This window comes from Triturus cristatus, chromosome 2_2 (genome assembly GCF_964204655.1).
Source record: "Triturus cristatus chromosome 2_2, aTriCri1.1, whole genome shotgun sequence".
Taxonomy (NCBI): Eukaryota; Metazoa; Chordata; class Amphibia; order Caudata; family Salamandridae; genus Triturus; species Triturus cristatus.
Genome location: NC_140582.1, coordinates 39,647,157 through 39,719,245, shown reverse-complemented (window position 1 = coordinate 39,719,245; position 72,089 = coordinate 39,647,157).

Sequence of the window (72,089 nt, the reverse complement as noted above, 5' to 3'; positions counted from 1 at the left end):
AACAGACTGAGTAATACCCTGCATTCAAAAGCAAATCGATATCATGCCCAGGGATATTGTGGCCTGATACTCATCATTCTCCTCCTGAAACATGCAGAATATCCAACTCTTCTCTTTGCAATGATCACATACATACATTAAACATTAACTCACCAGCAGAGAGTACCTATGAATAGGCTGGAAGCAGCGTTGACTTTTATGGGGTCTTCGGTAATCATCTTGAATCTCCACTGAAGAACCCCAAGGTGTTTCTAGAAGAAAGACTGACTTAGAGGCTTTAAGAAGCAGAACGTTTTTACATCCAAATGTTAGAAATAGACAAGTGAGGCACCACAGGAAACAAAAACTGGTCAGCTCAGAACAATGCTGAGCCACAATAAAAAGCAACAATGTCGTCGAGGTGTCAATTTCTGTTCTGTCAGCTGTGTGCCTGAGCTGAGAGTATATGCAGTATACTCTAAAAAACAGACGAGCAAGGTTGTCTCCAGATACTGCCCCCACAGGGATATTCACTTTAGAAATAAACAAAAAGAGGCAATCTCGCAATGAGAGCAACTCATGTTAGTCTCTCTTTCGTCTGACACCCTGATCATGCAAGTAACAACTTGCTTTTAATCTGAGTTCCAATCTCATCTGCCATTGATGACTCCACCCTGGCCCTTGCTCTGTACATCGCTCCCTTGCTTCTGACCCGGTTCATACTACATACTTTTTAACACACAATCATGTATATAACTTCTTTACCAGTCTCCTCTTGTGAATCAGCACTTTTTTCTCCTTTAACTTGACTTTTCTTTACCATCTCCTCCAGTGCAGCCCCTCATGCTGCATGCCTTCAATGGGGTAATGCATTCTTGACAAAGCAACCATACAACCTGTCCAGGCATTACAGAGAAATGTTTTACATGTATGTGCATGGCCCGGTACTTTCCCTAGGTTATCGCTGGGATAATATAATATACTCCTTATACTGGTCTACTCCTTCGTGAATCCGTTTACAGTCATGGGGGCATATCAACAACAACCGGCGATAATCATCGCTAAGCGCACTTAGCGCTAGGATAATTATCGCCTGCTAGCGTTGATTTTTATCGCTGAGATAGCGTGCTATTAGCAACGCTTATCTCAATAGCAATAAAAATCCTCACGCTAAGTGGCTAACATGAGATTATCGCTGGAAACCCAGCGATAATCTCACGTTGGCTTGTTGATAGGGACAGACAAACTTAGCCATGATATCCTCCTTCCATATGATATCATGGCTAAGTCAGAAAAATACCAGACATAAAAAAGCAGCGTTAACCGCGGTTTGCGCTGCTTTTTTTGTCTCCAACAGGGTTAGCGATATTCTTGATAATAGGAGAAATGTCGCTTAGCGACATTTCTGCTATTATTTTACTCTGGAAAAAGGGTGCTAACATGCAAATTTGCATGTTAGCACCCTGTTGTTGATAGGGTGCTAGCTTTATCTCTGCTTTTTTGGCTTTTAAAGCCAAAAAAGCAGAGATAAAGCCCTTGTTGATATGCCCCTTTGTATCGTAGTTTCATGGGAGCAAGTTTCATCTTCAAAAAAGGGATTTGCGAATAAGGGATATTGCAGGCTGCCAAACTGTTTTTTTCTCACAAAGGTATATGAATCTAGCAGCTATATGATTCAATCGCCATCATAATTCCCAGGAATATATATCAAGGAAGAGATAACAAAACATTTTGTTAATGTGTATACAAAAAAAACAAGCATTTGCAATGAAATCGGCCTTGCAGTTACCCGAGTTTAAGCTATTGGCATTGTAAATGACAATGCCTTTTATTTATGTTTTTAAAACAAAAACAAAAATAAAAGGCATTGTTATTTGCAATGTCAATAGCTCAAACTCGTGTAAATACGAGACCTATTGCATCGCAAATGTTTGTTTTTATTTTTTTGCAGATTTACATAGCACAAACTCGACCCAAATGTATGGGAGTACTTTACATGAGCATCAGTTATGTTATCACAAGGACACACTCATTTTTCCCAGCTCCAAAGTCAGCAGTCTAGCCGTGAGACCACGTCCTCTCTTGGTGAGGAGGAGGTTGTAGATTTGTGAGCAATGTGCCAGTGGCTGAAGAAGAACTTACATGAAGAGCAGTTTTCACTGGAGCACGATCAGCAGGTACGTCTTAAGGATGTGTGGGCCCTGGGCCAAACGCATTCTGGGGGCCCTATTCAGAACTGCTTTGAATGTATGATCCAGTTTCATCTCTTTAATGCCCTCTTTGGCCCAGTCACTGACTGTGCGGAAGCACACTATTGCAAATTCTAAATGTATTTTTTAGCTATTATTCAGGGATAAATTAAAGAAAAATGCTATTTACAATTTGTTTAAGAATTATTCAAGGTCATCAGGGCAAGACTCTCTCAGGGGGCCCCCTGTAAGGGTGGGGCCCTGGGCCAGAGCCCACTTTGCCCACACCTTAAAACGTCTCTGACGATCAGAGGGTTTAGAGACTGCTGAATGATGTGTGCGCCCCCCTGAAATTCGGCATTCAGCTCACCCATGCACTTGCCCCACCAGTGCTATTCCCTAACTTCCCAGCTTCTAAAGGAGGTATGCCCCATAACTCCATATATGGAGTGGCCTTCTCCAGGATGGTATTTGTCAAACACTCTATTGGGTCTGCAATTACTTCAACAACCAGTACTTAAATTAGAAATTCCAAACGCTGTAAACAGTAGTTGTCTCTGAGACACGCATTTCCCTCGGATGGATGACGGCCTTGCCTGGATTTGAGGTCGGGACTTGGGACCATTAGGTGACTCTAGATTCCGAAAATGTAGGCTTCACTGGCAGAGCCATTGCTTCCATCTCTGACTTGGAGAGCTGCCATATGCTTCTGAAGCTGAGACAGTGCTGAATAAATGTGTGTCTCATTTCAGACATCCGGCTCAAGCCACAGTATCTCCGAGCACCCACAGCCACTCTGCCAGGGCACCGCTGTATGCACGCGCTAGGGTGCCGCATCTCTAGTCAGGTGTTTTGGTTTGAATGTCTCATGCCTCCCGGTCATTGGCCACCCTTGTTGAGCTGATGCACGGGAACCGCTTCTTATTCGGCGGTTGAGGAAGTGCAGTCTGTCTCCGTTGACTCAGGACACCATATGCCTGTCACAGACAGTCAACAAAGAAGGCGGAAGAGGGGGCCGGAGACTGGCTGAGAGAGGAGAGAGAAGGTATGATAAAATAACGGTAGGCTGGGAGGGGTAGACATAATGCAAAACAGAGGGGGGAGAGGGGGGAGAAATATGGGCGGAGGGAGACATAATGGCAGTGGAAGAATAAATGCAGGGGGGTAAAATAGGGGAAGGGGAGGAATAGAAAAGTGCGAAAGAAAGTGTGGGGGATGAAAAAGGGGTGGCACAAATGAGACCTTGCGTGGGAGTGAGGAGATGTATAGCGCTGGCGAAGGGGGCGCTGGAGAGGGGGAGGGCATGGAAATGAAAGGAAGAGAAAAGAACAGAAAGGTACCAAGTCTGAAAGCGAGTGAGCAGAGAAGCGCACTAGAGAAGTGTAAGAGACAATGCGAGGGTCAAAATATATACGAAAGAAAGTGAATGGGGCGCGAGGGTTTGGCGCTAGGACCAGAGCTGCCGACGTTGGAACTGAGAACGGTTCGAGTCTGTGCATCAGCACAACATGCTGCGGTTCTAAGCAAAACTTCCCATGCCTAAAACAAGCATTTGCGATGCAATAGGACTCGCATTTATGCGAGACCTATTGCATTGAAAACGGGAGTGCGGACCGAGGAGTGTGAGCAGGCGCGAGAAGGCACGAGCGCGGGAGGGGGCGGAGGGGTGAGAATGCATGGACTGCGAGAGGGGGGCGGTGGGGGAGAAGGCACGGGAAAAAAATATTCATGGGTGGAGAGTGGGCGGAGCTTCCACAAAGCTTCCACACTATACTGAATACTGCATGCCCCGCAAAGCGAGCAGCGCATGCGCTGCAACGCTAGGCTCAACCTAATTACATCAAAACAATGATGAACTGAAAGTTGAGGAGGTAGCAACAAGATAGCTGTGGCAGCTCCCTACAGGGCTCTCAGAGGACAGGCTGAGAAGCTTGAAGAATCTGTAACATACCGAGTCCTACTAGTTTGATGGCATGAATAGAAAGATCACTCTTTCCGCTCCTTTTGTGTTGTTTTCTTCAAATTGATATCTTCATCTCTAGTATGTTTACCTTCCTTTTTTTCTGAAGGCCAGTTGCTACTACTAAATGTAGGGTCCTTTAACGGATCAGTTTCAGCTGTAAGATTTCTTTAAGGACGATGGCATCAGGCTCCTCTTCTGCATTAGCAGCAGTACACTCAATCTTATTTTTGTAGCCCTGTACTGGATCATGCTGTGTTTATGGTTCCCGGCCGCAGGGAAACCACAGAGGGCCTCTCCCTTAATAGTTTGTGCTGCAAAAATGAGCGTTCTCAATAAAGCTCTATCTTCATGAAAAAGTTTAGTGTAATTTTGTTTGGTAGTTTTTGTTGTAGTACAAGTCAAACATTTATATGGATTTACAATTGTAAATGGAACCCCAAATTATCCATACGTTCCCTCCGTCCTCGTCCCAGTCATTACTTTTGAGGGTAGTCCAAACCCCTCGTAAGAGAAAGAAACAGGATGTAAAATAGGACCCACTCGGAACAACCCACCACAGGGTGTATAAAGCTTACTTACCCTATGTCACTTCATGTTATTTTCTCCTGCCTGATGACTGAGACAGGATGGAGGGACCCCTGTGAGGCTTAGGTTCCTTAAATACATCTCCATGAACTTCCTCTGCTGGGCCTTGGAGGTGGTAAGGTAGCACATCGTTGGAGGTTCATGTTCTTCTGCATGATGAGATTCTCCCAACCTACTGCAACCCTGGAGGGTTGCTGTCAGTGTTCATGGAATCATGGTAAGCAGCATGTTAGCGGGAGAGTTGGACCTCTCTCTACTGCCAGCATTGGGAAAGAGGGGGAGCAGCCCAGGCCACTGACACCAGGTTTGTGTGAAAAAGGCCGCTTTATTTAAACAGGTGCACATCACATACTCAGACTTGGGCCTTTGTCTTACAAAACTACAAATCTCACAATACAAAGTTATTCACGTATGGTAAGTAGCCCTCGACCACAACAACTTAATTCTGAAAATCTCCACTTGCTCTAGTGCTGATCAACTGCAACTGAGACCTTTAAATTCCCCTCCTTCTTTACTGCAACTATTAATCTCTATGAGCCTTTAACTTCTTGGCTTGTCCAGACATGAGCTTGCCTACCCATTCCCTATTAGCCGGGATCGCCGCTGTCAGCAACAATAAACTTCTGTAAACCATGCCAACTTCATAGACAACCGCCACCCAGTATAGGCCCTGCCACAACTTTTTTTGCCCCCCCAGTTGCTGTCTAATGAATGTTTAAGACCTTATCCAACACAAGTCTCTGCATAAGCAAAAACAACTCCATGCCAATGTATGACAAGTGGACCCCGTCTCCATGGAAACCTTGATGTCATCATACTGTAAATCAGAATGTTCAAGTCTTACAATTCCCTACAAAAAGAATGCATTTCCCATTGAGCTTCTTCCTCACCCTGTCTATTAGCTACCGGCCTGAGGGCCCCATGCCAGACCGTCCTGGGAACAAACTCTGTCTATATCACGTGGCATCCTGACTACTATCGCCAAATCTCCTTCCAAACCTCTTTCATGGATTTTATAAAAGTCAAACCCTTCTCTAAAACTAGGTAATTCTCACCTAGATGCAACAACAAAACATCGGGAAAATGTATCCTCACCAACAGCCTGTTCAAACAGGGTAAAAGCTCCCCCCAGCACATGTCCCCCTCACCATGCCAGCACACAGTATACATATTGACATCAAGTACCAGATGTGCACCATAGTTGCTCTGACTCGCCTGTCTTTCTGCCCACTTAATGTAAGAATGCCCCACAATCCAGACTGACAATCCGGCAGCCCCCAGACCAGGAACCAAACCTGAAAAACACAGACAGTTGACAACTAAGAAAGATTCACAATTCCCCTTCCTCCCCTCTAACATAGCTTTGGAAACTGTCCAAAGACCATCTACCCAGGCCCATAATTATTTCCCGACTCCAACCCCACCTACCTGTATCTGTCGCCATATCTATACAGAAGGGATGGGTCCCGAACACTTGTTCATCAAGACCTAGTGGAACCAAAGCGTTGTGTACCACTGCTAGCAGCCGGCACACCAATACTAGCCTGCCATTCCCATGCTGAAAAAAGCTAGCTCCTGCAACCCATTCTGAGACCGAAGTGTCAATACCCAGCGTACGGGGCAAAACTTGTCTGCTAGATAAACCTGGAGCAAGATGATTGTGCCCTGGCCTCTCTGATGTGTCTTTGACCTATGGAGCCAAACTTGGAGACGTGCTGGACACTGGTGAACTTACCCTTAGTGTCCCCTCCCCTCCCCCACTCACTCCCTAGGAGCTTTGCTACCTGAAATGCACCGAAGATCATCCATCTAATCACTGTTGAGAACAAAACAGTTTCATCCTCTCCCCAGCAAAGTCATAAGCCCATCACACAACAAACCCAAAGTCAATCGCCTTCTTTTTGGTCCTACCCTATTTGCCTCCCTGGTCCAACCTTCCAAGATCTGTCTCCCCAGTTCGCTGGATGAAGGTGCATAGCACAACAAAAAGGTCTCCATAAAAACTATACCCGCCAGTTTCTGTGAAATTGTTACCTGCAATTGCCCCTTATCTATTAGTGACAAGATAAACTGGACCACATCTTCCGTCCAAGCCCATTCTTTCTGCCTCCTTTGTGCCCCACCAGCTAAACATTCTGATCAAGCCTGAGCATAAGCTGTTCTTGTAGAAACCACCAATGAATCTACCACCAACTGGAGCATCCTCTGTTGCCTACTGTCCAAAGCTCCTGAGGCATCTGGGTCTACACCAGGCACATGTCTGGCTCTAAAAACAATACCATATTTTAAACACCCCAATACAAAAACCCGCAGCAGTTTCAGCACCTGTGCATCTCTGTCTGACTGCCTGTTTACCAATTGTTTCACTAACATACTGTCGATCCAAAACAAAATTTTTACGTGTGCCAGCTTCTCTCCTCATAATATCAGTGCTATCACCAAGGGAAAAAGTTCCAAAAAGGCAATACTGCGCCTGCCCTGTTTCCACCCCAGTGGCCATTCATCTGTGTACAATTGACCGTGCCAATACAGTTCAAAGCAAATTCCTCCTGCAGCATGTGAAAATATCTGTTCATTCCAGGCCACATCCCTCAATACTACCAAAGGCACTTTGTCAAAGGATTCCAGAAAAAATAGCCATGTCCTCAAGTCTTCCTTGACACCTGCAGATAATCTCATGGGATGGTGTGGCAACAGCAAGCCAGACAGTGAGAATCCCATTCTCCTACAGAATGTCCTCCCAGCTCGCACCACCCTGCATGCAAAATTAAAAATGACCCAGGAGCACCTGAACTTCTTTCACCATGACTTTGGCTTTAGCCAGCTTTGCATCCAATCGCAGCTGCATTGCCCATTTTTTATCTTCTGGCAATCAGGCTTCCGTAGCCCTGAATCAATTTCAGTGCCCAGGAATGACAGTACTGTACTGGGTCTAACTGTCATTTCCGGTGCCAGTCATGCTACAAGTTTCCCCATGAGCTCCTGAAAACACACCAGCAGATGCTCCATAGAAATGGGGTTACCCCCAACAAGAATGAATCCAAATAGTGTGTGATATGCTCATGTCCCGCATTCCAAGAGAACAGCCATTGTAAGAATGTACTAAAACACTCAAAGAGAGCACAAGATATCAAACAGTCATTGAGGAGCGCCTTGTCAACATACTATTTGTTTTCAAACTGTATTCCCAGAAGCTGAAAATCATCAGGTTGTACTGGCAACAGGCGGTAAGGGCATTTAATGTCGCTCTTACCCATGAGTGCCCCCTGTCCCACTCTTTCCACCAAGGATAGAGTCACTTCTACTGATGAATAAGACACACATACTTGCTCCCCCGATATGAAGTCATTAACTGAATGCCCCTCCAGCTACAATAGGTGTTGAATCAACCTCAACCGTACTGCCTCTTTTATGGGAACCACCATGGCAGAGAAGACAAGTTCTCCATAGGCCAATCATCAAAAGGGCCCACCATTCTGACCTCCTGTATCTCCTTTTCCAATTTGTCCCTCCCCACCTGCATGTGTCCAATGACTAATTTCAAATTACTCACCCAGCGACGCAACCTCGAGCCCCCGTACACCAGTCTGAACCCCGATGTGAAACAATAGCCTGCCGTCCTCGATTCAGTCATACAGTGAGAGCCAAAACTCCAGCCTGTCCAATTTAATTGGCATACAAGCCTTTGACCCCAGTTCCTTCTCCGCCCCTTCCTGCTGTGAAATATGTCGTCTGACCCTGTTGCTGTGCCCCTGAAATCCCCTGCAGCTGTCACTGTCCTGCTGAGTGACTTGAGTGACCGCCTGACCCATAGCTGTGGATTAGAGTGTGTCTGCCGGCACATTTTGAGCATTCATCCCAGAATTTGCAATACTATCTGGTGCAGAGACCCTTGTTGACATCCCAGCAAGCTGCTGCTTGACTACTTTGTCCTTTGCTTGATGCCCCCACACTCCCCAGATGGGTAGCCCTTGAAACAGCCGGCAATCCACTGGCTTTAAAATAATTTTGCCAAACATGGCAGAACCCCTAATGTGTTGCCATAAGTCAGTGTCAGTTTCTTCCTATTGCACCTCAGGATCCAGGGTGAGTTTGTTGATACATGACTGTATGGCTGAATGATGTTGCGTTTGTTGGTATATGATGGGTTGTGTAGATGAATGATATTTGTTGTGTTGGCAAATGTTGATGTGTGCGTTGCCATATTCTGTTACCATGGTAGACGTCTGAAGGTGAGTGAGTAGTCACACAATGGTGGGTTTTAGCCTATGATCCTTTCAACTTTATGTCATGTAGGTATGTGATAGTGGATGTGTTGTTGTATCATGTAGATTACGTGGATGTATAATGTTGGTTGGTTTGAAATATGATGATGGGTGCAACTTACTTTGTCTCCCAACAGTGTGTTCCCGAATGACAGCACAGTCCTGGGATGCATATTATCTGTTGTCTCATCTCTATTTGCCAGATGTACTAACTCATTTTGTTATCTCAAAGCCTGCAATATGGTACATTTCAGGGTTAGCGACAAGAAAATATGGTTTCAAAATAAATGTATTTAGCAATTCAGTAACATGTCACCGTATCGCTTAATGGGCTTAGGAAATCATAAGAAAGGCGCGTGTTAAAGGGTGTTCTTTCGAAATAGTGATTCAGTAAAGTATGTATTAGTGTTTTGTGAGAGACCTGTGGTCGTAAACATTAATATTTTACAAACACCTCAAAGAAGGTGGTAACCCATTCGTAAATTGAAATGTGCCCCCACAGGACCCCTTCCCCTTTGTGAATGGTTCAAAAACTATTTGTTGCTACTGCCTACACTTAAAAAACTGTTTTACACACCTTTCTCTTTTTTGTACACATATCCTATTTTCCTTTAAGGAAATTGGGCTGCATTAAAAAAAATGTTTTATTTAAAAGCAATCACTGACATGGTGGCCTGCTGACCCCAGCATGCCACCAACATTGTGATGGTAGTGAATCACAGTGGGTCGCAATTTATGACCTACCTTATTAATATTTAGAAGGTAGGTCGAATTGCGATCCACTGTGTTTTGGTATTTTGTAATTCAACCTATTAGGGTTTGCGAATTGTGCCAATTTTTAGCCAATCCACTGTTCAATTATCTGGCCCTATGGTCCTGAACATGAACACAGTGCTAGTACAGAAGTGCACAGATGAAAACTCCATGCACCTCTCCTCTGCTTCTCTCCACTCTACACCATTCCACTCTATAGCATTCCATGCCATTCCACTCTATGCCACACTACACTAAGCCACTCTACTCTATGAAATTCAACACCACTCCACTTCACTCTACGACATTCTACTCTATGCCATTCCAGTCGACGCTATGCCACTCAACTCTATGCCACTCAACGCTATGCTATTCCACTGTACTCTAGGCCACTCCACTCTATTTTATGCTACTCTACTCTATGCCACTCCACACAATGCCACTCTACAGCAATCTGTGCCACTCCACTCCACACAATACCACTCTGGACCAAATCACTCCACCTTACGCCACTCCACTTCATGCTGGGCAACTCCAAGACACTCTATGCCACTCTATTTTATGACACTGCACTCTACGCCACTCTACTACATGCCACTCCACTCCATGCCACTCCAATCCACTCCCCTCCATGCCACTCCTCTCCACTTGACTCTTCACCATTCTACTCTATGCAATTCCATTCTACTTTACGCCACTCTACTCTATGCAACTCCACTCCATTCTATGGTACTCCACTCTTTTCAGCGCATCACAATGCCTCTGTACAGCACTGTGTGCCACTCCACTCCACACAATACCACTCTGGGCTATGTCACTCTACTCTACCTCACTCCACTCTACTTTAGGTCACTCCACACCACTCCACACCACTCTACACCACTTCTCCTTGTACCACTCCCCTCCACTCTATGCCACTCCACTGTATGCACTCGACTCTACGTCATTCTACTCTATGCCACTCCACGCTATATCACTGCACTCAATGACTCTCTACTTTACGACACTCCACTTTACGCTATGCCACTATACTCCTCACCAATCAAGGCAACTCCGCTCTGCACCACTGTATGCCACTCTATGCAACTCCGCTGCACTCTATGCCACTCTGCACCATTCTCTTTGCACCACTTACCTCTACTCTATGCCACTCAACTCTAGTATACACCACTTTACACAACAGTACACCACTCCACTCTATGCCAGAATATGCCATTCCACTTTGCGCTACTCAATGCCGCTACACTCCACGCCACTCTATGTTAGGAGTGGGCAGAATGTCCACAGAATTTGCAGACTTTTGATCACTCTGTGTTACTCTTTAACGCAGAGTTGCGGCTAACTTATGCCAGTTATTGTGTGGCGGAAATTTTCTCCTGGAGACTCCACAAAATGCAAGCTGTCAAGTGATATTTGAAGTTCCCTAGAATAATTTTCTAACACTTGTAGTCATGGGCAGTCACAGTCATAGGGCTGCCATTCGAGTAGATTCGCTGCAGCTCAAGTAGATTTTTTTACTCAAGCAGCAGCAAAATCAACTTGAAAGACCTTGCGCTCTGTGCAATGCATGGTACCGTTTGCACTGATTTTTCAGTGCTGCTCATGGCATATTTTACGTCCATTGGCAGAACTCTTTGGAATCTTGATGAGTTTTTTGTAGCTCTGCAGAATACCAAACAGTGAAATTCCGCAAGTTCTGCTCACCCTTACTCTACGCCAATCATCAATGCCACTTCACTCAATGCTACTCCACTCTACTCTATTCTACTCTAGTCAATGCAACTCCACACAATGCCATTCTACAGCAATCTGTGCCACTCCACTCCACACAATACCACTCTGCACCAAATCACTCCACCCTACGCCACTCCACTTCATGCTGGGCAACTCCAAGACACTCTATGCCACTCTATTTTATGACACTGCACTCTACGCCACTCTACTACATGCCACTCCACTCCATGCCACTCCAATCCACTCCCCTCCATGCCACTCCTCTCCACTTGACTCTTCACCATTCTACTCTATGCAATTCCATTCTACTTTACGCCACTATACTCTATGCCACTTCACTCTACTCTATGCCACTCCACTCTACTCTATGCAACTCCACTCCATTCTATGGTACTCCACTCTATTCAGCTCATCACAATGCCTCTGTACAGCACTGTGTGCCACTCCACTCCACACAATACCACTCTGGGCTATGCCACTCTACCCTACACCACTCCACTTCATCCTACGCAACTTCACATCACTCTACTCCACTCTGCGTCACTCTACTCTGTGTCACTATACTCTACACCACTTCACTCCACTCTATGCCACTCCACTCTATGCCACTCCACTCTACCTCACTCCACTCTACTTTAGGTCACTCCACACCACTCCACACCACTCTACACCACTTCTCCTTGTACCACTCCCCTCCACTCTAGGCCACTCCACTGTATGCACTCGACTCTACGTCATTCTACTCTATGCCACACCACGCTATATCACTGCACTCAATGACTCTCTACTTTACGACACTCCACTTTACGCTATGCCACTATACTCCTCACCAATCAAGGCAACTCCGCTCTGCACCACTGTATGCCACTCTATGCAACTCCGCTGCACTCTATGCCACTCTGCACCATTCTCTTTACACCACTTACCTCTACTCTATGCCACTCAACTCTAGTATACACCACTTTACACAACAGTACGTCACTCCACTCTATGCCAGAATATGCCATTCCACTTTGCGCTACTCAATGCAGCTACACTCCATGCCACTCTATGTTAGGAGTGGGCAGAATGTCCACAGAATTTGCAGACTTTTGATCACTCTGTGTTACTCTTTAACGCAGAGTTGCGGCTAACTTATGCCAGTTGTTGTGTGGCGGAAATTTTCTCCTGGAGACTCCACAAAATGCAAGCTGTCAAGTGATATTTGAAGTTCCCTAGAATGATTTTCTAACACTTGTAGTCATGGGCAGTCACAGTCATAGGGCTGCCATTCGAGTAGATTCGCTGCAGCTCAAGTAGATTTTTTACTCAAGCAGCAGCAAAATCAACTGGAAAGACCTTGCGCTCTGTGCAATGCATGGTACCTTTTGCACTGATTTTTCAGTGCTGCTCAAGGCATATTTTACGTCCATTGGCAGAACTCTTTGGAATCTTGATGAGTTTTTTGTAGCTCTGCAGAATACCAAACAGTGAAATTCCGCAAGTTCTGCTCACCCTTACTCTACGCCAATCATCAATGCCACTTCACTCAATGCTACTCCACTCTACTCTATGGTACTCTAGTCAATGCAACTCCACTCGATGCCACTCCACTCCAAGCCACTATACTCTACAGCACTGTACTCCACACAATGCCACTCTATTGCATTCTATGTCACTCTACTCCACACAATGTCACTGTACATTACTCTACTCCACAACACTCCACTCCACTGTATGCCACTCCATGTCACTCTATTCCACTCTATGTCATTTCACTCTGTACCACTCTACTCTAAATCACTGCACTCCATGCCACTCAGAGCCAATCAATGCCACTCTTTGCCTCTCCACTCCATACCAAACCACACCACACCACACCATTTCAATCTATGACATGCCTTGCTCTCCACTCTACATACGTTTATCTACTCAATGCCACTCCACTCCATACCACTCCACTATACTCTACGCACTCTGCTCTATGCCATAGCACTCTGTGTCACTACATCATATGCCACCGTAAGGCAATTGACTCCACTGTGCTCCACTCCACCCTATGCCCCTCCATGCCACTCTATGCCACTCTACTCTATGCCATTCCACTCTACTCTGTTCCACTGTACTCTGTTCCACTCTACTTTGTGCCACTCCACTCTACTCTATGTGACTGTACTCTAAGCCACTCTACTCTATGCCACTTAATACCACTCTCGCCACACTACCCTATGCCACTCCATCCACTCAACCCTATGCCATTTCATTCAACTTTATTCCACTGCAGTCTATACAGCTCCACCGTAAGCCATATCACAAAACACCACTCCACACCATGCCATTCCACTCCACTCTACACCATGCCACTCTACACCACTTTAGTTATGTCACTCTATGCCAAAACACTCAACTCTACTCCACTTCATGCTACTTCACTGCACTCTACACCACTCCAATCTATGCCACTCTACTCTATGCCACTCTATTCTACCCCACTCCACTCTGTGCTACCCCACTCCATGCCAAACAACTTTATGGCACTCTGCTCTTCTCTGTGCCACTATCCTCTATGCTATTCTACTCCTCTCCACTCTATATCATTCTACTCTAAGCCACTCCACTCTACGCCACTCTACTCTATGCCACTCCACTCTACACCACTCCCCTCTATGCCCCTCCACTCTATGGCACTTCATTCTACATCACTCTTCTCCATGCATATCTACTTCATACTATGGCACTCCGCTCTATGCCACTCAACTCTATGCCAATGAACTCTGTGCCACTCTATTACATGTCACTTTACTCAACACCACTCTACTCTGGTCAGTGTCACTCCTTCCCCACAACCCACAGAAAAAAAAATTAAAAACACAATTAACACTATAAAATCGCAATTAAATAAATATTAATAAATAAAAAATAATTATTAATTTATTATAAATAAATTACTTCCACAATGCCAAAAAGGTAGGATATTCATTTCACTGCACAACATGGCAGGCACCACACGTAGTGCTGTGAAATGTAGGGGGGTACCATGGGTACCCCCAGTGCACTCACACCTCCCCCAACACAAGGGGGGCCCGCAACGGGCCCCCGTAACAAATCCCCATCAGCCTTTCCATGGCGGTATCACCGCCATGGAAAGGCCGGCTGTAGCCAGCATCCTAATATAGACCGCCACCATTTTAGTCTATCTGGACCGTCCACCAGGCAATCTGCGTCCGCCATGGTCCGAGCGCATTTCCCTCCGCCATTGCCGCCGAAGGACCACCACCGCATGGCTGGTGGTAACGGGCCTTCCGCTATCGCAATCGGCCCCTAAGACTACAAACATTTGGACCTTAAATGAGAATGAGACGAGACAACTCAGACAAGGTCATCTTCAAATCCTCTCTGAGACAATACCCCCAAATGTCTCACTGAGCACTTCAGCAACAACCAAGTCCTCAATCCTATGCAGTCCGGCTAAAAACCCAACCACAGTACAGAAACAGTGCTCATCGCCACCTCAGCAAACATTGGCCTGATCCTGAACAGAGATCACACTGCTACCCTCATCCTCCTAGACTTCTCCGAAGCATTTGACACAGTTTACCATCCTCTACTCGTCAGATGCCTTCAGAAGATCATCATCCAAGGACCTGGTCTCTTCTGGATCTGCTCCTTCTTAATGGATAGGAAACAAGCTGCCAGCCTAGCACCATACACCTTGGAAACCAGCAAACTCATCTGTGGAGTGCTTAAAGGTTTGTCCCTTTGCCTGATCCTCTTCAATGCATATGTGAGTCCTCTAGCCAATGTTATACGCGATCACAGTATCAACATCTTTTCTCATGCCAATGACACACATTTCATATTCTCCTTCTCAGATAAGACATCCAACACTAGGAATAAGTTTACCACCTGCCTGACTTAAGCTACCAACTGGTAGAAGTATTTTGCTCCTGAGGCGGAAGCTGGGAGATAACGCTCGAGAATAATCTTTTAAAAAAACTTGCAAATTGTAATTATAATTGTGTTTTATTCACCCTGCTCTTTTGTATTTGGGCATTTCCCCCCTGAAATCTTCGTGTTAGCTACCCCCGCGCAGCGGATCTTAGCGCTGCTGAGGGATTGAAATCATCTTTCGCCGCCATTCCCCACGAGACTACAGGCCACTCCCACTGCCGGGAGGCCATGCCCCCCTCCCCATAACTATGTGCTTTCCCCGTGCGCGCAGCGGACGAGCGCAGCGGGTGCGCCGCCAGCGTGCCGAAGGCGCGCCAAAGGCAAGCCCGTCCACGACCTGCCGGGACCAGGGGCCACCCTCCCTGCTCCTGCTCTCACTTATACCTCAGCTCAGTTGTTCTCTTTTAATACGATTCAGTCCATCGCCCCCTCCCTGCTTCAGCGCACAATCGCCCTTGGCATCTCTGTTCCTTCGCCCTCCTTGTCTACATCTACGTTGCTCACTCCCCGGTTACACGTTCCTCCCCCTCCTCCCCTCTATCCCCCCACTACGGCCTCTGCTTACCTGCTAAACACCAGATCGGCTGGTAGGCACCAGTTCGAGCTCTTTAATTTACTGGACACCGAGGCCCCTGACTTTCTGTTTCTCACAGAAACTTGGTTCTCGGCTGATTCCCTCCCTGACCTATTGTCCACTCTCCCCGACTCTTACTACGCCCTTCGGGCGGACCGCCCTGCTGGTAAAGCCGGGGTGGCGATGATAACTCGCTCCAAATTTCAGTTCCAGCCTCTTCCCCACCCTCCCATACTTGGTGTTGATTTTTTAGTTGCCCGCTCAGTTATCCTTTTGGCCCCCCTCACAATAGTTCTTATGTACCGTCCCCCACAGAACATGCTTTCTTTTGTCCCTGCTTTACAGGAACTCTTGGCTACGCTTGTGGTCAATAACTCATCTATGCTCCTTTTGGGAGACTTTAACTATTGGCCGGACGACCCCAGGGAAGACTAGTTCTCCAAGGACTTCTCGGCCACTCTTCAGTGCCTGAACCTCCTCCCCCACGTTCACTCCCCTACTCACGTCCATGGTCATATATTGGACCAAATGTGGTCAGCTAGCTGCACTATCCTCTCTCCCACTGTCCTCCCATGCACCTGGTCCGACCACTTTCTGATTTCTTTCTCCATTGAGCTTGAAGCTCCAGAGAAACTCCCCTTGTCCAAGAATATCTCGGCTCGCAATTGGAATCGGGTTGATCTCAACTCTCTCGATGCTTCTCTCGCTTCCTCTCCCCCCGATCTTCTTAACCTTTCCCTCGATCTTCAAGTAGGCGCCGTGAATCATTGGCTGTCCTCTTCTTGTGACCTGGTTGCCCCTCTCAGGAAAGTTAAGGCTTGTCGCCACCATGATGCCCAAAAATGGTTTACGGATGAATTGAAATTTCTTAAACTGGACCTTAAGCGCTCTGAACGCCATTGGAGGCGCAACTACTGTCCTCTCTTGCGAGCTAAATACAAGTCTCTTCTAGCTAACTATAAGAGGGCCATCCTCTCAGCTAAAACTACTTACTCCTCGGAGAAAATCACCTCATCAGCCAATAAACCCAAGGAGATTTTCTCCATAGTTCGCAACTTAGTTGCTTCTGATAGGGCCAACCCTAACCTTATCCCCTCCCAAGCTTTTTGTTTATCCCTGAATGATTTTTTTTTAGAGAAGATTGCGAAGATCAAATCTAACATCCCTTCAGTACCTTCACCACCCCCTTCCCCTGCTCTTCCCCCACCCTCTTCCTCCCTTGACCAGTTCCCCCCCATCTCTCTGGATTCCTTTCTTGAGTTACTCCAGAAAGTGAAGTCAGGCTCCCCGGCTGACTGTGTTCCAGCTCGCATTCTGAGAGAGCTCTTCACTCACTGCCCTGATCCCCCCCCCTTTCCCTTCTTAATGCCTCTATCTCCTCTGGCCTAGATCCGAAATCCTTCAAATCGGCCATAGTCTTCCCCATTTTAAAAAAGCCCGGCTTAGCCCCCTCCCTCCCGTCCAACTTCAGACCCATTTCCCTTCTTCCATACCTTGGGAAGATCTTAGAGAGCTATATTACAACATGTCTCTCCACTTTCATTGAGGACAACCATCTCTTGGCCTCACACCAAGCGGGATTCCGCCTGGCCCACTCTACTGAGTCAGTGGTCCTGTCCGTTCTAGACGAACTAAAGAGCAAGGCTGATTCAAATCTACCCCAAGCCTTGGTGCTCCTTGATTTGTCCGCTGCGTTTGACACGGTCGACCACTCTATCCTTCTCGACCGTGTCTGCGCAGCGGGCGTTCGGGGCACTGCCCTCTCTTGGCTCGCCTCTTTTCTTAAAGAACGGACTCAGGCGGTCCATCTTTCTGGTTTCACTGCCCCCACCCGCTTGGTTCCATGCAGGGTCCCCCAAGGCTCCTCTCTGTCCCCCCTTCTCTTTAATCTCTACATCCACCCCCTTATTCTTTCTCTTCTTGACATGGGGGTCTCCGTGTATAATTATGCGGACGACCTCCAGTTAGTTTTTGATCTTTCCTCTCCTTTTGATTCCCTACCTAAATTCCACTCTGCCCTAGCTTTCATCTCTGAGTGGATGGACTACAACCAACTTAAACTCAATCTGGACAAGACGGAGTTGGTCCTGACTGGCCCTACCACCTCCCCCTGGTCTGCCGCCTTTTGGCCCTCCACCTTTGGCCCCCCGCCCACACCAGCGGCCTCTGCTAAGACCTTGGGCATTAAAGTCAGACGGGACCTCTCCATGCATGCCCAGATTATTTCAGTTGTCTCCTCTTGCTTCCTTTCCCTCCGGATCATTTGGAAAGTGTCCCGTTTCTTTTATTCCGATGCCCTTAAACTTATTATTTTGGCAATGATTCTTTCTCGTCTTGATTACGGGAATAGCCTCTACATGGGCATTCCGGCCTACGAACTACGCCGTCTCCAGGCTATCCAGAATGAGGCCGCCCGTTTTATTCTTCACCTTCCCAAGTCCCTCCACTTCACTCCTGTTTTGAAATCCCTTCATTGGCTCCCCATTTGCCAGAGATCCCTTTTCAAGATGGGTTGCCTGGCCTTCATGGCTCGTGCCCGTACTGCCCCGGCTTTCATTAATTCCCTCATCAGTCCCTACACTCCCAACCGCGCCCTCCGTTCCTCCAATCAAGCCCTTCTCAATGTTCCGCGCTTTCGCAGATCCAAAACTGGAGGCACTAGTTTCTCTGTACTAGCCCCTCGCTTCTGGAACAGTCTCCCACTGTCCATTAGATCCATTCCAGTCTATCTACAATTCCGCAAGGCCCTTACGACCTTCCTGTTCTCCCAAGCGTACTCCTGCTGATTTCCTCTCGGTAGAACTCCACTCATCTCAGCCTTCTACTTTAGCGCCAGGAAGCCGCTAGGTCACAGTGCGCTCTATCAAGAACTTTTAACTTAACTTAACTGTATGAAGTCCAAATCTCTCGAAACATCACCAACAAGAATGAAGTCGTGATTTTCAACAAGCACACCTTGCCATTGGACTCCAAATCGTGGCTGGTGAACCCTGGACCCATTCACACCCCCAGCACATGCAAAGAACCTCAGGATCATCATTGACAGCAAACTAGACAGAAGAGCACAGGTCAATGTGGTCACGGTTCACTAACAGAATATCAACACCCAAAATATACACATGCCACAATATCGAGGTATAATTATCAATGTCAAAAATATAAACATCCTATATTTATAAAGGTAAGTACAAAAATATCGGAAACAAATAGTGATGTCATTAATATAGTTGTACAAAATTTTGTTTTACATATATATATATATTCACAGAAAAAAACATAGGTTTCAGGGGTGTTATAGTTAGCTGCCCATTTCACTCATACAAAACCATAGAAATTCCTCCGTTATAGTTAGTTCTGCTAACTATAACTCACGCGCCCGCAATGCACTGCTGATGATGTCACATATTGCATCATTCATGACATGGTCAGTGACATCACTGATGACATCACTGATGACATCTCAAATGACATCACTGATGACATCACTGATGACATCGTCCACTGAATGTGGTTTGGTTTGAAATTTAAATATGTATTATATATATACCAATCTGTATTGAAGATTGAGTGGATATATAACCGTCTGGATGGAGGATTTAGTAGCTGTCTGACTGTCTTTTTAAGTGAGCAATTAAAAGTGTCTCACTTAATACATGGATTAGTAACTAAACTATGTGAATGTGTGCAGCACTGTCTCTGTTGTTGTATAACATGCTGCATCAGTTGGTCACTAACTACATGAGTGTGTATATAAGTTATTGATTAGTTGGGTGAGTATTTGAATGGGACACTGAGTTTGTGTGTGGTTGGATGGGGTGTGTGTAACTCTATGCATAGATGTGTGAATGGTTGATTGACTAGGTGTATGGGTTTAAGAGTGCATGTGGAAACAGTTGTTTGGGTGACTGAGTGTATTTATTTGTGTGTTGGTGAGCGAATATATGTTTTAGTTGTACATCTTCAACAAAGTAAAAAAATAAAAGGCATTGTATGTGAGAGTTGGTGTATATAAATAAGTATGTGTAAGAGTCAGTGATTGTGAGAGTAACTATATGAATGTGTGTATAATTGTAATGGTGCTTTTTTAACATATTAACGATGAGTTACTATAGTGCCGATTCCGATCCTGGAAAAACCGGGTACGAACCGTCGGTCTGAGCGTTTTCTCCGTCCGACTCGTACCCGGGAAAAAAAACCTACAAACTTGCAAGCACGATTCGTACGGAAACACCATTTCCGTACGAGTCGGACAAAACACAGACCGACAGTAAAATACATACGAATGTGATCCGGGACACCACGGACGTGACGTCCGGACGGAGTTAGGCATGTTTTTACGTACCAGCAAGTACGATTCGTACCGACAGCAGTCCGGACGGCAATATTTTTACGGCACCCAAAAAGTGCCGGAAAAGGTAAGTACGCCGCGATGCGAGCGGTATAGGGGGCCCGGTACACGCCGCCCCCCCCAGCCCCCGTATATACGCGCCTTCCCCCCCAGCCCCCGTGTATGTACGAGACGTACCCCCACCCGTGTATGTACACCCGTGTATGTACACCCGTGTATGTACGAGACGTACCCCCACCCATGTATGTACACCTGTGTATGTACACCCGTGTATGTACGAGACGTACCCCCACCCGTGTATGTACACCCGTGTATGTACGAGACGTACCCCCACCCGTGAATGTACACCCGTGTATGTACTGTACACCCGTGTATGTACGAGACGTACCCCCACCCGTGAATGTACACCCGTGTATGTACACCTGTGTATGTACACCCGTGTATGTACGAGACGTACCCCCACCCATGAATGTACACCTGTGTATGTACACCCGTGTATGTACACTCGTGTATGTACGAGACGTACCCCCACCCGTGAATGTACACCCATGAATGTACACCCATGAATGTACACCTGTGTATGTACGAGACGTACCCCCACCCGTGAATGTACACCCGTGTATGTACACCCGTGTATGTATGAGACGTACCCCCACCCGTCCCGTGTATGTACGGTGCGGACCCCCAGCGCTACGCTAATAATATAAATTAGTTTTTGTATTTTGCGAGGTTTGATGATATACAGCTAACGATCAAAGAAACAAAATAATTAATGTTTAAAGATTTGATCTGTGCCTTAGGCAAAATTTTAAAAACATAGCAATATTAAAACAAATTGCAGGAGACTCTAACATTTGTAGGACCAGTAATGCTGGACGACATTTGCGCATTGACAATTGTTTCAGAACAGGTTTCAACCACCGTTTTCTAGGTTCAATAAAATATTTACAAAAAAAAGTAACGTGTAAAAGGGACTGTAAAGAAAGATCGTCGCAGGGACATGTGGAGAGAACCTTTGACCAGTCATTTGGGTTCGGAAAAGTAATTAGTCGGTGGAAGTTGTTAAATCTGAATCTGGTGAGTAGGAAAACATCGTAAGTTGGAAAGCAGGAGGACAAATAAGGCTCAATTTTAAAAGAAGTTTGGATTAGTAGGGAGTGCTGGACGGAAGGTTTGTTGGCTTGTTGTTAACCGGAGGTTGTCAAGGTGTTTTAGACATTCCATTTTGAGTGATTTGCGGGATATTCTTAGCATATCGTGTGGTGAGGAACAGAAATTCGGGTAACCCAAGTCATTAAGGAAATTGCAGACGAAGCTTAGCCAGGGAATTTTTCAGAATGATCCAGTTTTTGACAGTCAGTAATGATTTCTTTGGTTATTGACGTCTTGTCTGAAGTCCAGATACGGTACCAGAGGAGGATTGGTTGCAGACGAATGAGATCGGTTGTGAATGGCATGCCAAGTTCTTGGTGGCAGGCGTAGGTAGATGAGGATTGAGGGAGTGATAGTAAATATCTCAAGAAGGAGTTTTCTGTTTTTTGGATGGAATCTACTCGGGCATGACCCCAGATACCCGCACCATAAATGGCAGTTGAAATGCATTTTGGGCGATAAATTTCCAGGATTTCCTTCGGGGATCTCTTTCCGAGTCTCTGGGTAAAGGACATTAGAGCCATGGTGGCCTTTAAAAACTGATGGTTTCTCAACTCAATTGCCCTTTTCCAGGTCTCCTTATTATCTATCACCACTCCCAAGTAGGGGTAAGTTGTTGTAATTTCTATCTTAGTGGAGGTAATGTATGTGCGTGAGTCCTTTATTGATGTTTTACCAGAGGACATAATGAAAGTTTTGTGCGGATTGATTTTTAAATCGAGATTGGACATGAAATTGTGATAACGGGTCAGGAAGCGTTCAAGTGGAGTGCGGGCGAGAATTACCGCATCATCGGCGTATAGTAATGCGGGGATTGGTCGATTTTTGACCAGGGGTAGGTCCTGGCTCCCCTCCAACATGGCTGCCTCCAAGCCGTTGGGGTAGATGGTAAAAAGGAAGGGTGCCAGGACACATCCCTGTCTTACTCCCCGTTCCACTTTAAAAGGTGATGAAAGTTGGCCCCCTGTGCCGAATCTTACTTTGGCAGTGGCGCCAGAGTAAAGTTCTCGGATGTAATTAACTATGGTCTTATCCACCCCCATGTCCAACATGATTGACCACAGTTTTGTGTGAGAAACGCAGTCGAACGCTGCGGAAAGATCGACATAAGCCATGTGGAAATTGCCTCCCTTTGCGTTCATGTATTTTCCTCTAATCAATACAAGATTCAGGACCTGGTCGATTGTTCCCAGACCCTCTCTAAAGCCATATTGTAGGTCTGAAATTATATTGTTATGGTCTGCCCAGCACTGAAGTCGGTCAAGTAAAACACGACCCACCACTTTGCCGAGAGAATCAAGCAGAGAGATGGGTCGGTAACAAGTCGGACTGTTGCGATCCCCTTTTTTGATTATTGGAACCAATATGGACTCAGACCAAGAGTCCATCGGTCCTGTCTTGCTGGATGCATTCAGTACTCTGAGTAGAAGGGGAGCCCACAGGTCAGTGTTGGACTTATATAAATCTACCGGGACCCCGTCCGGTCCTGGAGCCTTTCCCCCCTTACTAGCTTTCAGAGCTGAAGTGATGTCATCCAAGGTGAATTCAAGGTGAATGGGGTGCGAATCGTGGGTAGAGGATTGGGTAACCTGCAGAGGGAAATTTGAGGATGATAGAGAAGAGTGAGTTAAACTAAATATCTGGGAAAAATGATTAATCCATTCTTGCTCCGGCATGGCCACCTCTAGAGAGTTTTGATTTTTTGGAGCGGAGAGGAAGGATGAGTTGATTACCTCCCAAAAGGCTGTAGGATCCTTCGTTTTGGAGCTGTTGTGGAGGGCAGACCAGAGTTCTTCTTTTAATTCTGATTTACGATTCTTTAAGCACTCGTAATAGAATTTTCTAATTTGAGCGACCTCAGATTTAATTCGCGGGACTTTCTTTAATGCTAGCTTGATCGCTTTGTGAGCCTTAGAACAGGTGGAATTAAACCAGCTAAATGTAGGTGTTTTTTTTAGATTTGAAGAGAATGGTTAAGGCCTTATTAATTTCTGTTATAATAATCTGGAAGTATGATAATATCTCGGATGAAGAGGAGGAGTCTGCCAGACAAGATGAGAAAGCTGCCCTGTTCCCTGTAATAAGCTCTTTTAGAATTGTTTCAGGGTTGATACAAGACCACTTTAGGGCATAGCCATTTGGCCGGTTCATTAAGAGGTTATTCTGGCGTAGTGAATTTACAGGGTGAGTGAAGGAGCCGGGTAGATCCAGAGTGATGGAGATGGGAAAGTGGTCGCTATAAATGCAGTCGTGAGTGGTAAAATTGGTAATCAAATTGACTGCACTAAAAGACAGAAGTATAAAATCTATACATGACATAGCACCTCTGCCGTGAAAGGTTGGAGTTAGCTTGATTGGTGGAATTGACAGTTCATTGGAAAAAGTTATTTGCAAAGAGGACATCATTTGATTCATCAGAGAACCTTTAAGAGAATGTGAAAAATGAGTAACGGGGGATTCGTTGGAATCCATAAGGCCGCAAGTGATCTTATTTTTATCGCATAGTGATAAGTTGAAGTCTCCCCCCCCAAATCAGGAAGGGATTGTTAAACTGGGGCTGATGAAAGTAATCCACTAGAAAAGATTGAATTTCTTGCAATAATCCTAACAATTTTGTGTCTTGCAAATTATTATAAAAATTAACTATCAGAAAGTGAGTGTTTTTATTTAATATGATGGATATGATCTGATAGTTAGATTCGGCTTTTAGTGCATTAATGAGTTGACATGGAATGAGATTCGAGATGTAAATCACTAAGCCTCCCTTAGCCCGCCCTGAGGGTGAGGGAAGCGCGGGGGAAGAGAAAGTTTTGTAGCCATTTAAATGAATAGGTAAAAGAGCCCAGGTTTCCTGCATACAGATAATATCGTAGCGACTGACAAAGTCAAGCCAGCCCTCGTTTTGAATTTTTGAGTGCAAGCCTGAAATGTTCCAAAAAATGTACCTTAGTGGGTGACAAGAGGAAGGTTTTGGGGGAATATTTGATGTAACGAGTTGTGAAGTTGTTTGAATAGGAAGGGGAACCTCGGGGATTAGGGTTAGGTTAGAGTCTATGTGAAAAATATTTTGGGAATTAACTAGAATGTCTGTAAGAGTTGGGAGAGTAGATAGGACTAACTGGGAGAAGATGGGAGGTGATGAGACATGGAGAGGAAACAGAGATGGTGGGTTGCTCATTGGAGGGGGTACTGGATCGGTATCAGTATTTAATTGAGATGATTTGTTACTGGGAAATTGAACAGTTATAGGCATTTGAGGGGACTTTGGGGCCAAAAGTAGTCAATCAACTTCCTCAATTGGTGAGAGGGAGTTGAATCTATTTTCCATTAGGATTGAGGCGGTCAGAGGTTTGGGCAGATAAACAGAAGGACGGTAGAAAAAGCCAAGAGGAAGAGCAGAAATTGCGGTTGAGTTAAAGAAAGGATCCTCTTTTTGCGCTAGGATCGAACGGGCGAATTTAGGAAATCTAAAGTTCACGATGATGCAGTCGCCCTGGATCGTTTTTTCTGCGGGACCAATCCAGTCTGTTCTTCGTGCCATGATGATTTGGTTTGAGTTATGAACATTAAACTGTCTGTGTTTAACAAGCCAGTCGACCACTTTATTTTTCAGGGAAGGCCAGGACTCGGTCGCTCCATGATGCAGGGAGGGGACTCCAGTTAGAACCACTATGTATGGACAAGTGACAGGCGGCAAATTTGGGTGGACTGATTTTGGAAGAGGCCGTTTGGTAGGGTTATTGAGGTTGGAAGGAATGCTAGAGTTTTTTTGTGAAAAAGGCATTGTGGATGAGTTATTTTCTGTCAGACTCCTGCTAGTTGGTAAACTGAGAAGTGGTTGAGGAGAGCCGTTAGGCGGGTTGTTTTTTCCAGGGTGGCAGAATGAGTCTTTTTGATGATTGGCGTTAGTGAAAACTTCAGTGGGAATAATAGAAGGATCACAAAGAGGTATAGGTTGTTCTTTAAGGTTTATTAGTTTGGTCTCAAAGGATCTAAGTGCTTCGTTCATTTTAGCATAAAGGCTTGAGGCCATAGCATCCAATTTTTGTGCAAAGATGTTTCCTAAATCGTCAAGATTAATATTTACAGTTGGTGGTGAATTTGAATTAGGTAAAATTACTTTGGAGTAAGACTGGACAGTGGGAGGGAAATCCGCCTGGTCAGTTTGAGTGCCTTGGGTTAGCTTTTTTAGTTTAGAGTCGGTACGTTGTTTAATTACCCTAGGCCTTTTCTGGGATTTTCCTAATTGCGTGACTTGAGAATGTTTCGTTCTGCCTCGCGTTAATGGGCCCTTTGAGGAGGCGATGGGAGAGCAAGGGTGAGTATCATTATTATCTTATGCGATTTGGGTGATTGGGGGGTGAGATATAGATGGGGAATTGAGGTAAGGACTTTTGGGTATGGAAGAAACTGTGCTGTGGGAGTAGTGGCTGGGTGGGAAAGGGTGCGATGGCTCAACGGACAGTCTACGTTCTATGAGATCGATTTCATTACTTATGATTGTATCAGCCTGCAGAAGGTAGGTGTCCAGAGTCCCTGTGGAACAAATACGTTTCTCCATAATTTTTACACACGTTTATGGTAATGTCAATGGTTTGCAATAGGATACAAATGTCCGGAGCTAATGGTGCAGGTGGGACAATAGGCCAAAAGATGCTCACAAAATTATTGCCTGAGTGATCTGAGTGAGGAATAGATGGAATTGCTGTCGTCGTGACTCCACACCAAGGCAGGATAGAAGATGACAGGGACGTGGCCCAGCCCAGCCTGCCTCAGCCTACGACGGCCTCAGACGGTCGCGCCCTTGTCCCGGGCTTCTCCCGGCGCGACACGCACGCTACCTCGCGGGAGCAGGGACCAAGCGTGGCTTTATAGCACCTCCTGGCGCGCTGCAAACTCGCTGGCGGGGGCGTTGCTGCGGGGCTGCTGGTCTCTGTAGTCCCGGACCTGTTCAGATCGAAGAACCGGCGAGCCCGGCCGGCACTGTGGTAGATAGTAGAGTGAGTCCAGTGCCTCAGCGGGGCTCGGGGAAGGTCAGGGGTACTGTGTCCCATGAAAAGATCACCACTGAACTCGGCCCCAAGCGTGGCTTTATAGCGCCTCCTGGCGCGCTGCAAACTCGCTGGCGGGGGCGGTGCTGCGGGGCTGCTGGTCTCTGTAGTCCCGGACCTGTTCAGATCGAAGAACCGGCGAGCCCGGCCGGCACTGTGGTAGATAGTAGAGTGAGTCCAGTGCCTCAGCGGGGCTCGGGGAAGGTCAGGGGTACTGTGTCCCACGAAAAGATCACCACTGGACTCGGCCCCAAGCGTGGCTTTATAGCGCCTCCTGGCGCGCTGCAAACTCGCTGGCAGGGGCGTTGTTGCGGGGCTGCTGGTCTCTGTAGTCCCGGACCTGTTCAGATCGAAGAACCGGCGAGCCCGGCCGGCACTGTGGTAGATAGTAGAGTGAGTCCAGTGCCTCAGCGGGGCTCGGGGAAGGTCAGGGGTACTGTGTCCCAAGAAAAGATCACCACTGGACTCGGCCCCAAGCGTGGCTTTATAGCGCCTCCCGGCGCGCTGCAAACTCGCTGGTGGGGGCGTTGCTGTGGGGCTGCTGGTCTCTGTAGTCCCGGACCTGTTCAGATCGAAGAACCGGCGAGCCCGGCCGGCACTGTGGTAGATAGTAGAGTGAGTCCAGTGCCTCAGCGGGGCTCGGAGAAGGTCAGGGGTACTGTGTCCCACGAAAAGATCACCACTGGACTCGGCCCCAAGCGTGGCTTTATAGCGCCTCCTGGCGCGCTGCAAACTCGCTGGCGGGGGCGTTGCTGCGGGGCTGCTGGTCTCTGTAGTCCCGGACCTGTTCAGATCGAAGAACCGGCGAGCCCTGCCGGCACTGTGGTAGATAGAAGAGTGAGTCCAGTGCCTCAGCGGGGCTCGGGGAAGGTCAGGGGTACTGTGTCCCACGAAAAGATCACCACTGGACTCGGCCCCAAGCGTGGCTTTATAGCACCTCCTGGCACGCTGCAAACTCGCTGGCGGGGCGTTGCTGCGGGGCTGCTGGTCTCTGTAGTCCCGGACCTGTTCAGATCGAAGAACCGGCGAGCCTGGCCGGCACTGTGGTAGATAGTAGAGTGAGTCCAGTGCCTCAGCGGGGCTCGGGGAAGGTCAGGGGTACTGTGTCCCACGAAAAGATCACCACTATACTCGGCCCCAAGCGTGGCTTTATAGCGCCTCCTGGCGCGCTGCAAACTCACTGGCGGGGGTGTTACTGCGGGGCTGCTGGTCTCTGTAGTCCCGGACCTGTTCAGATTGAAGAACCGGCGAGCCCGGCCGGCACTGTGGTAGATAGTAGAGTGAGTCCAGTGCCTCAGCGGGGCTCGGGGAAGGTCAGGGGTACTGTGTCCCACGAAAAGATCACCACTGGACTCGGCCCCAAGCGTGGCTTTATAGCGCCTCCTGGCGCGCTGCAAACTCGCTGGCGGGGGCGTTGCTGCGGGGCTGCTGGTCTCTGTAGTCCCGGACCTGTTCAGATCGAAGAACCGGCGAGCCCGGCCGGCACTGTGGTAGATAGTAGAGTGAGTCCAGTTCCTCAGCGGGGCTCGGGGAAGGTCAGGCGTACTGTGTCCCACGAAAAGATCACCACTGGACTCGGCCCCAAGCGTGGCTTTATACCGCCTCCTGGCGCGCTGCAAACTCGCTGGCGGGGGCGTTGCTGCGGGGCTGCTGGTCTCTGTAGTCCCGGACCTGTTCAGATCGAAGAACCGGCGAGCCCGGCCGGCACTGTGGTAGATAGTAGAGTGAGTCCAGTGCCTCAGCGGGGCTCGGGGAAGGTCAGGGGTACTGTGTCCCACGAAAAGATCACCACTGGACTCGGCCCCAAGCGTGGCTTTATAGCGCCTCCTGGCGCGCTGCAAACTCGCTGGCGGGAGCGTTGCTGCGGGGCTGCTGGTCTCTGTAGCCCCGGACCTGTTCAGATCGAAGAACCGGCGAGCCCGGCCGGCACTGTGGTAGATAGTAGAGTGAGTCCAGTGCCTCAGCGGGGCTCGGGGAAGGTCAGGGGTACTGTGTCCCACGAAAAGATCACCACTGGACTCGGCCCCAAGCGTGGCTTTATAGCGCCTCCTGGCGCGCTGCAAACTCGCTGGCGGGGGCGTTGCTGCGGGGCTGCTGGTCTCTGTAGTCCCGGACCTGTTCAGATCGAAGAACCGGCGAGCCCGGCCGGCACTGTGGTAGATAGTAGAGTGAGTCCAGTGCCTCAGCGGGGCTCGGGGAAGGTCAGGGGTACTGTGTCCCACGAAAACATAACCGACTAAGAAGACTGCTGATGTGTCAATGTCTATATATGTGTATAAGTGCATTTGATAGTGTTCTATTAATTAATGACTGCATGTATATATGATTCTGTTGTTGAATGGGTAGTTGTGTGTGTAGACTTAGGAATCAGTGAGTGGGTATGTAGTAACTGGTATTGGTGTGTCAATGGTTTCAAATATGGCACTCTGTATTTTACAGTGAGTGATGAAAGGTTAAACTAGTGTATGATGAGGTGTATCAGATTGTCAAGTGGATGATGTCATCAGTGATGTCATTTGAGATGTCATCAGTGATGTCATCAGTGATTTCATCACTGATGTCACTGACCATGTCATGAATGATGCAATATGTGACATCATCAGCAGTGCATTGCGGGCGTGTGAGTTATGGTTAGCAGAACTAACTTTAACGGAGGAATTTCTATGGTTTTGTATGAGTGAAATGGGCAGCTAACTATAACACCCCTGAAACCTATGGTTTTTTCTGTGAATTTCTAAGGTTTTTTAAATGCTAATTTCTAACTATAACATCTCTGAAACCTATGGTTTTTTTCAGTAAATTTCAAAGGTTTTTTAAATGCTAACTTTTAAGTGTGATAGTAGTTATATCTATTTTTTTGTACTGATTTTCTACAGTTTTTTAACTGTTTATTTATAAATATTTTATTCATTGAATAAAATTATATATTTTTCTGAAAATTGGAAAAAAACGTTTTTTTTTTAATTAAAACTGAAATATTGATTAATTTTCTTGTTTTCATTTTTTATTTTAATATATTTATATTATTTTCTTTTAAAAAAATTCCAATTTTTTTCGGAGTCGCGCACTCAAAGTGTACACATCACGGTGGGTGCGCGCATTCTAGCCGCCATTTTAGAAAAGTCATGAAGGATCCGCGTATGGTGTGCGACGGCTGCGTGTTTTTCAGTTACATCATATACATTTAATATCACGTGATATGCGCGATTGGTATGCGACCAGTCTGCGACTCCTGCTCTCACGCATTTGCGACACATGCGCATTACGGTACGAGATGTTGGCGTGGTTGCGGGTCCCGCGTGACATCATATACGTGCTGGGGCGCGCTGGGTGCGCAACTCCCGCAAAAAAAATTTATGTTCCAAAATGATATGTATGTGTCTTTAATATATATATTAAGGCAAGAGATTATGTAAGATATTCAGCAAAATAATATATTTGTACTTATAAAAAACGTATATTATTTTTAAATATATTTTCGCGAAGTCGGGTGCGTGCATCGTGAGTGCAGAAAACCAGGTCAGCAGAGCTGCTGTAGAGCCAGAGAACCAGGACAGCAGAGCTGCTGTAGAGCCTAAGAAGTAGGTCAGCAGAGCTGCTCTAGAGCCAGAGAACCAGGTCAGCAGAGCTGCTGTAGAGCCAGAGAAACCAGGTCAGCAGAGCTGCTTTAGAGGGAGAGAACCAGGTCAGCAGAGCTGCTTTAGAGCCAAAGAACCAGGCCAGCAGAGCTGCTTTAGAGCCAGAGAACCAGGTTAGCAGAGCTGCTTTAGAGCCAGAGAACCAGTTCAGCAGAGCTACTCTAGAGCCAGATAACCAAATAAACAGAGCTGCTTTAGAGCCATAGAACCAGGTCAGCAGAGCTGCTTTAGAGCCAGAGAACCAGGTCAGTAGAGCTGCTCTAGTGCCTAAGAACCAGGTCAACAGAGCTGCTCTAGAGCCAGAAAACCAGGTCTGCAGAGCTGCTGCAGAGCCAGAGAAACCAGGTCAGTAGAGCTGCTTTAGAGGGAGAGAACCAGGTCAGCAGAGCTGCTCTAGAGCCAGAGAACCATGTCAGCAGAACTGCTTCAGAGCCATAGAACTGGGTCAGTGGAGCTGCTTTAGAGCCAGAGAACCAGGTCTGCAGAGCTGCTGCAGAGCCAGAGAAACTAGGTCAGTAGGGCTGCTTTAGAGGGAGAGAACCAGGCCAGCAGAGCTGCTCTAGAGCCAGAGAACCATGTCAGCAGAACTGCTTCAGAGCCAGAGAACTAGATCAGCAGAGCTGCTCTGTAGCATAAGAACTAGGTCAGCAGAGCTGCTCTAGAGCCAGAGAACCAGGTCAGCAGAGCTGCTTTAGAGGTAGAGAACCAGGTCAGCAGAGTTGCTTTAGAGCCAGAAAACCAGGTCAGCAGAGATGCTCTAGAGCCAGAGAAACCAGCTCAGCAGAGCTGCTTAAGAGACAGAGAAACCAGGTCAGCAGAGCTGCTTTAGAGCCAGAGAACCAGGTATGCATACCTGCTGTAGAGCCAGAGAAACCAGGTCAGCAGAGCTGCTTTAGAGAGAGAGAACCAGGTCAGCATTGCTGCTTTAGAGCCAGAGAACCAGGTCAGCAAAGCTGCTCTAGCTGACACTGACTGACTGACACTGACTGACTGACACTGACTGATTGACACTGACTGACACAGATTGACTGACACTGACTGACACTGATTGACTGACACTGACTGACTGACACTGATTGACTGACACTGACTGACACTGATTGACACTGACTGACACTGCGCTTTTCTTCCTCTTTCTTCACATGTCCTAACTTTGTAGAAATAGATAGAAATTAGCATTTAAAAAAACATTGAAATTCACTGAAAAGACCATAGGTTTCAGGCACGTTATAGTTAGAAATTAGCATTTAAAAAACATTGAAATTTACTGAAAAAACCATAGGTTTCAGGCACGTTATAGGTAGAAATTAGCATTTAAAAAACCTTAGAAATTCACTGAAAAAAAACATAGGTTTCAGGGACGTTATAGTTAGTTGGACATTTCAATCGTACAAAACCATAGAAATTCCCCCGTTATAGTTAGTTCAGCTAACTATAACTCACGCCCCCGCAATGCACTGCTGATGACGTCAAATATTACATCATTCATGACATGGGCAGTGACATCACTGATGACATCACTGATGACATCATCCACGTCAAAATCTGATGCACCTCCTCACACTCTAATACAGAGGTCTTCAAACGTTTTGATGCCGGGACCCCCCTGTCAAAATGTTTTAGGCATATGGACCCCCTCCTCATCATTTCCAACTTTCCAGCGGCGGCCGGTCAGGTAAGCGTGGTGGAGCAGAGTAGGGCGCGGCAGGGATGGAAGCAGACAGATGACAGAATAAATAGGTATTATTTCTTTATTTAATTATACCTATTTGGTTGTCTGTCAACTTCCCTGCCCACCCCATCTCGCTTACCTGAGCTGGCCGCCGCTGCAACTATCGACAACCATAAATGCCCCCTGTTCCCACAGCAAATCATTTTTACATTGGGGAAATAAATTAAATTATGTTTAGCAAACCAAAGGTCAATCATGAGGGGGGGTTTCCTCTTTCAATGTGTGCTGCAGAATGCAGCATACATGGAAAGAGTAAAAAACGAGGAGAAATGAAAAACATTTCTCCTCGTTACGCCTGCTGTTGGGAGGCATAAGGTTTTGGCGCTGTCCCAGGTTTACATGGTTTTCAAATCTGGGGCAGCGTCAAAATCCATGGGTGTTGCGTGGGAACACCCACTACAATGCCCATGGAATGCCTACTTGACATAGAGTAAGGCAACGCAGCGACTTGTGCTGCTTTGTCTTACTCCATATCTATAAGGCCATGCAAAGCCACGCAGGGTTTCTTTGCCTCCCCTCATAGATATGATTGAGACGAATGTGCCACCGAAGTTTTAAAAAAAATAACACTCCGGCAGCACAAGCCTCTCATAAATCATATCCAAAGTAATATCAGACCATAAGTAATGATTTTTTTTGCATAACAGTCCCTCAACTCCTCCTCAGGGGTACTAAGCGCTCTATAAATACAGTTATGATTAAAAGCACCCACTTCACATCTCAGTTGTTAAACACCAGGCAAAAAAACTAAAACACATCTCTGCCCTCACAATGCTTGGAGTGATTCAAGCTATTAAAGCCAGAACCCCTTCCAAGCATCCTTTACATATGCAGATTAACTTCTAGCACACATTTGCTTTTCATTCAAGCAAGCCGGCACCCTGGAAAGAAGGCTTGTTAGAGGGATTGTTTTACCTGTCTGCTGGGCCTCTTCCTTTTACAGCACATGAGACTCAAGTTACTTCAGCTGAAGTGTTTTAACAATCGCGGTGTTTTTGTCCAAAGGAAAAGCACATGTTTTGTATACCAGGCAGACGTCAGGCCTGGAAATGCACGACCCCCTTCCCAGGACTCCGTGGCCCCCCTGTGGGTCGCGCCCCACAGATAGAAGACCTCTGCTCTAATATGATCTTTGAAACACCCACTGTAAAATATAGACTACCATTTTCGAAGCCATCGACACACCAATACCAGTTACTACATACGCACTCACTGATTCCTAGGTCTACATACACATCCACTCATTCACCCATACAATCACTCATACATACAGTCACTCATCAATACAACACTATCATATGCCCTCATACACCTATACGGACACTCACACACCACCACTCATCCATGGAGTTACTCACAAACCTAGTCAGTCATGCAAAGAATCAATCATACTCCCATTTCCTCACCTATACAGTTATACTCACACCACCTCACTTAGTCAAACATATACCAACACATACTTACTCTCTTATACAATCACTGATACAAGTACACACTCATCCATACAGCCACTCTCACATTCACTGACTCTCACGTATAGTCATTTATATACTCCAAGTCTCACATACACTGCCTTTTACATATGAAGTTACTTGGACATGTATCACTGAGACATCCAATCTCTCACCAACACACCCATACACACACTCACCCGCCCATACAGCTGTTTCCACATGCACTCTTGAACCCATACACCCAGTAAATCAACCACTCACACATCTATGCACAGAGTCACACACCTCCCACCCAACCATACACACACTCCATCTCCCATACAAATACTCAGGCAACCAATCAATAACCCATATAGACACTCATGTAGCTACTGACCAACACATGCAGCAGCTTACACAACAACAGACATACTGATACACACATTCAGACAGTTTAGTCACTAACCCATGCATTCAGTAAGACACATTTAATCACTCACTAATACAGTCAGTCATGCACATACTAAATCCTCCATCCAGACACTTATACACCCACTCATTCTTCAATACACCTTGGTATATATATAAAACTTATTTAAACTTTACAGAAACACTCAGTTACTGGATCATGTCATCAGGGATGTCATCAGTGATGTCATTTGAGATGTCATCAGTGATGTCATCAGTGATGTCACTGACCATGTCATGAATGATGTAATAGGTGACGTCATCAGCAGTGCACTGCGGAGGCGCAAGTTATAGTTAGCTGAACTAACTACAACGGGGGAATTTCTATGGTTTTGTACGAGTGAAATTTCCAACTACCTATAACGTGCCTGAAACCTATGTTTTTTTCAGTGACTATATATATATATATTCACTGAAAAAACCATAGGTTTCACACATGTTATAGTTAGCTGGACATTTTACTGATAAAAAACCAATGAAATTCCCCCGTTATAGTTACTGTAGGCAACTATAACTCACGCGACCGCAATCCTCTGCTGATGCTAACACTGTATTTAGACACTTATTTGCCCATGTCTTCTTCCATTAAATTTTAGCTATACATATATTACAAATATTTTTTTTTCATAAAGACACATATGTCATCAGCAGAGGATTACGGTCGCGTGAGTTATAGTTGCCTACAGTAACTATAACGGGGGAATTTCATTGGTTTTTTATCAGTAAAATGTCCAGCTAACTATAACATGTGTGAAACCTATGGTTTTTTCAGTGAATTTGCAAGGTTTTTTAAATGCTAATTCCTAACTATAACGTGTGTGAAACCTATGGTTTTTTCAGTGAATTTGTACGGTTTTTTAAATGCTAATTTATTTATGTATTATTTTTTTTATATATTTATTTTACAATAAACTACGTATTAAAAATTATTATTTTTTTTTTTTTTGGTTTTCACCCTGTGAATTATTTTTTTTTTTTGTAAAAAAATAATTATTTTTTTTGTGTTTTTCAGGGTGCGCGCACTGTGCGCGCACCCCCGCGATTTTTAAAAAAAAATAATAATTTTTTTGCCTTCGGTGTCCTTCAGGGACCCCCTGACAAAGGCTAGGGGGTCAGGAACTCTCTACCCTGCCCCCTTTTCACGTTCGCCACCTTCCTTTTTCACTCTCGCACTGAAAACAAACAAAATGGCGGCCGACACTTCCTGATTTCGACCGATTCGAACGTTGACTAACATGTAACCACCAATCAGAATTACGCTCGCGCACGTTAGGGTGCTCGCACGGTGCTCGCACGGTGCGCGCACCCTGCGCGCATATAGATATATATATGCTTTTAAATGCTATTTTCTCCGGAAATACTGAACAGATTTACACCAGACCTGCAAAAGGCACTTCCTTGACCTGAGGACTACCTCTCTGCCAAATTTCAAGTAACTCTGTTCAGCCGTTCGGGCTGTAGCTGTGTCTAAAGGTCCTATGGAAAAATGCATGGGAAAAACGCGTTTTGGGACCCCCTTTTATCTCAGCCCCCGCTTGACGAATCCCCCCGAGACTTTCAGGGTAGGAGCGGAGCGTAGCGCCCCACCTATTTTGAAAAATTCGCGAGGATTCGTCGACCGGCGCCAAAGTTATTCAAAATAGAATGTTGCAGATTTCCTATGGAAACGTGGTCCTAACTATAACTACCTACTGGCGACCGCCAGTAGGTAATATAGATATATATATATATACGCACACACACACTCTCTCTCTCTCTATATATATATATATATATATATATTCCTTCTCCAGGTGCTCTGGTCTGCTCACCACCTCCAGAACAGAGGGCGCGTCGACGAACGGACCGCCAAAGCCCGGCCCGAAAATCTCAGCAAAAGATTTCTTTTGGAAAAAGAAAAGTCGACGCCTTGTCTGTTGCGCACAGTAGATTTATTTTGTCAGCACAAACGTTAGACGCGTTTCGCCTGTGAAACAGGCTTGTTCACTAACAACTCGCATAAAGTTTTTTGGCCATCTTTAAACAAAACAGTGATTACGTGATACGTGATAAACTACAAAATAATAGATAGTGTAAACAGACTGGTAGTTCCCTACAGAATTAGCTCTAACGCGTCTAACGTTTGTGCTGACAAAATAAATCTACTGTGCGCAACAGACAAGGCGTCGACTTTCCTTTTTCCAAAAGGAATCTTTTGCTGATATATATATATATATATATATATATATATATATATATATATATATAGATATATATATATATATATATATATATATATATATATTCTACTAGCGGTCACCAGTAGATAGTTAGAGTTAGGACCTATTTTCCATAGGAAATCCGCAACATTCTATTGGGAATATCTTTGGCGCTGGTTGATGAATCTTTGCAAAAGTTTCCAAACTTTTGGCCAGCTCTGCTCCGCTCCTACCCTGAAAGTTTTACGGTGATCCGTCAAGCGGGGGCCGAGAAAAAAGGGGGGTCCCAAAACGCATTTTCCCCATGCAATTTCCCATAGGATCTGTTGTCGCAGCTACAGCCCGAACCGCTGAACGGAATGACACCAAATTTGGCAAAGAGGTAGTCCTCAGTTCGGACTCGTGCCTTTTGCATATATGGTGTTAATCTGTTCAGTAGTTCCTGAGAAAATTAGAGTTAAAAAGATAGATATATCTATGACCGGGGAGGATCCGCGGACCCTACCCGCACCGTAAGCGCACCCTCCCCGAACCGAGCGCGCACCTGCGCGCTGAATGCTAATTGGCTGTCGAGTGTCCCTCTACATTCGAAACCAGGAACTGTTGGCAGCCATTTTCTGCCTCAGTAGAAGTGCGGCTGAAGAAGCAAGGGGAATAAGTGCGTAAAACATATAAAGGGGGCAGAGTGGAAATACTCTGACCCTCTAGAGGTGCTTAGGGGTCCCAGAAGGACCCCCTGGGGCCCCCTTTAAAAAAAAAAAAACACGGGGAAGTGCACGCACTGTGCGTGCATCCTATCGCGTTGGATGCACGGATTCTCTTGCGGTGGGTGCGCGGATCCACGGCAACGTTTTGGGAAAAACAACAAGAAATCATTGGTTGCATGACAACTTTCTACACTGAAAGGTAGGGTGTATATTTCTAAATTTTTAAAGGTACGATTGTTATTGGTTAACAAAAACAGATTGTAAGGAACATTATATATGATAAACTGATATGTTGAAAAGTCAAGCACACTTCCTGTCTTGTGTAGGAACATTGTGTGCTGAACTTGTGACCTGTGAGCTCAGTGCAGTGTTCCATGACCTGTTTCTATGGTAACAGGCAGAAGGCAGATTGGGGGAAGGGTTGATTTGATGTTTACATGTATATGTGTGGAAAATGAAAGGGAAACTTTTTCATTCTTTGCTTTTGCTGAGAGGTGCACAGTGCAGAGATTCTGTAAAATAAAATATGGTGAGTGATTGATATACTTCTTAATCTACAAAATAACTTGAAAGATGAGTTATTTAATTGTGAGGGGATGTATGTAGACTATTTTGATTTTAATCAGACTAATGTATTTTTCCTGCTAAAGTATAGGGAGTACTTTTTTTCTCTACAATGTGTGTGCATGTAGAAACCATTCTGTGATAAGCATTTGTGTTTTTCATGTGTTTGTAAACAGATAACTGGGCAGTTTTTATATTTTGGTAGAATTATAAACCAGTCATTGTTTATGAATTTGTGAAATGTTATGTTTCTATACTAAAATGTAGTACTACTTCTAAATGTGTTTTGGTATAGTGCAAGGGATAGAGTTGTTTGTCTAGAATCACACAGTGAGTCTGTGTGCATTTGGGAACCACTGTGAGAGAAGCATTTGGTAACATTGTGTATTTGCTGACAGATAACTGTTTTAACCTGTCATGTTGTGAAGTTTTAGTAGCATTAGAAGACAGTTATGGCTTATGATTTGATTAAATGAGTCAGGCTTTGACAGAGAAGTACAGTCCTGAAATATGTAGATTGTGTGCAGTTCCCTTACCAGTTGCACTGTAGTGAATGAGTTTTGGTAAACTCCTAGGGATAGTGGTGCATGTCTAGAATCACAGTGTCAGTTAGTGTGTATTTGGGATCAGTGTGAGAGAAGCATTTGGTGATATCATGTATTTGCTCACAGATAACTTTTTTAAAACCTGTCATGTTGTGAAGTTTTAGTAGCATTAGAATCCAGTCTTTGCGTATGCGTTGATTAAATGAGTCATGCTTTGACACTGATGTGCTATACTTAAATATGTAGATTGTGTGCAGTACCATTAACTCTTCTAGAGTAGTGAATGAGTTTTGGTAAACTCCTAGGATAATGTTGCTTGTCTAAAATCACACTGTGAGTCTGTGTGCATTTGGGTAAGGATTGTGAGAGAAGCATTTGGTAACATCGTGTATTTGCTGAGATATACCTGTTTTAAAACCGGTCATGATGTGAAGTTTTAGTAGCATTAGAAGCCAGTTTTTGCTTATGCTTTGATTATATGAGTCAGGCTTTGACATAAAAGTGCAGTCCTGAAATATGAAGATTGTGTGCAGTTCGCTTACCACTTCCACAGTAGTGAATGATTTTTGGTAAACTCCTAGGTATAGTGGTTGTTGTCTAGAATCACACTGTGAGTCTGTGTGCATTTGAGAACCACTGTGAGAGAAGCATTTGGTAAGATCGTGTATTTGCTGAGAGATAACTAATTTAAAACTTCTCATGTTGTCAAGTTTTAGTAGCATTAGAAGCTAGTCTTTGCTTATGCAGTGATAAAATGAGTCAGGGTTTGACACTAAGGTGCAGTACCATGTACTATTCTGTTCACTGTGGCAGAACTGAAAATTTAAAAGTTTTACCTAAGCACTGTCCTAGAAGTAGTCTGATTATTTAGTCAGTTTCTAAGTACCAAATACACTGCTTCAAATGTCTATGCAGTATGCATGTAGTGTTCTAACATACTATACACTTGTCTTTTACACCTTCAATTCCCTAGTCAGTATCCATACACTTCCAGGAAACATCCTGTCACTTCCTTTGCAGTCCTCTAGAGACCCATTCAACAGCATGTACTAATCCATTCACTGTGCCAAAACCCAAACACTTAGGGCCCGATTCACAGAACTAACTTAAGACAAAATCCTAAACTTACTACCATTTTGGTATTCACAGAAGGCACTTACTCATTTTAGTATTCACAGAAGGCACTTACTCATTTCGGTATTCACAGAAGTTAGGAGTCCTAACTTTAGGACTCCTAAATGCCTTCTGTGAATACCGAAAGTCTTAAAATTAGGATTTTTCTCATTTAGTAGTCCTAAGTTTAGGACTCCTAAATTTAGGACTCCTAAATGCCTTCTGTGAATACCGAAAGCCTTAAAATTAGGATTTTTCTCAGTTTAGTAGTTGTAAAGTTAGGAGTCCCAACCTTAGGACTCCTAAACTGAGAAAAATCCTAATTTTAAGACTTTCGGTATTCACAGAAGACATTTAGAAGTCCTAAAGTTAGGACTCCTAACTTCTGTGAATACCGAAGTGAGTAAGTGTCTTCTGTGAATACCAAAATGAGTAAGTGCCTTCTGTGAATACCAAAATGGTAGTAAGTTTAGGATTTTGTCTTAAGTTAGTTCTGTGAATCGGGCCCTGTTAAATTCACCAAGACACTCTCTTTCCAGTACTCTAATGATTCAGTCATTGCCTAAGTATTCATGCACTGAGCCAGGTCTTAGCACATGGACTTCTTCAAACCCCTATCCACTATGCATGCAGTCCTCTACGCACCTGCACACTTGTCTTTCACACCTTCAATTCCCCAGTCAGTATCCGTTCACTTCCAGCAAACACCCTGTCACTCCATTTGCACTCCTCTAGTGACCTATTCAGCATCATGTACTAATCCATTCACTGCGCCAAACCCTAATAAATTCACCCAGGCACTCTCTTTGGAGTACTCTAATCATTCAGTCAGTACCCAAGTACTCATCCAGTGACCCAGGCCTTAGTATATGGACTTCTTCAAACTCTTGTCCACTATGCATGCAGTCCTCTAACCACCTACACAATTGTCTTTCTCACCTTCAATTCCCTAGTCAGTATCCATACACTTCCAGGAAATACCCTGTCACTCCCTTTGCAGTCCTCTAGTGACCCATTCAGCACCATGTACTTATCCATTTACTGTGCTAAAACCCAAACACTTATAAATTCACCAAGATACTATCTTTGCAGTACTCTAATCATTCAGTCAGTGCCTAAGTATTCATACACTGAGCCAGGCCTTGGCACATGGACTGCTTCAAACCCCTATGCACTATGCATGCAGTCTTCTAACCACCTAGACACTTGTCTTTCACACTTTCAATTTCCTAGTCAGTATCCATACAGTCCAGCACTTGTTACTGCCTTTGCACTCCTCTAGTGACCCATTCAGTACCAAGTACTAATCCATTCCCTGTGCGAAAAGCCTAGCACTTATAAATTCACCTAGGCACTCTCCTTGCTGTACTCTAATCATTCAGTCAGTACCCAAGTAGTCATGCAGTGAGCCAGGCCTTAGCACATGGACTGCTTTAAATGCCTATGCAGTATGGATGCAGTCCTCTAATCACCTATACAGTTGTGTTTCACACCTTCAATTCCCTAGTTAGTATTCATACTCTTCTAGAAAACACCCTGTCACTCACCCAGTGTGTCTCCTTATAGTACTGTAATCATTTAGTCAGTTAGCATGTAGTCTTTTAGTGAGGTAGGCTTTAGGGCATGAACTGCTTCAAAGTAGTATGCACTATGCATGTAGTGTTTTAACAATCGTCACACTTGTGGTTCAGGGCTATAGTTTCTTAGTCAGTTTTTATATAAAATGTGTTTGTACAGTAATGGAATAGTATAAATTTGAAAGTTATTAATATACATTTATTTGTGATTCTTTTTTACAGATACAGAACAGGAGTGTTTCTCATCTGTTTGCACTCTTCTCGTGCAAGATTTTTTGGATGAAGGGTCCTTAGGTGTTTCATCATACTTGCTATGCCTCACGAGTATTTTTTGTTAGGATCCCCTCGTAACAGAACTCTTTGGCAAATCTTGCGAATGAAGAAGGTGGCATTGGTCTTTGTTTGCCCCTTGGAAAAAGTTAAAAATGTCTTCACCACTGAAGAAAAACGTTGTGCAAAAAAATTTCCTCAGATTCGGTAAATATTTTAAAGCGGCAACATTTACAGTTTTTGTAAATTAAACTTATAAAATTTTGTTAGCTGAATGCATTTTATATATCTGTGATTTGTTTCTTGTGCTATTTTGTTGAGAATACCATGTTGTTTTTTTTTAAACAATCTTTCTGATTTTCCAGGTCTGTCGTCGACATTTGTGGTTCCCACAGGAGTGTTCCGCCTTGTTGTTTTGTATTATTGTTGTTACATTTTGTTTATTAGTTTATTGTTTATATTTATGTTATTAAAAAAATAAAGTTTGAAAATAGTTTATCGTTTATATATTTATTATTATAAAAAATAAAGATTGAAAAAAAATAATAATAATGTTTTTGGTTGTTCTCTTAACTGCTGTGTGACTCTTTCTTGTTCTTATTACTGTTATTTGATGGAGTACACCATGGTGTTACATTTTGGGGCGCTTATCGCTGGAATACTGGTGATATCTGCAGTTTGCACCAACTTCTATATAGTGTGTTAGATTTTTCTCAACTTTACTTCCGATAAAGTACTGATAATGAAATGGAGAGTAGCCGTTACTGTGCAAAAAGACACAAGGTGCACCTTTGCGATTTATTCTAAATACTAAAATCCTGTATTGTATTGCACTGAGGTATTGGCTGCACTTACAGTGTACACACAAAATCTATTAAGAAATCTCATTGTGTTTATATTGATTGGGAATAGTGCGTCAGGTGCTGGATCGTGACGAGATACACTTCTCAGTTCGTATATTGTTGTGCACACGAAAAAAATCACATCACAACTTTCACACCAATTGCAAAGCGAAACAAATTCCGGCGATAAGACACGTTAGCACCGGGGATTTTACACCTGTTTTCTTCGGGTATTAAGCAGGACAACTACCTGCACCATGAAAGGGAACACAGCCAAGAGCCACACGAGAACACCCAAAGGTGCCATAGAGTCAATGAGCATGATACAGGGATACCCATGAGGGCCAGAAGACTCATCTCAACAACTCCAGGACCGCCAATGCCCCCCAAACCCACATCTTAGTAAGTGTGTCCCTGTGGTCATTGTCTTAGCATGATAGGCACGAGCCCTGCAATATCACAGTGTGCTGTCACCTCAGCGTTGGCAGTGAGCCTGTATGTGTAGCTACGTACGCATCCTCCTGCATGCACAACTGGCGTGTGCTGGTCTGTCGTTCACAGGTCAGTGCAGGGTTGTGCCTATCTGGCAAGGGAAACGGGGTGTCTCGGACATGACCGTGTACAAGAAGTGCGGTAAGTGTGTCTCTGTGTTCTGGTGTGGCCTGTTACAAGAGCCTCAGCAGTCGATGTTGTAAAGTGGCATGCACCACCTCCAAACGGCACTGTGATGTTGTAGTTGGAATGTAGCAGGACATGCGCAAATAGGCATTACAATGGTGTGCCGTACGAGTGCACGAGATACAACAGCTCACCGTACAAAAGTGTGGGGGCTCGTGGGAAGGAGGAGCAGCCGTTTGGCAACATAACACACAGTGAACTCAACCATGTGCCACATGCTGGGCATCTCATCCATGATGACCGCGGTTGCAGACATCCCACAACACCAACGACTGGCCTTTGTACACATCCTGTATGAATGCAGCATGGTTTTCACTACTATGCTCGTTCAGTGGTGTGATGTTGGCAGGTTGTGTGACTTGTGCCCCTTGTTGGTGTGTTTCATTTTGGCCATTGTTAGTCTATATGTGTGTTGTACTTAATTGTGCATGTGTGCCATTCTGCCCATCTCCCCTCTCCCCCCACTCCCTGCTTCTTCCTCTTCCTAGTGCTGTTGTGTCTATAATTTTGTTGCTGCACACATAAATACATGTAAAGAATAAATTAGAATAGTTCCTTGATTCTTTTTGGTTTCAAAACTTCTCTATTGGTTTCTTTTTAATTTTCCATATGAACCGTTTTTTAAAATATTCAACAACACATAGAAGTCAGAAGTGCAACGTATTCTATCAACACACTTTCTAGAACATTCTACAATATGTGCAGGTTAAAAGTTCATACATTTTTTAAAACTTTACGATATTTTTTTGTAACATTTTCTTGAACATTTAACGACACGTGCAGATTAAAAGTTGACGATTGTTTTAAGTTCGAACAGTACCTTCCAAATGCAAGTAGCAGGTGTGGTTGAGCTGAGCAAATTTTATCCTATGATATGTCCTCCACGTTGAAACTGCTTTTTCTTAACCAATCACAAAGATGCTTTTCCACAAAACTAATGTGCACCCTACTTTAAAAAAATAATGCTTTTCATGATATATTCAGAGATAAGTTATAGATAGGAATTCGCATTTAAAAAACCTTTGAAATTCACTGAAAAAACCATAGGTTTCATGCACGTTATAGTTAGGAATTGGCATTTAAAAAACCTTTGAAATTCACTGAAAAAACCAAAGGTTTCAGGAGCGTTATAGTTAGGAATTGGCATTTAAAAACCTTAGAAATTCACTGAAAAAACCATAGGTTTCAGGGGTGTTATAGTTAGCTGGACGTTTCCCTCATACAAAACCCTAGAAATTCCCCTGTTATAGTTAGTTCAGCTAACTATAACTCGCGCCCCCGCAGTGCACTGCTGATGACGTCACATATTACATCACTCATGACATGGTCAGTGACATCACTGATGACATCACTGATGACATCTCAAATGACATCACTGATGACATCACTGATGACGTCATCCATGTGATAAATTAGTGCATCTTCTCACACCCTAATATAACCTTTGATACACCAACTCAAAATTTCAGATGGCCATTTTGACAACCATAGATACTCCAATACTACTCACCCACTCATTGACTTTTAGGTCTACTTACATCTCCACTCACTCACCTGTAGAGTCACTCATACTTACAGTCACTCTGTGCATTTATACACCTATATAGACACTCACACACCGCCAATCATCCATTGAGGTACTGACACATCTAGTCAGTCATGCAAATAATTAATCACAGTAAAATTTACTCACCTATACAGTTAAAAACACTCAAGTTCACTTACTCATAAAAATACTAACAAATTCTGTGTCTTCCTGCAGAAAAACAAACAGCACATGACACAGATATCCTTGCACTGTGGCGCATACAGCCATTCCCAAAATCACACACTCTCACATATAGATAGTTATATACTATTACACACATATACACTGCGTTTCACATATGTAGTTACTGACACATGTACAACTGAGATATACATTCAATCACTAATACACCCATACATACACTCACCCAACCATACAGTTCATCACAGATGTACTCTAAAAAATATGCACCCACTGAATCACCCACTCACACATCTAGTCACAGAGTCACACACATCCTACCCACACAAACACTCAGGCACCCATACAGATACTCAGACAACCAATCAATAACCCATATAGACACTCATATAGCTATTCACAAAACCATGCAGCCACTTATACACCAACGCACAGACCCATACAGACATTCACACAGTTTAGTCACTAGTCTGCAGTAAGATACATTTAATGACTCACTTATAGACTCAGTTACGCACCTAGAAAATCATCCATTCACACACTTGTACACCCACTTATTTTTCAACTGGCCTTTCCCTATATATATTAAACATAATAAAACTGTTCAGAAACACATACTCAATGGATGATGTCATCAGTGATGTCATCAGTGATGTCATTTGAGATGTCATCAGTGATTTCATCAGTGATGTCACTGACCATGTCATGAGTGATGTAATATGTGACGTCATCAGCAGTGCATTGCGGGGGCGCGAGTTATAGTTAGCTGAACTAACTATAACAGGGAAATTTCTAGGGTTTTGTACGAGGGAAATGTCCAGCTAACTATAACACCCCTGAAACCTATGGTTTTTTCAGTGAATATATTTACTTTAAAACAATAATTAAACTAATACTTTTATTGTATATTATAATTTTAAAATTAGAAAAAATATAACAAATATATATATATATATATACAGTATTATATGGTAGACACTATTCCAATAGCAAAGAGGGGAGGTGATCGAGAAAAAGCACTTCGGTGGTTAGAGATGATCTATATTCTAAATCTCGACACCAAACACCCCAGGGGTCTTAATGCCACTGAGGAACTCCATTCTAGTCTGTAGCTATAAAATTAATTGGGTCCTTACAGTAGTTAACAGTATTTTAAGAGGATTTATTAAAACCTTTTATATTTTTACATTTTTACATATTTATACATATACATACTTTTTTACCTTTATGTGATCTGTATATGTACATCTATGTATTTCATGTATTAAAAGGGTTGTTGCATTATGTAATTACTGATACCCTAATCAAATTCAATTAATCAACCCATTTCTTTAGTTTCGTTTTCTTCCCTTTTCATGTCTTTATCGTTTAAAATCATAGGCAACAAATAAATAAATATACAACAAAGCTACCCTAAACCTACCTTGTATATAGTGGTTCTTTCTTTTTTATTCACTTGGTTGTGTACAGTTGGAAGACAACACGATAAATAGCACTAAATAGGGCATATATATTTTCTTTTGGTTTTTTAAAAATAAAATTTAAAAAATAAAAATAAAAAAATGGATATCTAACAGACAACATAGGAGGGTCATAAAGTGGAGAGATGTTTCAGCTATATTCAATTATGTAGTTATAGATTAAGATTGGCCAAAATAATAGGGATCCTATAGATTATGAGGTATTTAAACCAGGACCAAAGCCAATGGTACAAATAGGACAATGAACAATATTAAATACAATAGAACTGAATTTATACAGCGGATATATATATGTGTATGTTTAATCTTTTAATTAATTGATTGTGTATGTATATATTTATATCTATATATTTAATGCTCTATTGTATACTTTTTGAACATCAATATTTATGTATTTAATTATTTATCTACATATTTATTTAAAAAATCTGCTGATTTTAAGTGAAATGCATTTATGCATTTAAGTAGGAATCAACGTTGTCTAAATATATGAACACAACTTTTACCATACCTGTTACCTGGTTCCAAGTTTGCATTGTCACTTTAAGGTTTTAGTCACATGGTATATAGCACATAAAAAAAATCAAAAGTATTTAAACAACTGTTATGGCTGACAGCGTGTCATGTGATCAAGTCCCCTGCGAGGGACGAAACGAGTCATGGCTGCTGCATTATTTGGAGAGTTTAAATAAAATACAGCTGACGAGCCATGGTGGTCCACGCTCTTTCTTTTGCCCGAGGAAGACTGGCGGAACGGGAAGGAGTTAATTTGGATATATATATATATTATCTACTGGCGGTTGCCAGTAGATAGTTATAGTTAGGACCTATTTTCCATAGGAAATCCGCAACATTCTATTTAGAATAACTTTGGCGCCGATTGACAAATCTTCGCGAAATTTTCTAAACTTTTGGCCAGCTCCGGTCCGCTCCTATCCTGAAAGTCTCGGGATGATTCGTTTAGCGGGGCCGAGAAAAAAGGGGGGGTCCCAAAACGTGTTTTCCCCATGCAATTTCCCATAGAACCTTTAGCCGCAGCTACAGCCCGATTACACCAAATTTGGCAAATAGGTAGTCCTTAGTTCAGACTCGTGCCTTGTGTTTAAATGGTGTAAATCCATTCAGTAGTTTCTGAGAAAATGACATTTAAAAGTACATATATATCTATGGCCTCGGAGGGTCTGCGTACCCTAAGCACAGCCTAAGCGCACCCTGCCGTGCACGAGCTGTATTCTAATTGGCTGTCAACACTCCAAATCAGGAAGTGTTGGCAGCCATCTTGTGCCTCTTGTAGAACCGAGGCACAAGAAATCAGCAAAAGAAACACGTAAAACGCAAAAAGGGGGAAGGGTAGAAACACCCTGACCCCCTAGGCCTGCTCAGGGGGTCCCAAAAGGACCCCCAGGGCCAAAAAAATCAATCGGCGAGATTCGCTCACACAGCGCGAATTTCAGCCAAAAAAAAATAAAAAATGAAGCGCGGCCTCCCGCGCTTCTTTGGTAATTGGCCCCCGGGGACCGCCACCTCCCCAGGGCTCTAAATATGTAAATTGGGAGGTCCGCGCCCCCCCTCCTGGAGTCCTTGATGGCCCTGGGGACCGCCACCCCCCAGGGCTGGCTCCTGCAGTGTCCCGGGGTGCCCGGGGACACTGCTGTTTGCAATAACAGGGCGGGAGCCTCGCGGCTCCCACCCTGTCATTGCAAACTGCTTTGCTTTTTGGAAGAGAGATCAGGTGCTCTCTCTTCCAAATAGCAAAGCAGATTGCTTTTTCACATTGGGAGCAGCATGTTAGCTGCTCCCCATGTGGAAAAGCAATGCCGGCTCCCTCAGGATGCGGGGAGCCGGCTGGGACCGTGGGGGGATTGGGAACCCCCCCACGGTCCCCAACGGAGTGGGCCAGCCCCGGGGGATGGGGTCCCCAGGGCTATTAGTGGCCAGGGAGGGGGCCACGTGGCCCTCCTCCCCAAAATGATTTTTTTTTAAATAAAAAAGGATCGGTCCCGGGGGATGGGTTCCCCGGGGCCATAAGTGGCCACAGGAGGGGGGCAAGGCAGCCCCCCTCCAAATAAAAAAAATAATAATAAAAGGCCCATGCCCCGGGGGATGGGGTCCCCGGGGCAGATTATGGCCTCAGGAGGGGGGCCACGCGGCCCCTTTCCAATGATTTATTATTAAAAAAATAAAATGGGGGCAGGCCCTGGGGGATGGGGTCCCCAGGGCCAAAAAATTAGAAAAAGAAAGGTGGCTACACAGCCCCCCTTCTTAGAAAAAAATAATTTAAAAAACGGGATCGCGGACGGAGGCCACGCCCCCTGATTGCACCACTCTGCAAACACCCCTCTGGCGCAGCCTAAGCGCACCCTGCCGTGCACGAGCTGTATTCTAATTGGCTGTCAACACTCCAAATCAGGAAGTGTTGGCAGCCATCTTGTGCCTCTTGTAGAACTGAGGCACAAGAAATCAGCAAAAGAAACACGTAAAACGCAAAAAGGGGGAAGGGTAGAAACACCCTGACCCCCTAGGCCTGCACAGGGGGTCCCAAAAGGACCCCCAGGGCCAAAAAAATCAATCTGCGAGATTCGCACACCCAGCGCGAATTTCAGCCAAAAATAGATAAAAAATGAAGCGCGGCCTCCTGCGCTTCTTTGGTAATTGGCCCCCGGGGGGCCAAATCCTGGGGGCAATAGTTATGTGAAGGGGGACTGCCACCCCCAGGGCTTATTTCAATTGTGTGGGGGGCTCTCAGGCCCCCCAGCCCCGGGGACCGCCACCCCTCGGGGCTTCAAGTTCTTTGTTGGGGGGCTCTCAGGACCCCCAGCCCCGGGGACCGCCACCCCTGGGGCTTAAAAAAATGAATGGCAGGGGCTCACGGCACCAAGGACCGCCAACCCCAGGGCTTTATTTTTAAGAAATATACCCTGTGTGGGGGGGCTCAAGCCCCCCCACACGCCCAGGGGACCGCCACCTCCCCAGGGCTCTAAATATGTAAATTGGGAGGTCCGTGATGGACCCCCCAGCCCCGGGGATCACCACCCTCCGGGGCTTTGAAACAGGTGGGAGGGGGGCCGCGCGCCCCCCTCCTGGAGTCCTTGATGGCCCTGGGGACCGCCACCCCCCAGGGCTGGCTCCTGCAGTGTCCCGGAGTGCCCAGCCCCGGGACACTGCTGTTTGCAATGACAGGGCGGGAGCCTCGCGGCTCCCACCCTATCATTGCAAACTGCTTTGCTTTTTGGAAGAGAGAGCAGGTGCTCTCTCTTCCAAATAGCAAAGCAGATTGCTTTTCCACATGGGGAGCAGCATGTTAGCTGCTCCCCATGTGGAAAAGCAATGCCGGATCCCTCAGGATGCGGGGAGCTGGCTGGGACCGTGGGGGGATTGGGAACCCCCCACGGTCCCCAACAGAGTGGGCCAGCCCCAGGGGATGGGGTCCCCAGGGCTATTAGTGGCCTGGGAGGGGGACCACGTGGCCCCCCCTCCCCAAAATGATTTTTTTTTTATAAAAAAGGGTCGGCCCCGGGGGATGGGTTCCCGGGGCCATAAGTGGCCACAGGAGGGGGGCAAGGCAGCCCCCCTCAAAATAAAAAAAAATAATAATAAAAGTCCCATGCCCCGGGGGATGGGGTCCCCGGGGCAGATTATGGCCTCAGGAGGGGGGCCACGCAGCCCCTTTCCAATGATTTATTATAAAAAAAAAATGGGGGCAGGCCCTGGGGGATGGGGTCCCCAGGGCCAAAAAACTAGAAAAAGAAAGGGGGCTACACAGCCCCCCTTCTTAAATAAAATAATAAAAAAAACGAGATCGCGGATGGAAGTCACGCCCCCTCATTGCACCACTCTGCAAACACCCCCCTGGCTCATTTGCAGAGGGGGAACAAATTCCCCTTGAATACTGGGGGTCCCTGGGGGCCAACTAGCCCACCAGGTACCTCCAGTATGCACCAGGGAGCTGCGTTGCAGAGAGGTGTTCTGAGGCCTCGCCCCTTTTTACACCTCTCTGCAACGCAGCCTCTTGGCACATACTGGAGGTACCTGGTGGGCTAGTTGGCCCCCAGGTACCCACAGGATTGAGGAGGAATTAATTCTCTAACTTAAAACGCGCCACAGGGTGTGTTTGCAGACATATCACCTCAGGCCACGCCCCCTTCCTTCACCACTGTGCAAACGCACCCTGTGGCGCGTTGTAAGTTGGGGAATTAATTATCTTTCAATACTGAGGGTCCCCGAGGGTCAAATAGCCCAACAGGTATCTCCAGTATGCGCCAGGGAGCTGCGTTGCAGACTGGTGTTCAGAGGCCACGCCCCTTTTTACACCTTTCTGCAACGCAGCTCTGTGGCGCTTACTGGAGGTACCTAGTGGGGCTAGTTTGACCCTAGGGACCCTTAGGATTGAAGGGGACTTAATCTCTCAACTTAGACCGGTGACAGGGCGCGTTTACACAGTGGTGAAGGGAGGGGACGGGGCCTGACGTGATGTGTGCAAACACGCCCTGTGGCACGTTTTAAGTTGGGGAAACAATTCCACTTCAAACCTGAGGGATCATGGGGGCCGAGTAGCCCACCAGGTGCTTCCAGGAAGTGCCACTGCGCTGCGTTGCAGAGAGGTGGTACAGGCCGTGCCCCTTTTTACATTACTCTGCTACGCAGCTCTGTGACGCTTACTGGATGTTCTACGAATTCCGATTTACTCACCTGTTATCAGGAGAGACCTCAGTGCTGCATCTTTGATCCCAGTACTGATCCTGAAAAGTAATTCTAGCCATACTTACCAGTAACTTGTATTTCCTTCCATAAGAATCCATTGTCTGGTTTTCACAAATTAAAAATATTCCTAAAAAATCGTCTGTATGACTTAAACACATTCTTTCAACTGTTTACAGGAGATGCACCAGTGCTGGATCCAGGATCCACCACTGAGTAAGAAAAAGTAACGATAACACTACTTACCTGGTAAGTGAATTTCCTTCCATAGGGTAACATTGACTGGTTTCACTTGGAAATTCTTCTAAGTGTGGAGTTTTGGAACTTTAAAATATTCCTAGAAAATCAGCAGAACTATGAATTCCGATATACTCACCTGTTATCAGGAGAGACCTCAGTGCTGCATCTTTGAGCCAAGTACTGATCCTGAAAAATAATTCTAACCATACTTACCAGTAACTTGAATTTCCTTCCATAGGCTAACATTGACTGGTTTCACTTGGAAAATTGTTCTAAGTGTGGAGTTTTGGAACTTTTAAATATTCACCTATAATCATCCGAACGACGATTTCCGATTTACTCACCTGTTATCAGGAGAGAACCCAATGCTGCATCTTTTAGCCCACCACTTATCCTGAAAAGTAATTCTAACCTTTACTTACCAGTAACTTGTATTTCATTCCATAGGAATCCATTGTCTGGTTTTCACCTGAAAAGTTTCTGTCTATTTTCACAAACTAAAAATATTACTAAAAAATCGCCTGTATGACTTAAACACATTCTTTCAACTGTTTACAGGCGATGCACCAGTGCTGGACCCAGGATCCACCACTGAGTAAGAAAAAGTAACGATAACACTACTTACCTGCTAAGTGAATTTCCTCCCATAGGATAACATTGGTGATTCTATGTGAAAAAGTTTCTAAGTGTCAACTTTTAAAATACAATATTATTCCTTAAAAATCACTAGTGTAACCAAAACGCTTTTACTCAACTGTTTACAGGAGATGTCTCAGGACTGAATCTAGGATCCAGTCCTATGGTTAGAAAAGTAATCCATAAAGTAACTAATTCCATTCAACTAGAAATTCACATTGAGCTCAATGTTGCATTGTGTCTGAAATTGTGTTGCGCATTGCAACAACTGTAACTACTGTACTTAAATGTCTATTGCCTATTTGCAAAGTATTTAATCTAAAGTAATTCATTCTGAGAAAGTATATTTTGTAATATAATGTATAATGTAATTATAATGTAATTTAAATAAAAAATATCTAAAAATAAATAGTTTAAAAAATGTAGTAAATCAGTATCAAAAAAAATAAATATAACAATTAATACAATTAAAAATTGTCATTTACAAAACCTTTGAAATTCACTGAAAACACATAGGTTTCAGACATGTTATAGTTAGGAATTAGCTTTTAAAAAACCTTTGAAATTCACTGAAAAAACCATAGGTTTCAGACATGTTATAGTTAGGAATTAGCATTTAAAAAAACCTTAGAAATTCACTGAAAAAACCATAGGTTTCAGGGGTGTTATAACTAACTAACTATAACTCGGGCGCCCGCAATCCACTGCTGATGATGTCACATATTACATCATTCATGACATGGTCAGTGACATCACTGATGACATCACTGATGACATCTCAAATGACATCACTGATGACATCACTGATGACATCATCCATGTGACAATCTGATACACCTCATCATACACTAGTATAACCTTTCAACACTCATTATAAAATATGGAGTAGCATATTTGAAACCATTGACACACCAATACAAGTTTCTAAAAACCCACTCAGTGATTCCTACATCTACACACACATCTAAACACTTACCTACAGATTCACTCATACATGCTAACAAAGATTAATAGAACATTATTAAATATACTTATACACCTACATCGACATTACACACCAGCACACATCCTATTCACTTATGCAGTCATCCTACTCACTTATGCAAACAATTGATCATACTTACATTTACTAAGCTACACACTTATACAAACACCACTTCATTTATTCATATAGATAGTAACTCATACTTAGTGTGTTATAAAATCACTATTACAAGTATACAGTTTTTGATACAGTCACCCATACAATCACTGAGTGTTAAGTATACTTATTTATAAACAGCTGTCACATACACTGGTGCCAATTACGATCCAGTAGAAAATTTCCCCGTACGACTCGTATCCGGTCTTTTTACCGTACGAATCGTACAAGTGCCGTACAAACTGGCAATCACGATTCGCATGGTAAAAAGTCCATACGAACCGCATTGGAAATCATTCCCCACACGTCCTCGGGTCGGAAAATGTGTCCGACACGTCCTCGGACGATTTACCATACAAATGTGAAAAGTGAAGTCCGACCGAGGAATCACGATCCAACCCGTGCGTCCGATCTCACAACCGTATGGTAAAAACACCGTCCGCACCGAACTCCCATTGCAACCATGGAGACATGTGCCCGCATACGCGCCCAACACTCCCCCCAGCACCCATACGTTTGAGTCGTACTCCCCGTGAATGTACACCCCCCCCTGTATGTACACCCGTGTACGTGTTGAACCCCCACCCGTGTATGTACACCCCTGTACGTTCGAGTCGTACCCCCACCCCTGTACGTGTCGTACCACCGTGTATGTACACCCCTGTACGTTCGAGTCGTACCCCCACCCCTGTATGTGTCGTAACACCGTGTATGTACACCCCAGTACGTACGAGTCCTACCCCCACCCGTGTACGTGTCGTACCACCGTGTATGTACACCCCTGTACGTTCGAGTCGTACCCCCACCCCTGTATGTGTCGTACCACCGTGTATGTACACCCCAGTACGTTCGAGTCCTACCCCCACCCATGTACATGTCGTACCACCGTGTATGTACACCCCTGTACGTTCGAGTCCTACCCCCACCCGTGTACGTGTCGTACCACCGTGTATGTACACCCCAGTACGTTCGAGTCCTACCCCCACCCCTGTACGTGTCGTACCCCCGTGTACCTACACCCGTGTACGTCAGAGTCGTACCCCCACCCGTGTACGTGTCGTACCCCCGTGTACCTACACCCATGTACGTCAGAGTCCTACCCCCACCTGTGTACGTGTCGTACCACCGTGTATGTACACCCCAGTATGTTCGAGTCCTACCCCCAACCCTGTACGTGTCGTACCCCCGTGTACCTACACCCGTGTACGTCAGAGTCGTACCCCCACCCGTGTACGTGTCGTACCCCCGTGTACCTACACCCGTGTACGTCAGAGTCGTACCCCCACCCCTGTACGTGTCGTACCACCGTGTATGTACACCCCTGTACGTTCGAGTCCTACCCCCACCCGTGTACGTGTCGTACCACCGTGTATGTACACCCCAGTACGTTCGAGTCCTACCCCTACCCCTGTACGTGTCGTACCCCCGTGTACCTACACCCGTGTACGTCAGAGTCGTACCCCCAATCGTGTATGTGTCGTACCCCCGTGTACCTACACCCGTGTACGTCAGAGTCATACCCCCACCCCTGTACGTGTCGTACCACCGTGTATGTACACCCCTGTACGTTCGAGTCGTACCCCCACCCCTGTACGTGTCGTACCACCGTGTATGTACACCCCAGTACGTTCGAGTCCTATCCCCACCCGTGTACGTGTCGTACCACCTTGTATGTACACCCCTGTACGTTCGAGTCCTACCCCCACCCGTGTACGTGTCGTACCACCGTGTATGTACACCCCAGTACGTTCGAGTCCTACCCCCACCCCTGTACGTGTCGTACCCCCGTGTACCTACACCCGTGTACGTCAGAGTCGTACCCCGACCCTTGTACGTGTCGTACCGCCGTGTACCTACACCCGTGCACGTCAGAGTCGTACCCCCACCCCTGTACGTGTCGTACCACCGTGTATGTACACCCCTGTACGTTCAAGTCCTACCCCCACCCCTGTACGTGTCGTACCACCGTGTATGTACACCCCAGTACGTTCGAGTCCTACCCCCACCCGTGTACGTGTCGTACCACCGTGTATGTACACCCCTGTACGTTCGAGTCCTACCCCCACCCGTGTACGTGTCGTACCACCGTGTATGTACACCCCAGTACGTTCGAGTCCTACCCCCACCCTTGTACGTGTCGTACCCCCGTGTACCTACACCCGTGTACGTCAGAGTCGTACCCCCACCCGTGTACGTGTCGTACCCCCGTGTACCTACACCCGTGTACATCAGAGTCGTACCCCCACCCCTGTACGTGTCGTACCACCGTGTATGTACACCCCTGTACGTTCGAGTCCTACCCCCACCCCTGTACGTGTCGTACCCCCGTGTACCTACACCCGTGTACGTCAGAGTCGTACCCCCACCCCTGTACGTGTCGTACCACCGTGTATGTACACCCCTGTACGTTCGAGTCGTACCCCCACCCCTGTACGTGTCGTACCCCCATGTACCTACACCCGTGTACGTCAGAGTCGTTCCCCCACCCGTGTATGTGTCGTACCCCCGTGTACCTACACCCGTGTACGTCAGAGTCGTACCCCCACCCCTGTATGTGTCGTACCACCGTGTATGTACACCCCTGTACGTTCGAGTCGTACCCCCACCCCTGTACGTGTCGCACCACTGTGTATGTACACCCGTGTACGTCAGAGTCGTACCCCCACCCCTGTACGTGTCGTACCACCGTGTATGTACACCCCTGTACGTTCGAGTCGTACCCCCACCCCTGTACGTGTCGTACCCCCTTGTACCTACACCCCTGTACGTTCGAGTCGTACTCCCACCCCTGTACGTGTCGTACCCCCGTGTACCTACACCCGTGTACGTCAGAGTCGTACCCCCACCCCTGTACGTGTCGTACCACCGTGTATGTACACCCCAGTACGTTCGAGTCCTACCCCCACCCGTGTACGTGTCGTACCACCGTGTATGTACACCCCTGTACGTTCGAGTCCTACCCCCACCCATGTACGTGTCGTACCACCGTGTATGTACACCCCAGTACGTTCGAGTCCTACCCCCACCCTTGTACGTGTCGTACCCCCGTGTACCTACACCCGTGTACGTCAGTCGTACCCCCACCCGTGTACGTGTCGTACCCCCGTGTACCTACACCCGTGTACATCAGAGTCGTACCCCCACCCCTGTACGTGTCGTACCACCGTGTATGTACACCCCTGTACGTTCGAGTCCTACCCCCACCCCTGTACGTGTCGTACCCCCGCGTACCTACACCCGTGTACGTCAGAGTCGTACCCCCACCCGTGTACGTGTCGTACCCCTGTGTACCTACACCCGTGTACGTCAGAGTCGTACCCCCACCCCTGTATGTGTCGTACCACCGTGTATGTACACCCCTGTACGTTCGAGTCGTACCCCCACCCCTGTACGTGTCGTACCACCGTGTATGTACATCCGTGTACGTCAGAGTGGTACCCCCACCCCTGTACGTGTCGTACCACCATGTATGTACACCCCTGTACGTTCGAGTGGTACCCCCACCCCTGTACGTGTCGTACCCCCTTGTACCTACACCCCTGTACGTTCGAGTCGTACTCCCACCCCTGTACGTGTCGTACCCCCGTGTACCTACACCCGTGTACGTCAGAGTCGTACCCCCACCCCTGTACGTGTCGTACCACCGTGTATGTACACCCCTGTACGTTCGAGTCGTACCCCCACCCCTGTACATGTCGTACCACCGTGTATGTACACCCCTGTACGTTCGAGTCCTACCCCCACCCCAGAAGCAGACAACAATGCCCTCTGCCCATATGGCCTAGGTCACAGCCAGACAAACAGTGTGTCCCCACACAGGAAAGACTCGTCAGCAAATGGCGGACGCCTTGCATCAACACATGGGGGTGAAGGCACTGTTTTGCACATGACAGCAGCTAATGAACAGCCAACATTGTGAAAGAGTGGCAGCACACACCACCACAGCAGCAGCGCAGAGACACACACTACACCCAATGGGTGTCTGGAGATCAGAAACAAACTCACATCAACAACCCAAGGGCCATTCAAAGATCTGCTAACAGTGTGTGCCCAGGAAGCTGGGCTGAGGTGACAGAGGGTGACACACAGAGGGAGGGAAAGGGGGACAGAGAAGGAGGGAGAGGGGGACAGAGAGGGAGGGAGACACAGGGAGATGGACAGAGGGAGGAGGCTGACACACAGAGGGAGGGAGAGGGGGACAGAGATGGAGGGAGACACAGGAAGACGGACAGAGGGAGGAGGCTGACACACAGAGGGAGGGAGAGGGGGACAGAGAGGGAGGGAGAGGGGGACAGAGAGGGAGGGAGACACAGGAAGACGGACAGAGGGAGGAGGCTGACACACAGAGGGAGGGAAAGGGGGACAGAGAAGGAGGGAGAGGGGGACAGAGAGGGAGGGAGAGGGGGACAGAGAGGGAGGGAGACACAGGAAGACGGACAGAGGGAGGAGGCTGACACACAGAGGGAGGGAGAGGGGGACAGAGAGGGAGGGAGAGGGGGACAGAGAGGGAGGGAGACACAGGGAGAGCAAATCAGTCCTTTGGTGTGTGAGAATGTCTGTTCGTCAGCAGGTGGACTGCGTGCATGTAGACAAGGGTGGCCAGTGCCAGCACCCCCCTCTCCTCCATGGCAAAACACAGGGCCATGGCACAAACTGTGCACGAGCACAACGACAGCTACCTGCATCATTGAAGTGTGTGTAACTACTTCATGTGCCCACGTACAGTGCAACACGGAAGGCGCCAATGCACGGCTCGCCACACCTGCCCACTCCACTGATGACTGCAGTCACACTTGACGCAGCAAGTAAGACTGTGCCACACATAGTTAAAGGTGCCAAACCTGTGCCCAAGGGACACACCCATGCACAAGTGCACTGTGAGTGGAATGCCAGACAGATCCAAATTCCCAGAGGAAATGTTCCAACTTTGAAACTGATGAAACATGGATGTTGCATGGACCTAAATTAACATTGTCTCTCTCACACACAGGTCAACCTTGTGGTTCACCCCCCAACACTGGGGGGGAAGACTCACAGGACCCGGCTCTGCGGGAGGCTGATCCCACCGGCAGCGACGACTCTCACCACTCTGTGGACGACCCCGACCAACCTGGCCCCTCTGGTGTCCAACGACCTGCAGCACCTGCGTCCGGTACAACGGGGCCAACCACCACCCCCACTCCTGCCACATCCCAGGAGACACCCTGGATCCCTGCCCCACCACCACAAAGCAGCCAGGCTGGCCAGGAGGGACACGGTGTCCCGGGCACCCAGGAGGAGGCAGGCGACAACGCCAATGCCACCCCTCAGGGGTCCCGGAGACCCGATGTGCCCACAAGGGCAGGCCAGGTGCAAGTGGGCAGGGGTGGTGGGAGTGGAGGACGGCGGGGGCGCCAGCCTGACCAGTTGGCTGGGGACCCGGTATAATCCCATGTCCGAAACATCCTGGACACATACCGGCAGGACACCACGGGCCTGGCCCAGGTTGTGTCCGTCCTCGAGGGGATCAAGACCCAGCAGGCCCAGCAACATGCGGAGCTACATGCCTGTCTACTGCAACACCAACGGAGGATGGAGGACGGACAGGCTGAGCTCGTGACGGCATACACGGGAATTCACGATACACTCCGTCGGATGGCCGACAACATGGGCAACCCTCCCTGTGCCAGAAGGCGGAGAACATCACCACCCACAGGGAGGGATCAGGAGGAGGAGGAAACATCCGATGGAGCATCCCAGACGTCGTCACGGCCTGCTTCTGAGGGTCCCCGCAGGAGGGCGGGTCGTCCACGGAAAAGACCAGGAGGGTCGGCGCTACATCACCATCTCCCAGGACACCTGGCCTGGCACCTGGCCCACTGGAGCAACAGCATCACAGCATCATAAGACATTCTCTGCCACATGGCCTTGCTGGTCACTGTCTGACCAATGTTGACAAAGACTGTGGCATGGACTCTGAGGATTTCCAATGGCAAGGACACCAACTCCCCTACTGATCTTTGGATTCCAAACACCCGGAAAGCCCCTCATGTCATACCCCCCCCCCCACTAAAATAAAAAGTCACACCATGATGAGAAGATGCCTGCTGGTTGCATTATTACCTTACATGTGTCTTGTAAAGTCTAACCATGCCTGAGTTCTCTTTTGACTTCAACCATCCACACCCTGGGGCATGAGTCTGGCAGAGGACACACGGGTCACAGTGTATTAGGCAAGACAGACATGGAGCACCATACACACCCGTGATGGGCCCAACCAGCTGAGGGGGTGGCCGCACCACCGTGCTGACAGACATATTGAGTACAGCAACAGTCATGCGCAGAGGTCAGGGATCATGTCCAGTGTCCTGGGGGCACCCAGGTATGTGTAGACAGGTGGCAGAACCATGTCCTGCAAGCTTGAGTCCGGTGGATGCACCTAATGGGGGCCTGGCCAACGTTGGATGCATGGGGATGGCACATGTCACAATACCCACACAGTCATGGACATCATGCACGATACACAGTCACATCCCACACACACAGCTTGCATCTTGCTACTCGACACATAGACACATAGCCACTATCAGGGAAAACCATGCCAGACATGCTGGATGCACCGTGGCAACACACCAGCATTGACTGAGAAGAGGCACCTTGGAGGCATAGGGACACCTTTATTAGTCATGTTTTCGGGATTGCAGAGGCAACTTGAAGTACACATGAACACTTCATGTGGAGTAACATGTGGGTCCAACACTGGCACCCCCCTTCTGCAGCACAAATGCGTGATAGCCATGGAACTGGCACACAAGCGTCGGCTAACAGCTAAACACCCACAGCTGCTCACGGAGAGCCTGCCATACACCATTGATCAGCTGATGTGGAAGTCCCACAGCATGTCAACCCAATGCAAACCGTATGTGTCCGAGGGCAGTGTTACACACATTGATGCCATCATCACAATCCACTATCCCATCACTGATGACTGTCAACAAGTCTGACCATCTATTCAGGTGTACCCAGCTGCATGTCATGTGCACCATGGTGATGCGACATGTCTGCAGAGGAACCAAACATCGACAGGGGCAGTGTGCATACATCGTGAACAACTGCCACACCCAATACACCCCTGATGCATCCCTTACCCTAAGGAGACTTCCAAACTTGTCCGTGCGTGTAATGCTGAGTCAGCACACGATGACGTGTCCATGAGGAATAGCAGTGCCACAACAATGCAAGCAGCAGACGGCATGCGCAAGTACCTGGGGAAGAGAGACACACAAGCAGTCAGACACAAGAAGCACAGCCACTTGCATGTGCATTTACTCGACACATGTATGGATGACAACATGCTAGGTCACAATTATGACTGGGGAAATACAACCATCACTGGCACCATCACTCCAGTGACACACCCACACACACCTCTGACTCACGTGCCATACATGCAGGTGGAGACACACATCACAACACATGCCACACGGGGACCAATGCGTGCACACTCAGACACTGGTACTCACCACTAAGCAAAGAAGTCGCGTATGAGCCGAATCCGGATGTCCTCTTGCGGCTCCACATCCTCCACATCACTAGCCCCATTGCCAAGCCCTTCGTCCTCCACGGGTGGATGGTCCTCGTCATCTTGATCCAGGATGAGTGGCACAGCTTTCTCAACTGCCATGTTGTGCAGCATGCAGCAGACCATGAAGATCTTGCAGACCTTCGCCGGGGCATATGGGAGTGCGCCGCCGGTCTTGTGTAGGCACCTGAATCGGCTCTTCAGCAGGCCAAACGTCCTCTCTATCACTCGCCTTGTCCGGCCATGGGCGGTGTTGTAGCGGAGCTGGGCCGGCGTGATGGGGTTGCGGAGAGGTATGATCAGCCATGGCATGTTGGGATAGCCAGCGTCCCCTACATGGGAAGCACATGGACATCGTTAGAACAGGAGAAGCGGTCGTGCTGGAAGTCTACGCAAAATACAGGACAGACAGACTGTACCCACCAACAACACATGCTCGTTCGTTGCGCAGCTGCGTCATCATTTCAGGCATCCTGCTACGCCTCATGATGTAGGCACCGTGTGCTGATCCTGGGAAACGAGCACAGACATGTGAAATCACCATGTTGGACAGACACACCACAAGGGCATTGATGGAGTGGTAGTGCTTGCGATTGCGGAACGCTACCTCCTGTGCGTGTGGTGGTACCAAAGCTACATGTGTCCCATCTATGGACCCAATGACTTGGGGCATCCCTCCCAGGGCATAGAATCCACGCTTGACCACAGTCAACATTTCAGGGGTTGGGAAATGGATAAACTCATCCAGGTGAATCAACATGGCCTCTAAGAAATCATGCAGCACACGGCAGAACATGCTCTGGTACATGCCACCAACATGAGCTATGGTATTTTGAAAGGTACCCGTGGCTAGAAAATGTAGGGCTGCCATTACCTTCAGCTTGGGTGTCAGTGCCGTAGGATACCTGTGCAGCGGTTGCAGGTGTGGTGCCAGTCTCGCCGTCAAATCCAGAATCAACCGTTGGGGGAAGCGGTAGCACAGGATACAATCATTCTCCCGCATGGCAGCCAAGTCCGGAATTGCTCGGGGAAGAGGCAGCGCTCTGCAGGAAATTGGAAATGACAAGGAGGAGTGAGTGCACCACAACAACAAATAATTTGTCCTGAGCACATGTTAATCTGTCTATACACATATGCTACATACGGAGGGAGGTATGTGCCACATGCCCTGGACACGTATGGCTGGCAGGTGACACTCCTACCAAGACCCAGCGACACACGCAGATTGAGAACCTCCACATGCCATGGCATGGGATTAGCTGTGTCCCAGTGCAAGTGAACAGCCAGACGCAAGACAGGAGTGACATACACCCACACATCAGCAGAAGTAGGATGTCGATTGCAGAGACTGGTAGCGGAACACTAGAGCCACAGGTCACATGACATTACACTAGGACAGGCCACACACCTTGCCATGAAGGTGCACATGTGATGACTCACCACACATTCATAGAGAGGATGCAGACATGTCCTTGTTACGCTAATCCGTGTCCCATGCATACATACGCACCTCACATCCGAGACCACATGTGGCCTGGTGTGCGTAACAGTGTGCCATGGCCATTTACACACAGACACATGTTGGTTGCTGCAACGGCTGCAGCTTTTGAGGGAGCTCAAACATCTACCTAATGTGAACCCCCCACACATACATGACATAGTCACATCGTGCACCGTGGGTAGTGACATGCCAGGTGTGGTAACCCCTGTACCGGGCCTCAGGGGACACTTCCGTGAGTTGGTGTCCGTGCCATGCCAGTGACGCTCATGCCAAGTGTGCAGTACGACATGCACACATGTCAAAGGAGTCAAGGGCATGCCTGGCACACATTGCACCGTCACACATTACATATGTACACATCTCATCATACATCTGGTGCCTTCTCCACTCAGGAGTATTGTGCCACATCACACCCTTTCACACCTGTGCCCCACACATGTAGTACTGCCCAGACAATGCCTTGATGTCCATCCATGGACAAGTATGTCAGCCCTATCCCTTCCTGTGTGCTGCCTGTCACCACTGTGATGTGTGAAAAACACCGTACTACTGCTAAGAGGGCCTGTGTACCTTCCCGTATGTTGGACAGGCCACATGAAGGGCTTGCTCCCTCCCCGCATGACAAGGCCCAAGCCCCGGACTCCCAGGTGTTACCCACAAGGGCAACCCGCACCCCGTCTCCCAACGGAACTCCTGCCCCCGGACATCCATGTATCATGGGGCCGAACCACTACCGGCTCCCCCGGCCGGATCAGCCGCCATCTTGGACACTGCGCCACGAGGCCGCGTGGCCTCAGCTCGACCCTAACCCTGGGCCTGGCCCGGCCCCGACATCCCGGCACCACCATCCACCCAGGAGGTGAACGGACCACTTGGCAGGTCAATGGGAGAAAGAAGTGTCGATGGCTCTCCCCCGCCAGGTGCCGATCGCCCTCCAGCTCCCCCGGGCGCTGGCTCCACCCCCTGCTGGGTGTCTGGACTCCCTCATCCCGGACCCCCCGACCTCCAAGTGCGAGGGTCCGGACATCAAAGGGTGCCAGACCTATAACTAGGGCAGCTCCAGAGCAGGAAGGCAGTTGTATCCTGGAGTCGAGAGACACCGAGAAGAACTCAGCCTTGACGGACTACTGGCGCTGCCGTAGCCCTGCCTTGTGAATTATCGTCCTGCCTGCTGGCGCTGCCGCGGCCTTCTGCATCATCCATCCTCGTCGGGACCTGCTGGCGCTGCCGCGGACCGTTGTAACGACCACCTTCATCGGGACCTGCTGGCGCTGCCGCGGACCGTGTAACAACCACCTTCATCGGGACCTGCTGGCGCTGCCGCGGACCGTGTAATGACCACCTTCACCGGGACCTGCTGGCGCTGCCGCGGCCCGTCCAAGCTAGAACACCGAGCTCGAGGATTGTGAGCTACCCACCATACCATCTCAGCTACCAGATTGGTAATCAGACTGTCCCGCTACCCCCTTTTCCCAAACCAAGAGACTAGAATCGAGGGGACCCCTGAGTCCAGACCTCCTTGTACCATTTCATCGTACCTCAAGAAATCGCCTATAAAGAACGTTAAATCCTATCCTTGTGTGGTGTGTATCTGTGGGGGGGAAGTTACTCATCTGTACGATCGCTGGAGACGGCTCTCCCCGGAGACCTCTCCCCTTGTCCTCGGCCGACCCTCCCGGTCCGTCTAACATTGGTGGCCAGCGGCGCGATCCGAATCAACGCGTAATCGTACAGAGAGTAGCTCACCCCACGACAAAACCACGATGTCAACCAAAGAGAGCGGATCCACCGAAAAATTCCAGATGGATAAATTGGAAGAGTATAGCCATCGTGAACTGAAACAATTCTGCATGGAACTAGGCATTGCTACCACCGGCCTGAGTACCAAAGACGATTTTAAGCACGCCATTGAGTCGTGGGCAGAAACCGGGGTCGCCGGATCCTCAGACCAAAACGGTGCAGCATCGGAGAGGAACGCCACGGCTCCCGAGGAGCGAGGAACGGGCCTCTCGCAGGAAGAGATCCAAGAAAGAGAAAAAAACAGATTACATGAGTTGGAAATGGCACGACTCAAAATGGACGGTGAACTAAAATTAGCCGAGCAAAAACTGAACCTAGAACATCTGCGGCTCCGAGAAGAACGGGAAGAAAAACAGAGGCAGAGAGAGCTCGAAGAAAAAAGACTAACATTCGAACACGAGCGCAAACTGGCAGAAATAGAACTACGGAAGCAGAACAAAGAACCGGAGGTGCCCGAGCGACCGCGCACCCCGGGAGCAACAGAAAAGAAAGTCCACATCCCCAAGGATGTTGTCCGAGAGTATGTCCGAGAGGACGACATACAACAGTGGTTCAAGGCCTACGAGATCGCCATGACCTCCCACCGGATCGATCGGAGTGACTGGGGAGCCGGCCTATGGGGGAGGTTCGTCAACGAAGGCCGCGATGCCCTACTGCAGCTCCCAGACCATCAGATGTCATCCTATGACCACATGAAGGCTGCCCTCCTCACCCGATATGGGCTCACACCCGAAATGTACCGCCAGAGGTTTCGGGACTTCACCCGGATCCCGGGTACAACGTGGGTGGAATATGTCAACTATTTCAGCCGAGCCTTCGAGGGTTGGATCAAGGGAAGCCACGTAACGACCTACGAGCAACTTTTTAATTTCATGGTGTGGGAGCACCTGTCTAACAACTGCTTCGTCGAGCTCAGGCAGCACCTCCTCGACAGTAAATTGACTGACCCACGGCAACTCGCCGCCGAAGCTGACCGGTGGGAAAGCACCCGAGTGGGCCGGAGAGGGCCACACGAGCAAAACCGGAACAACCAAGGTCAGCACCATCCCCGAGGAGGAGGAGGAGGCCAGGGGCGAGGGAGAGACACCGTCCCGGCCACTCCCGCTGCCAGCACCCCGCCCCCCGCCGGCCGGGGCAACCCCCCGATGCGCCCGGGGTTCCGAGCCAACGTCACGTGTCACCGATGCCAGCGAGTCGGCCACTACGCCAATGACCCGAACTGCCCGCAGAACCAAACGCCAAAACCCCGCCAGGTAGCTGCCGCCGCCCTGGGGGGAGAACAAATCTCCGAGGAACAAGAAGAATATGAGCAGGCACAACAAGAGTGGGAACCGGCCGCCATGGTTCTAGCGTGCTTAGGGGGAAAAGACATGGTCCCGCGGGCTCCCCTACCCGCCAACACCACAAAATATAGCCAGTGGGTGAACATTAATGGGCGCCGGGCCGAAGCCCTACGTGAAACAGGGGCCAGTGTGACGGCCGTCCGCTGTCACCCGGTAAAACCAGAGCAGGTCCTGCCGAACATTCTCTGCCCCGTCCGCTCAGCCGACAATTCCGAGAGTCTATGTCGGATGGCCTGCGTCCCCTTCGAATGGGGAGGGGTCTCCGGCATGTTGAAGGTGACGGTCCGGGATGATGCCCCCGTGGACTGTCTCCTGGGGAATGATCTTGAGAGTTCCCCGTGGGCCGCCGTCGAAAGAAGAGAGCACCTGGGGATGCTGGGCCTCCCGGACTGGGCGTGCGTAACCACCCGGTCCATGGCCGCCCGTGCCATCCCCCGACCAGAAGAACCAGAATGGCCTGCACCTCCTCCCCCGATCGCTCCAGTAGAGGACACCGACTATACCGACCCCCCAGAGCCAACCCCCGAAGGGGTCGCCCAGCCCCAGGACCTTCCCGGCCTGGCTCAGTGGCGTCAAGAAGGGGGCCCCACCCAGGAACAGTTCCGCCAGGAGCAGAAGACCTGTCCCTCCCTCGAGGGACTCCGCCAGCAAGCCATCGCCCAGAGCGCAGGGGACTCCACCGGAGCCCATTGGGTCTATTGGGATAACGACCTGTTATACAGTGAACAGAGAATCGCGGAGTTAGGGGCCAGTCGAGTGCTGGTGGTGCCCCTCCGTTTCAGAGACTTCCTGCTAAATTTGGCCCACGATGTCCCCCTGGCTGGACACCTGGGCCAGGACAAAACCTACAGTCGCCTGGTGACCCACTTTTTCTGGCCGAGGATGCGAAACGACGTCCTCAACCACTGCCGGTCCTGCCCCACGTGCCAGGCCAGCGGGAAGAGCGGCCGCAAGCTCAAAGCACCTCTGCAACCCTTCCCACCCAGTTGTCACCACCCCGTTCGAGAGGGTAGGAATAGACATTGTGGGGCCCCTGGACCCCCGCACAGCACAAGGACATCGGTTCATCCTGGTACTGGTGGACCACGCCACCCGCTACCCCGAGGCTGTGCCCCTGCGAACTGTAATAGCTCCGGTGGTCGGCCGGGCCTTAATGGGGATCTTCTCCCGGGTGGGCGTCCCCCGAGAAGTCGTCAGCGACCGAGGCACAAACTTTATCTCGAAATATATGAAATCCCTCTGGCAACAGTGCGGGGTCACCTACCGATTCACGACCCCCTATCATCCTCAAGGGAACGGACTAGTTGAGCGATTCAACCGCACACTCAAGGGAATGATTGGGGGATTGGAAGAGCCCCTCCGTCGCCAGTGGGATGTACTACTTCCGTGCCTCCTCTTCGCCTATCGAGAAGTTCCCCAGAAGTCCCTCGGTTTTAGCCCTTTCGAACTCCTGTACGGGCACCCTGTGCGAGGGCCCCTCAGCCTAGTCAAAGAAGGTTGGGAGATGGCCCCCCTAAAGACCCCTCCAGACGTCTTCAAGTACCTCCTGGCACTACGCAATCAGACCCGGCGATTCAGGGAAATGGCAAAAGCGAATCTTGAGGCCAGTCAGGAGGACATGAAAAAATGGTACGATCAAAATGCCTCCTCCGTCGAATTCGAACCTGGTCAACAAGTGTGGGTGATGTCCCCCACCGAACCATGTGCCTTGCAGGACAAGTGGACGGGGCCCTTCAAAGTGGTCGAACGCAAGAGCCCCGTCACCTATCTCATCGATATGGAGTCTCCCCGGAACCCCCTCCGGGTCCTCCACACCAACAGACTCAAACCCCACTTTGTGCGCTCGGAACTCAGCCTCCTGATGGCTACAGACAGTGGGGCGGAAGAAGACTCCGAGCCTCTCCCTGATCTCCTGAAGACTCAGGAGAAAGACGGTTCCGTGGACGGGGTCCGGCTCTCCGATGCCCTCACCCCAGAGCAACGCCAAGGCTGCCGGGACCTCCTGCTGCAGTTTGCTACTCTGTTTTCCCTCACCCCAGGGGTCACCCCCTGGTGCTTGCACGACGTGGACACTGGGGACAGTCCCCCTATCCGACACCGGGCCTACCGCGTACCAGATCGGGTGCGGGCCTGCATCCCAGAGGAAGTGTCCAAGATGCTCACGCTCGGGGTCATCGAGCCCTCGGACAGCCCCTGGGCCAGCCCGGTCGTGCTGGGCCCCAAAGCCGCTGCCCCCGGCACCACTCCTGAACTCCGATTCTGCGTCGACTATCGGGGCTTGAATGCTGTCACCAGGACCGACGCTCATCCCATCCCCCGAGCGGATGAATTGATCGACCGCATGGGGGCTGCCCGCTACCTCAGCATCTTCGACCTGACAGCGGGCTACTGGCAGATCGGTCTCACACCCCGGGCCCAAGAACGGTCCGCCTTTTCTACCCCCGATGGCCACTACCACTTCAAGGTCATGCCCTTCGGCATGAAGAATGCCCCAGCTACTTTTCAGCGACTAGTGAACCAGGTCTTGGCGGGGCTCGAAGAGTTCAGCGCCGCCTACCTGGACGACATCGCTGTATACAGCCACCACTGGTCCGACCATCTCCACCACCTCCGAGAGGTCCTGCAAGCCCTCCAGCGGGCCGGCCTCACAATCAAGGCCGGCAAGTGCCAAATTGGTCAGGGGTCCGTGACCTACCTCGGACACCAGGTGGGAAGCGGTCTGGTGGCCCCTCTGCAACTCAAAATCGCTGCCATCCAGTCCTGGCAACCCCCAGTCACGCAGACCGAGGTCCGAGACTTCTTGGGACTCACCGGCTACTACCGGCGGTTCGTGAGGGACTATGGCAGCATTGTGGGGCCCCTCACGGGTCTCACGTCCAAAAACCACCCGAAGAAGATTAACTGGACCCCCGACTGTCAAGCGGCCTTCGAGAAGCTGAAAGCCGCCCTGTGCACCGCCCCTGTGCTCCAGGCCCCCGATTACAGTCGGGAATTCATTGTGCAAACGGACGCCTCCGACCACGGCATCGGGGCGGTTCTCTCCCAGCTGAACCCCGAGGGTCTTGACCAGCCGGTGGCCTTCATCAGCAGACGCCTCCTGGCCCGAGAACAGCGCTGGAGCACAATCGAGAGGGAGGCCTTCGCAGTAGTGTGGGCCCTCAAAAAGCTCCGGCCCTATCTCTTCGGTACCCACTTCCGGGTGCAAACCGATCATCGACCCCTGCAGTGGCTAATGCAGATGCGGGGGGAAAACCCAAAACTATTGCGCTGGTCCATCTCCCTGCAGGGGATGGACTTCACTGTGGAACATCGACCGGGCCAAGACCACGCCAACGCAGATGGCCTGTCACGCTTTTTCCGCCTCGACGAGGAGAGTCCCCAAGAGGATGGGTGACTCTCCCCGCCTTCAGCTGGGGGGGACGCATGTTGGACAGGCCACATGAAGGGCTTGCTCCCTCCCCGCATGACAAGGCCCAAGCCCCGGACTCCCAGGTGTTACCCACAAGGGCAACCCGCACCCCGTCTCCCAACGGAACTCCTGCCCCCGGACATCCATGTATCATGGGGCCGAACCACTACCGGCTCCCCCGGCCGGATCAGCCGCCATCTTGGACACTGCGCCACGAGGCCGCGTGGCCTCAGCTCGACCCTAACCCTGGGCCTGGCCCGGCCCCGACATCCCGGCACCACCATCCACCCAGGAGGTGAACGGACCACTTGGCAGGTCAATGGGAGAAAGAAGTGTCGATGGCTCTCCCCCGCCAGGTGCCGATCGCCCTCCAGCTCCCCCGGGCGCTGGCTCCACCCCCTGCTGGGTGTCTGGACTCCCTCATCCCGGACCCCCCGACCTCCAAGTGCGAGGGTCCGGACATCAAAGGGCGCCAGACCTATAACTAGGGCAGCTCCAGAGCAGGAAGGCAGTTGTATCCTGGAGTCGAGAGACACCGAGAAGAACTCAGCCTTGACGGACTACTGGCGCTGCCGTAGCCCTCCCTTGTGAATTATCGTCCTGCCTGCTGGCGCTGCCGCGGCCTTCTGCATCATCCATCCTCGTCGGGACCTGCTGGCGCTGCCGCGGACCGTTGTAACGACCACCTTCATCGGGACCTGCTGGCGCTGCCGCGGACCGTGTAATGACCACCTTCATCGGGACCTGCTGGCGCTGCCGCGGACCGTGTAACGACCACCTTCACCAGGACCTGCTGGCGCTGCCGCGGCCCGTCCAAGCTAGAACACCGAGCTCAAAGATTGTGAGCTACCCACCATACCATCTCAGCTACCAGATTGGTAATCAGACTGTCCCGCTACCCCCTTTTCCCAAACCAAGAGACTAGAATCGAGGGGACCCCTGAGTCCAGACCTCCTTGTACCATTTCATCGTACCTCAAGAAATCGCCTATAAAGAACGTTAAATCCTATCCTTGTGTGGTGTGTATCTGTGGGGGGGAAGTTACTCATCTGTACGATCGCTGGAGACGGCTCTCCCCGGAGACCTCTCCCCTTGTCCTCGGCCGACCCTCCCGGTCCGTCTAACACCGTATCACTATGGGAGTGCTGCCGTATGTGTACCCATCGTGATGGTGAGCGTACAGGCGTGTGTACGGTCCGTACCACTACGAGTACGCATACGCTTGGACACCCATAGTGATAGGGAGCGTACAGGCGTGTGTACGGTCCGTACCACTACGAGTACGCATACGCGAGGACACCCATAGTGGTACGGCCCGTACACACGCCTGTACGCTCCCTATCACTATGGGTGTCCAAGCGTATGCGTACTCGTAGTGGTACGGACCGTACACACGCCTGTACGCTCACTATCACAATGGGTGTCCTCGCGTATGCGTACTCATAGTGGTACGGCTCGTTCCCACGCCTGTACGCTCACTATCACTATGGGTGTCCTCGCGTATGCGTACTCGTAGTGGTACGGCTCGTACACACGCCTGTACGGTCCCTATCACTATGGGTGTCCTCGCGTATGCGTACTCGTAGTGGTACGGCTCGTACACACGCCTGTACGGTCCCTATCACTATGGGTGTCCTCGCGTATGCGTACTCGTAGTGGTACGGCTCGTACACATGCCTGTACGGTCCCTATCACTATGGGTGTCCTCGCGTATGCGTACTCGTAGTGGTTCTTGCGTATGCGTACTCATAGTGGTACGGCCCGTACACACGCCTGTACGGGCCGTTGCTATGCATTTGGGGTGCCCTAGGGCCCCGGAACGCACTGTACCTGTGTGTGAAGCTCCAAATTACATAGGGGACACATGGGGGACAAGTATTAAGGCCTACATGCATGCTGGTTGTCATGGAGACCAAGTTTTAAGTTTGATTTTGTTCTGGAAGGTGCACAGCAGAAGTCAGTTGGAATGAATCTACTTTGTTGCAATGTGTTTGTGGGGTTGACATCATGCTGACGAAAAAAACAGAATAAGAACCCACTGACTGCTAGGTTTGAAGGGATTGGAGGAAACATAGGATGCAAATGTGAGTGACCAATCACTCTGCACTCCTGTGAATGAAATGGGCCAGCAAGGCAGATATAAGGCAGCCAGGTCCCATGAGGGAGCACTTGCCTGCACATCTCTGTATTCCACGACCCAGCTGCTGCTACTGATTCCCTGGAGCCATGTCAAGGGCTGTGGGGAGGTCACAGCCATTCACCCTGGAGGAGAATATGGCTTTGGTGGATGTGATCCTCCTACAGTACCCCATGCTGTATGGGCGACCAGGTTGTCAGGTTATCAGGTGAGTGCAGTGTCCACTGGCACAGACTGTGTCCCTTTTTCGTGACTGTGACTTCTGCCATTGTGTCCAGGTGTGACACACATGCTATGTACTGTAGGGGGGGTCCCAGAGGTGGGAATGCCTGATGTCTCCCAGCAGTGCCCTGAGACAGGAGGGGTGTGTGCCTATCGGTTGGACCCGGCCTCGTAGAATGGCCCTCCGTGCCCCCGCACCACCGAAACCTAGTGCCTGCAGCCCCAGCCCGCGGCCCAGCCGACCTTTCCCACCAGGACCCCTGCACCAACCCCGGACATCCCCGTCCATGGCCTCTCTCCTTTCGGCCACCCCGGGCCCGCGTGCCCACTCCCTGCAACAAGATGGCCGCCCGGCTCCAGCGCGACCCGGGCCTCGAGGCGCCACTCCGGCTGGAGGACATCCCGCTTCCAGGGGATGAGAGAGGGAGGAGCAGTTTCTATCGCACCTCTGAACTCCCCTGGGACGATGGGTTTCGATCGGCCCTCCGGCCTCCCTGCGAGCTGGCTCCGTGCCTGCTGGGTGTCTGGGACTCCTCCCGACCCGGCCCTGAAAGGATCAAAAGACAATAGCAGGAAACCCCGACAAGCGGCCCCCAGGTGACAAGACCCCTGCCTGCGCAGACTCCGGACATCAAAGCGGGGTCGACCTATAACAAGGGGTGCTCTGAGACTGTCCGGCAGATTCGACGCTGGAACAACGAGAGCCTGCTGACGTGGTCGCGGCTCCTGGAACTGGAACCCACCTGAGCCTGCTGAGTGACTCGCGGCTCCCTGAAGATCGTAAGACCTCCGAACTTGTACCTGAGCCCTGCTGAGTGACTCGCGGCTCCCTGAAGATCGTAAGACCTCCGAACTTGTACCTGAGCCCTGCTGAGTGACTCGCGGCTCCCTGAAGATCGTAAGACCTCCGAACTTGTACCTGAGTCCTGCTGAGTGACTCGCGGCTCCCTGAAGATCGTAAGACCTCCGAACTTGTACCTGAGCCCTGCTGAGTGACTCGCGGCTCCCTGAAGATCGTAAGACCTCCGAACTTGTACCTGAGCCCTGCTGAGTGACTCGCGGCTCCCCCAGACTCTCACGGTCCCGCCGGACCCCGACTCCGACCACGTATCTCCCAGCTCGAGGATTGTGAGCTGTGCGCCGGATACGTCCCTGCTTTGAACCGTTACCAGAGACAGTCCCGCTACCCCCTACCTTTCCGAGACTCTTGAGCCCGTGCTCATCTTGTACATATTTGCAGTGATACCTATTTTGATAAAGCTTGTTCTGAGAATACCCAGTGTGGTCTCTCTGTGTCGTGTGGTGCCAAAAGTACGATCCTAGCTGCGAGATTCCTCCCCCTGGGGAATCTCTCGCCAGTGCCCGGCTACAATACAATACGGGTGGGACTCAGGGATCAGGACCCCTTTTCGGGCCCCTCTGAGGTCGCCGTCTAACATTGGTGGCAAGCGACGGGATTCGGGCCCATCACCTAGAGATCGTACAGTGAACAACGGACGCACGACCAACAAAGATGGCAGAAGGAAGCGCCATGAGCTCCGCAGAAACCAACGCTAACAGAGTGTTCCAGGTGGAGCATCTGGAAGAATACACACACAAAGAGCTAAAAACAATTTTGCAAAGAACTTAAAATAGCTACCACTGGCCTCAACACTAAGGAAGACTTGCAGAAAGCACTGAAAACTTGGGTGGAGACCGGGGCATCCCGGCCGGAAGGCACGGGGGAGCGCCCCGACGAAGCCGAACCCCCTCCAAGTGAAAGCAGCGACAATCAGGTGCAAGGCATTGTACCAGACGGGGGCCTATCCCCGGGAGAACTCGCGGACAGAGAGAGAAGCCGCAGTCATGAACTAGAGTTAGCCAAACTCAAAATCGAGGGCGAATTGAAGTTAGCGGAGAAAAA